The sequence below is a fragment of the Lutra lutra genome, chromosome 5 (genome assembly GCF_902655055.1).
Source record: "Lutra lutra chromosome 5, mLutLut1.2, whole genome shotgun sequence".
In the NCBI taxonomy this organism is placed as follows: Eukaryota; Metazoa; Chordata; class Mammalia; order Carnivora; family Mustelidae; genus Lutra; species Lutra lutra.
The window spans coordinates 124901555-124973643 of record NC_062282.1 but is presented as its reverse complement, the minus strand read 5'-3'; the positions used below and the strand labels follow the sequence as shown (position 1 = coordinate 124973643).

The following is a 72089-nucleotide window of genomic DNA, read 5'->3' as shown; positions in this document are numbered from 1 at the left end:
CCCTGGGTCCTGTGGTCAGAAGCCCTGATTAAAGAATAAAATGCCAGATGATGAGTAAAATATAAACCACTAAAATCCTCTTATGCATGTTAGTGAAGGACCAAAGAGGAATATCTGCTTTATAGATACAAATGGACAGGTTGCTGGTACCTCAGAGAGACCAGGCAAAACTTTACTCACACTGCATCAAACAGAATGAGTTAGTCCACAGAAAAATGCTTCAGGTAAATGAAGTATAGACTATCATTATAAAAAGTAAAATAAGCCTTTATTTTAGCCATTCTGATTTAATAAACTTTAAAAAACAGATTATCTCACATTGTCAATTTTATAAAGAGAGGATGTTGACTAAAATTGAAACTTTTCTTGCTGTCTTAGATTATTATTGTTATTACTATGTCCAACACAGATATAGTCACTTAGAATTGTGCCAGATTTAGTTTATCTATGTTCTTTGTTATTAGAATATGAATTATTCTTTCTCATACATATATATTCTTTCTTTATCAGGAATCCTCCTACCTTTTTTAAAAAATGAGTAGGACAAGATTTTAAAATAAAATAATAAAATAAATTATTGAGTCAAAAAATAAGGACATGATGCTTTAAGCTCTCAGTTGTGTTCTACAGTTCTCAATAGATTCTTTGGAGAGATTTCTCTAACAAAGGTGAAGTAAATGAATACTGATTGATTCATTTGTATTTAACAATCAAAAAACTGAACAGAATTTATGAAATAATGGTGTTCAATATAATGGACTTTGGGTAATGAAAGTGAATGCTCCCTCAGACACAAGGAAAAAAATGAGATAGACCTTTTAATTATCCCAGCTTAGTGCTTGGACAGCTTATAAGCCAAGACCACAGGAAGGGGATACCAGTTGAATTCCAGTGCACTCCCTGTTGAGGAAGCAGAACTGAGAGTTTAGGAGAAACCAAACTGGTTAGTACTTGACAAATGGAATAACTGACAGGAAAATACCATATAAACAGAGAGCTCCAGTTATCTTCTGAAGGTTGCCCTTGAATATTCAGCAAAGTAGTATCAACAAATACATATTAAGAAACTACCTGAGAATGAGGAGTGAGTCACAATAAGGATTGGAAGAAATACTGTCTGAGCTCGCATAGAGCTGGGAATAGTGCCTTTTCTCACCAGCCAGAATGGAAACACAAAATTTATAGGGCATTGAGTAGGGTATCCAGAAACATTTTGCCTCACAATTGGAATGATTAAACCATATTGAACTTTTTTTTTTTTCATCTCACCCAAGAAATCTTAAAAGCAAGACATGAAAGAACCAAATTATTACCAGTTACTTAACCAAGTTCCAGAACACAGCTCAGGAATATTTATAGAAATACAAAAATAAAGAAGGCCATGAATCAAAGAATGTGGTAGCATCTAGATGCTGGAAACAGTCTTCAATTTATAGCCAGCAGGAAAATGGGGAACTTGGTCTACACCACAAGTAATTGAATTATGCCAACAACAAGAATAAAGTTGATTCTAACTTCAGGAAGTAGATTCTAACGTAGAGAGGGATGCTACCTGCCAACTCTTTGAATTAGTCCAATGGACCTGTACTGAATTACTGACCTATAAAACTGTGGGACAATAAAATTATGCTCTCTTAATCATTAACTTGGAGATAATTTGTTATAGCAGCAATAGAAAAGTAAAATAATAATGAAATTTCCCAGAGATAAACAGAAAATCTTTATAGACCTAGAAAAAAAAAAGATAGGGGCACCTGGGTGGTTCAGTGGGTTAAAGCCTCTGCCTTCAGCTCAGGTCATGATCTCAGGGTCCTGGGATCAAGCCCCGCATCAGGCTCTCTGCTCAGCGGGGAGCCTGCTTCCTGCTCTCTCTCTGCCTGCCTCTGCCTACTTGTGATCTCTGTCTTTCAAATAAATAAATCTTAAAAAAAAAAAAAAAGATATACCACTAGAGAAGAAAAGTATAAGAACATTAACCAACTTCTTAAAAGCAATAAAAATCAGAAGGCGTAGAACATCATCAAAGTGCTAAAGGAAAAAAAAATTGTTAACCTATATCTCTATAGCACTGCAATTATTTTCAAGACAAAAATGAAATAGAGCATTTTCGAGGCATGAAAAAGCAGAAAGAATTCATCTTTAAAGTCTTGCATCACAACAAATACTAAAGAATGTCCTTAGGCAAGAAGAAAATGATACCAGGCCAAAAATATGGATTTACATAAGGAATGAAGAGGGCTAGAAAGTGTAACTACATGTGTAAATATGTGAGAAATGTTTCTTACTATTATTTAAATCCTTTTTAATGGATAACTGGCTTTTTAAACAACAATAATAATCATATGTTAGGGTTTTACAATATAATGTAAAATTATGACAAAAAATTGCTCAAAGGTGAAAAGGGAAGAAATGAAGTATATTATTTTCAATTTCTTTAAGTGTTTTTAAATTGGTATAATTTCATTACATGATGTATAGATAAAATGTAGATGAATGTAGGCTACGATAAATTAAGTGTGTATACTAAAAACCCTAAAGCAACCACTAAAAAAGCAAGAGTTAACACATAATAGTAATAAAAACAGCCAAAAAAGGGATAAAATCATTGCAAATGAAGGCAGAAAATATGAACAACATAAAAATGAAAAAAATGGGACCAAGGGAAAACTAATGAAAAGATGATAGATTTAAGCCTATTATCAATAATAATAATAAACATAAATGGTCTAAATAACACAATGAAATGTTAGAGATAGTCAACTAATTCTATGCTGCCTATAAGAAACATTCATTAAATCTAAAGATACAAATAGGTTAAAAGGAATGGAAAAAGATTTAACATGTTAACACTAAATAAAAGGAAGACTAAAATGGCTACATTAACTTTACAAAAAATAGATTTTAGAGTAAAGAATATTTTAAGGAATTAAAAAAGGTCACAATGATAAAGGAGTCATCCTTCAAGAGAAAGTAATAATTCTAAATAATTGTGCAACTAACAAAAGAACTTCTAAATACATGAATCACAAAATGATAGAACTACAAGGAAAACTAGACAAACTGTAAACAATAGTCAGAGTTTAATAACCCTCCAATGAGAGTTACTCTTTAAGATAGCTGTAAATATAAGTGGATAATATATGTAATGGGAAAGTATACAACAAAAGTGAATTTCTTCTCCTCCATTTAAATTAAATAATTTTAGTACTTTTTTTTTTTTTTTTTAGCTTTCAGATGTCATGACTTGCTAGATGTTCTGTTAAGGTATTAATATTGTTTCATTTACAATTTATGTATCTTTGAAATATTTTTAAAAAATTCATTCAAGTACATTCTGAGCAAGTTTTTTCTGAGAAATTTTAGAGATATGGTGAGCACAAGAGTTATGGTTCCTATGTACCAGGTACTTAGGTCTTGTGGGGGAAACAGACATTCACAAATTAATTTAAAAAGTATGTGATAAGTGAGGCAATTATTTGCCTAGCAAGTTCTCTCATTAACACTCATGTCACCATACAGAATTGGCCAGATAGATTTTAGGTCTTGGTCTAGGTGCTTCTGATAGCCCATAAACTTTTTTTTTCAAGTTTCTCTAAGTAAGAGACTTAGGGAAAGGTGAAAATGGAAATGAGATGCTTCTCACTTGCCTCAAAAATATATGCACAAAAAAAGTTTGTACATGAACTAGCAGATCTAAGGGCAGAAAGGTATAGATTGCCTTCTTTATCTATAATTGTGAACACAGAACATAAAGGACCATACTTTTAAAATGATTGTTGTCTTCATAAGATACAAATATCCCTGGTTCTTTGAAGTAAAGGACAAGAGTGGATTGGATCCATGGCTGTTTTAGAGGATGATGGAAACTGTGTACTGCATAATGCTAGGGAAGCCATTCATGGCAAGCTTCTACATATATGACATACATGAACACATATAGAGGCTGTTAGTAGACTTCTATATAAACAAATGCTACAAACTTCTGAAACAACATAACTGTATCTTAGGTTTCAAATACCACACTGACAAAAAATAGACTAAGATCTACTGATCCACTGGTGCAGGGCTAGTCAAAGAGATAAGCTTTCTTATATAGTCAGAAAAGAGGTTTCTTCTCCCTTAGCTTCCAGTACTGTAGTCTAGTGAATTTTGTCAGACAGCTAAAGACATTAAGGTTAAATTGGCAAATTCATCATGTAACTAGAGAGCTAGAATTAGCAAACCTCTCAGAGGCCTAGTGCTATTTATGTCACCATCCTAAATAAACACCTGAAAAGCAGGTAAGTGTGTGTATGCAGATTGACATAATGAGTATAAACCTTCTCAAAGATTTCATTTTATCACCATTACTCTCTCATCCCCTTTCTTGGGTTTGGCATTTTGAGGAATACTTTTGCTTTTATCCTCACTTCTTAAATTGAACTGAGAAAAATGAACACTACTCAATAAGTTTGAGAGAGCTCTATTTGCTACTGGTACAGTTGCAATAAAAACCCTTCCATAATATTTAAATTTACATCAGACAAGAGTTGTTCTGACATATGATGTGTGCTAAATAGGTACCTGTATAAGTCTTCAATGGGCAATAATTTTGGAGGAACCTAAAAAAATTCCATTTAATATCAAATAATGTACCGTGATTACTAACCTGGTGTGAATAAAAGCAGAGCAGGGTTTCTTTCCACAGGTCTAGCTGACCTAGTGCTTTTAATAGATAATAATTATTCTAATCAATGACAATCTTTGCACTTTATATAGTACAATTCAGTGGTGCTAAAAGATGTCTTCCCAGGGAAAATTATTAAGGTTATCAGGTAATAATGCTGAAAAAGACACAGTAGCTGACAGAAGTTCTAACATCCACAGTATTGGCAGCAATGCTTTTTACCACCACCAACCTCTGACTCATAGACTCTATTCAAATTTTGAGTAAAAGAGCCAGGAGATTTTGTTTTCTTCCTATGTCTTTACTTAGTGTACCTCTTTTCATTTCCTTATTCATTTCATAAATATTAATTGAGGATCATCTATATGCCTGGCACTGTGCTGGGTAAGTGGGATAAAATGATGAGCAAAACCAGACCTAGAATCTGAAAACTAAGATTAATCTTATTTACCTTAAAACGTCCTATCTGTAAAATTAAATAGGTGAGCATTTAGTAATGATTTCAGTTTGTTGACAGGTCAAAATAGTATGTGTCTGTGTCTGGGGAGAACAGAAGTGAGCAGAGAAAGAAATGTACAACTATGAAGTACTTAATAAAGAAAGGTAATCCAAGATCTGTCTCCTAATGGTATCCGTAGGGGGTGGAATAAAGAACTGACCCTTTCTTCTTATTTTACTCAGTCTAATACTAAGATATAAAGTATGTTTTTTAAGAAATCAGAATAAATGAAATAAGATGGGATTGGGAGGGAGACAAACCATAAGTGACTCTTAATCTCACAAAACAAACTGAGGGTTGCAGGGGGGAGGGGGTAGGGAGAGGAGGGTGGGGTTATGGACATTGGGGAGGGTATGTGCTATGGTGAGTGCTCTGAAGTGTAAACCTGGCGATTCACAGACCTGTATCCCTGGGGATAAAAATATATGCTTATAAAAAATAAAAATTAAAAAAAAAGAAATCAGCATTTTGTCATGGAACCTAACATCCAGTTGTGTATTTCATGATGCTAATTCACTGTATTTCTTATAGGCAGCAAAATGTCACCTAACTTTATAGCACTGTAATACAAATTAGCCTATTGTAGTTGACTGTTAACAATCATAATCTAACTTTTAAGCATAATTGAAGAAATATATATAGGCAGATAGAAGGGAAGTAAATATTCATAATACTCATCAAATAGAATAATCCTAAAAGAGTATATTAACCACTATGGTCTTACAGTGAGATTCTGTTCTTCACAGTTCATTCAGGTTTAGGATATGTCAAAAGCTACATAAATGTCTTTGTGATTACGCACATGAATAGTGGAAAGAGCTAAGAAATATTCTTTCCTACTCCTCCAGAGGAAATAGCATTTGGAAATTTTATGGATGAATGTTGCTAAAAAGAAATATATGAAGAGCTGAACATACAAAGGCTAGGAATTCCTCACGAATTCATCTGCCTTGAACCAGCCAGGCTCCCTGACTTACTCTTAGGAATTTGACCACTACTAACTTTTAGTGGCACAGTCCGGCCACTGGTGTATTCCTTTCTCAAGGCCCCATCCCTATTCCTAAAATTCACTGAGGAGTGCTGAGGTGGGTATGAACCCAAGTCAATATTTATGGACTATGATGCTCTTGGAGAACTAATCACAGGAATAAACAAATAATTTTTAATTGATTATATAAGGGACTAAAAATATTTTCCATAATGATGACCCTTATCTGGTTTCTCTTAGGGATTTTTTTTACTCTTGGAACTTTACACAGGTGTTACAGAATCATAAAGTTAGAATTCTAGAAAATATATAAGTGAGCCACTCAGTGACAATCTTCTTGAGTTCATGTTTCTAAGCCTTTCTTCAGGGTCCTGCAAAGTGCCCAAAAGGCAAGTTTTTGTATAAATACAAAGGCTGACATGGACTAGGTAGGCAAAAAGAATCCTTTTGTATCAGATATGTTCTACACAGAGGTCAGGCATCATATACTGATTTGGGGGAAGTATAAAATCCCCAAATAGCCTGGCTTTTCTTCTGTGATTACTTCTTTTAGGGATATAATAGGAAAGTTTTCTGTAAAGATATGGTTTAGTGACTCTAACTTGGCTTAACATTCATCAAAATACTGTCCTCTGGCTTTTCTCTGGAAATTGTGTAATATAAGCACCTGCTTCTTCAGATGGACTATAGGTTGAGTCATGGTGACCGAGTGATGAACGGCATAGTTTAAAAATAATGTCTCTACTATCATGGAATTTAGAGTTAGTGAGGCAGCATCACAATTCTTCTGGCTTACCTGATTAGAAAATGGTATACATGAAGAGAAATAGAAAATATTTATGCTCATCACCTTTCTGTTTGTGCTTCTCAACTCTACCCTGATAGATAACTATCATGGCCTCTGATATGGGGAACAAGCAGACTACAGTTATCTTTATTAGAATTTGTTCACACCAGTGAACTATGATCATGAAATAAAACGTTTCAATAAAGATGCTCAGTTGAATAAAAATGTAGCAACCTTGACTACTGGGTCCCATCATGTTGCATAATTGTACTGGAAGAATTGCTGAGAAGCTTGGAACACATGGTCTCTGCCACAGTGAAATGTGGTTTTGATGATATGAAATGATGTTTGAATCATGGTTTATAATGTGTAATTATCACCTAAATTTACCTAAGACCCTTAACATGATTGACATCATTAGTTTAATGAAACTTGACCTACCAGAGAAACTGTTCTTATGTACTAGACAGAACTTGTTTAACTCTCTGGTATTTCCAATGGGTTTTACATTAATTAGTCAACATCCATACAATTACAAATTCTATAATTGATTCTGACAAAATATTCACATAGACACAGGTAGAATATTCTTTGGAATTTCAAAAATCATTAGATACATCTTCAAAAATAATATTTCTTACAGTCAAATCACTGTAAAGGTGATGTCATCTTAACTAGCCCAGACTCCTCAAAAAACTATACTAATGAAAACCAAAATAATTAAAATCTGAGCTTTAAATTGAAAATCCATTAGAGAAAGAAACTTGATCAAATAATTTTATATGTTCTGAATATATGTGAATCAAAGACTATGTATGTAGTCTTGTATGTATAATAAATAAATACATGTAATGACTACCAGGCCAGAGGGAAGAGTATGTTAACTTGATTTATTCATTTATCTTTTTTTAGCCCTGAGAAGTACCTAATGGGGGTGGAAAGTGAGGCTTCAGCTATTTACCTGGCAGGCTCGAGCAGAGTGCCAATGTAATGACAACATTTTGAAAAGTCAAAGTGAGATTCCACTCAAAGTGGACTCACTGATTGCCCTGTGACGATTACTACTCAGGCTAGAGTAGTAAATAGCTGGAAGGAAAGCCAAAGGGAGAATTCTAGTAGAAATTATGCCATTAATGAACAATATAAAATTAAGGAAGTCACTTTAGGAATGCCTGGATGTCTCAGTCAGTTGAGTGTTAGATTCTTGGTTTTGGCTCAGGTCAAGATTTCAGGGTCCTGAGATCAAATCCCACCTTTGGCTCCATACGCAAGAACAAATATATATACAAATATACAAATATATATATATATATATATATTTATGCATATATATGTATATTTGTATAATATATATTATACAAATATATATATTTTTCACCCCTATGTTTATTACAGCATTATTTATAAGAACCAAGATATGTAGCAAGTGTTTATTAATAGATGAGTGGATAAGGAAGATGATGTACACACACATACACACAGAAAATTATGTAGCCATAAAAAAGGATGAGGTTCTGTCGATTGTGACAACATGGATGGCCCTGAAGGGTATTATCCTAAGTGAGAAATACAAATACCAGATGATTTCACATTATATGTGGAATCTAAATCCAAAACAAGTGAATAAATGTACCAACCAAAAGCCGAATCAGACATGCAAATACAGAGGACTAACGGCTGCAGATGGGAGGGGTTGGGGTGATGAACAGAATGAGTAAAGAGGAGTGAGAGATACAGGTTTCCAGTTATTGAATGAAAAGTCATGGTAAAGGCACAGCACAAGCAATATAATCAGTGATTTTGTAAGAGTGTTGTATGGTGACAGATGGTAGTTACATTCGTAAGAAGCACAGCATAAATTGAGAAGCTGGTTTGCTATATTGCACACCTGAAATTAATGTAATACTGTGTGTCAACTATACTCAAATTAAAAACATTTTTAAAACATTCTAAATACCACATAAACTCTAAACATATTCCCACATTTAGTTAAAACTTTGGTATCTTTTTGCTTAATGTTTTCTGTATTTCTTGCAGTTTTTTGTATTTCAATTTTAACATTCCTTGCTCAGTGTCCTTAGAAAATATTCAGAAAAATATTTATTCTATCTTCCTTATATTGCTTCTTTAATGGCCTCATACAGGATTTGAAATTCACTGGAAAATGTAAATGTACAAAATGTCAGGTGATGTTATTAACAGACCTCAAAGTCTTTTCTGTGGGACATAAGTATTAAATATCAAAAGCATTTTTCTGGAGAGGAGGACCATGATGCCCAAATGGCAGGCAAAAATAGTCTTCACTTCAGCTATATTTTGATGATAGCAATTCAGAATATGAGATGTCATGGACACATCTGTCATGAAATTAATGTCAGTGGAAGCCTAGCTCAGCATCTCAGGAGAGAAGTGAAAACTAGAAAGAGGAAAAATAATTTAAAATACACCCTCAAATCTTTATAATCACTCAAATATTATTTAATATCATAAAAAGAATTATATGAAAGATTTCAACATCTTTCAAAATCTGATGTCTATTTCAAGATTGAGAGAAAGAGACAAGGACAGAAAGGAAGGAAGAGAGAAAGGAAAGCAAATTTTTGGAAAACACCGAAATATAATTTAGGGGATCGAATATTGCAATTATGATGTCATGACCTAGGTACTAATTTTTATTTTGAAAAACTTTAACATTTTTTAAAAATCTTCTAGAATTTCTTACAACTTTTTTCTGCCATAAAAATAATCTAAGAATGTGTACAATAGCAATCCTAAAATTATTCACTAAGGATATGATAAAACTGATTATAATAGCACTAAAGATAAAATTAGAAGCTACTGAGTAATTTTTAAAGTTGTAATCACCCATCCATATAATATGCCCATATGCAATGCTATGAAGACGACCAGTATACTTGTTAAAATGAAGGTAAACCAAATATAGCTAATCTGCTGATTTTTGCTAATAATGAGTAGAAATTGCTAAATATGACAGTAATAGTGATTAACAAACAGAAAAGCAACTGACCACATTCTAATATTTGTTTTGATTTTAATAAGAAAAAAATTTGATTTTAACTTTCTTCCTAATTAAAACAAATTACATCTACCATTTTCCTTGATGGACCTGATAATCATCTAGCAATATTAAATGCCACACCAAAATCAGCATACAGTTTCTCATAGGCAGTGGCATAGTAGAAGTGACAGAAACAGGTTCAAAATTCAATAACAACTTAAGACCCTAGAAAAATTAGAGAAGTTTAGTTTATAGAGCACTCAAATATATGGAATATTAAAATTTTATCTCATATTTAAAAGAGGAAGTGAAAAGGAGTTCAGGTGACCTAAGATAGAAGTCTGACGATCTGGGTTCTAGCCCTTATATCTTTAAGAATGATTATGTGATTTGGGGGAAGTCATTTAACATTTCTGTTAAATTGGGCTGAACAATATATTACAATGGTCAAGAATAAGACAAAATAGTAGAAATATAATAGTTGTAGAGTTTTTAAAATTTCACTCACCATTGTCTTATCATCTTTTCCAGGTCTAAGGTCTATGGCACAAAGCTTTAAGCCAGGTGACTATAATTAACTTAGGCATTTAATGTGAAACATTTCAAGACGTTAGGAAGGAAAAAAAAGAAAACTTTCTTTTAGAATGCATCTTCTTCCAAACAGTGGAACTTTCCCCAAAGCATACCAAATATATCTTCCCTTTGGATTAAGCAATACATTCTTTTTATAGCATCACAATCAGAATTTGAAAAGACTGCTGAATAGACAAGCTCCATGAACTGATTTGACTGAAACTTATGGTTCAACTATTAGAAGGTGTATTTCTTTCAGATGCATGGGTGTCTATTTTGAATAATATGTCTATGTTAAGAGTCTCAGTTTCACAGGACTGCACAGTGGAAAGAATCCTTTGGTCTAAACTGTAGGAAGATCTAAGGGCTTCTATTCCTCTTCACCTCAAGGGCTAAACCTCCTAAAATTTATATTGCCAGGGGACAGCTTACTGTGCCCCACTTATACCCAATTCCAGCCTGTGGTATCACATTATAACTCTAAGTCAGCCATAGTTGGAGTATTTACACTATGGAAATCTACTACTAATTAGGACTTTTTGCTGGAAAGAGAATGCGATTCTGCTGGGGTAACCCAGTGGTTACAAACTTAACCGGCCTACCATTAGCCAGATCATGTAAACTCTGGTTACAAGGAAGAGTCACCCAACATTAAACATTTTGATGAACAAAGACACAGTTTTTTGTGCCTTTGAAAGAAAAATCTCTACCCATTAGCTTCTCTGTAAAGTGACTCTTTAACTGCAAAACTCTCAAAAGGAAGCATTCCTTGTTTTCCCTCTGATACAAAGACTGGAGACTCAGTAGATTGAATTCTGAGAGAAAGGGTAAACTTTGGATTCCATTAAATGTCCTTGCCCTTGATGAATGTTACTAGTGACAGGCACTAGGTCTGACACTTCTTCCACTCCTTTTCCTCCTTCCCTGGGGTGAACAAAGGCTAACAGAAATTTTCCTGCCTCTTTGGGTTTGTCCTAATGATTTTAAGATTTTTCTTTCTTTCTTTCTTTCTTTTTTTTGAAAGAGATCACAAGTAGGCAGAAAGGCAGGCAGAGAGAGAGGAAGGGAAGCAGGCTCCCCACTGAGCAGAGAGCCCGATGTGGGGCTCAATCCCAGGACCCCGGGATCACAACTGGAGCGGAAGGCAGAGGCTTTAACCCACTGAGCCACCCAGGCACCCCTGTCCTAAGGATTTTAAATGGCATATCAATTGTCACCATATGGAGATTTGGGGTAAGGCGGGAATAGAAGAAACAGCAATTAATTGACTTTAATTAATTATTAATTATTAACTTAGTAACTTAATAATTAAGGTATTTGACTTTTGAAGGACTTTCTGACTTGCTATAGGGCTTATCATTGCAGAAACTACAATTCTAATACTCTTTTTAATGAATACAGTATTATAGTATTAAATTTGCTAAAACAACACCTACTCACCAAATATATAAATGAGCACGTTTTTTTTTAATTACAGGGCTGATTGTACATCTGACATCTGAAACTAATGTACGACTATATCTTAACTGGAACTAAATAACAACTTAACAAAAATAATAAAGTACATACCACCAATAAAAAAAACAACAACAAATAGTATAGGGCTGAAGGAATGTCTTCTCTCAATGATGGTGATATGTGATGGAAGGTTTCAAAATAAAAATACAACCAGGTTACACATTTTTTTTAATTTTCAAATTTTTATCTTTCTCACACACTGACTCAGGTTAACAGTAGTAAAGCTAAAATTAAACTAATCCAGGAAGTTATAATTCTAGATAAAATAGCATAAGATACATTTTTACAAACCGCTTCCTCCCAGTTAAATTCTTGCATTGGAGGGCAAATTAAAAGTAGAGTCATTGCATGTACCCTTAAGAAAGGTGGTCAAAATGAGAGATCTTACGTTGTTCTCACTGAAAACAACCTATATCCAGTTTTCTGATGCTTACATTTGAGGGACGTGAGAAGGCTGTGAAACGGAATTGGGTAAGAAATTAACAACTGAAGAGAATGCAAGAGGATGAAGGAATGAGTCCATTAATCTAGTCCATTAATAATCTGATGCTAACCATTATTTGTTGACTCAAAAGGAAAGATATGTTAAAAAGTTGTCATGTAAGATCTTACTGTAGTGAGCAAAAGAGATACATCAAACACCTGCATCCTTGTAAACATCACTGTTGAAAGTGTCATTATACCGAGTGTCGGATACAGAATTCAAATTTGATGAATTTTGAATAAAGTGATCCATTTTTTATTCTCTACTGTCAGAGAAGTAATTTATTAAATTCCTTAAAGCCATCTGATTTTAAATGTAATTCTAAAAGGGATGTAAGTCAAAAAAATAAAATGGATGTATGTCATAGATCTCTTTGCTTGTAGCAACTCTTAGATTCTCCTTGGGAATCTTGGTGATTGTTTCTTATAAGATCTATTATATTTATACTTAATGGGCATTAGAGATCTAAGTTCTAAAAGTGTTTGAGACTTTTAGGAAAAGTGACTGAAGAGAAAGATTGTACATGCAGCTAATACTCAAGGGGGCTAAGCAGGAGACTCAGGGCTCCCTGAAAGGTAGAACAGTGAGTCTGGAGACTTCTGCCACAAGTGTAGCAAGTTGCTATGGAGTGAGAGTTCAGGTGACTTTGAAAAAACAATTTCACTGTGAAATCCAGAGGAACTAACAGAGAAATGGGCGATAGGCAGAAAATGTTGCACTTCCTTAGATAATAGCTGAGTCCAGCGAAACAGCTATAGTCCTGGAGGGAAAGTGTAATTGTGACCTGACTAGAAAGGACACATGAAAGGAACTTGGGTTGATAGGAGGGGCTGGACAAAAGGCCAAGGAAGTACCTAATGGAAACCGTGTAATGCATTGGCTAGGGTTATAGGGACCAGAGAAACTTCACATCCTCCTATTTCACTTCCCATTACTAAGTCTGTAATGCAAGATTCTGTTGCACTTTAGTGGATTATTTATTGTGGAGACTGACTGTGTCTGAAGGGCAGTGGCAAACACAATGGGGTAGAGGGATAATGAAGAGACAGAAATCTCGGAAAGTTAGGGACCTGGGGTGGAAGCCGATTTACCTTCAGCTTTCGAGCCCTCAGTTGCACCAGCCCTTATGTGTGGGCTGCTTCTGTGTAACCGCAGGCATCATGGAGATGCAATTAAGATAAATTTGTGTTTAGTGAAATGTCTATATCTGTGCTTTGCCGTCATCTCCATCTATAGTTAAGCTATTGCTCATCCCAATATCAAAATAGCTTCCAGAATATTCCTACCACCACTGTGCCTATTCCTTTATATCCTGAAATGTAGGTTCAGGGTCCAACAATTTAAAACCCTTCTGGGGCACCTGGGTGGCTCAGTGGGTTAAAGCCTCTGCCTTCAGCTTAGGTCATGATCCCAGGATCCTGGGATAGAGCCCCGCATTGGGCTCTCTGCTCAGCGGGGAGCCTGCTTCCTCCTCTTTCTCTCTCTGTTTGCCTCTCTGCCTACTTGTGATCTCTATCTGTCAAATAAATAAATAAATAAATCATTAAAAAAATTTATGACCCTTCTGACAAGTAATATTTGAATACTATTGATGAATTAGCATCATCAGTACAACAGCATTTAATCTTAGTCGGGGCGCCTGGGTGGCTCAGTGGGTTGAGGCCTCTGCCTTCGGCTTGGGTCGTGATCCAGGGGTCCTGGGATCGAGTCCTACATCGGGCTCTCTGCTCAACAGGGAGCCTGCTTCCTCCTCTCTCTCTCTTTGCCTGCCTCTCTGCCTACTTGTGATCTCTGCCTGTCAAATAAAATAAATAAAATCTTAAAAAAAAAAAATCTTATTCACTGCCCAAGACATCTTGAAATACTTTAAATCTTGGAGTTCATGTAGGAAAAGAGCTTGCGAGAATTGTCCAAATTTTAAATAGTTTTCCAAATTAAAAAAATTATTTAAGTAGTGAAGCTGTAATGTCAAACAGCCCCCCTAAAGGTAAGACTAAATTATCTTTCTCTTGTCTTCAGGGGAAAATAATATTAGGAATTTTTGGCAAATGAAGAAAAAAATCAAAAAGTGTGCAATCCAAAAATAAAGGAAAATATTGTATTATAAAACTTGGACAATTAATTAATAAAATATATATTCTTCCCCTCTGCATTTTGTACTGTTTGGGGTTGTTGAGCATATGGAGATACAATCCCCAGATCCCTCTTTCAGAACAGAAGCCCTCATATTCCCCACTGCTGGGGGTAGTTATTGCTGTGTATTCACAGATGCAACATCTCCTAGGAATTGCTCTGCATGAAAAGAGCTGCCCTGCCCAAGATTATGCCTCCTTAGAGGACCACCCCAAATCCCAAACCAATAGGGTTCAGAGGCCTGTCTCCTTTGTCCCTTGCCTGACACAGGGACAATGCTGAAGGACCACTCCACTTCCAGAGCCCCTGGTGGCACCTGCGGGCCTCTAATGCAGCTGAACCACAGCTCAGACTCTCTGTCTCCTTCTTATCACCTCCCTCTCTCCCTCAAGAGCTGTTCCTCAATACAATTCTGAAAAATTTTTTACACAATCCATGTCAAGGTAATACTTAAGAAAATTGGTATTTTTTCATTTTAGTTTATAATTTTAAAAATTCTGTTTCTCATAAGTAAATCCTAAATGTTTTATCTAATTTTGTATTCATAATTTTGTATCCATAATTTTGTATCCTTGTACTTAAAAGAGCTCTCAAAAAAAAAAAAAAGCCTGAATCTGGCCCTTCTCTCTTTATGGGAGAAACTTCCAACCAGTTGGTCCCTCCACCTAGTGGCAGGAGAAACTATTCTAATAAGAGCAGAAACTGAGCAGAGCCCTCTCTGCATGAGAGAAGTCTGTGGCCATTATGAGCTTTACCACCAACTCCTGTGGTGGTCTTTCTTCTGAATGCATTGCCGCTGGGTCTTTTTCATATTACTTGGTTTCACACTCCATAAACTTAACATTGTTCAAAAACATTTTCTAATTTCCTCTGTCAAATCTATCCAAATCATCCCTCAAATATCTTTATAGCTTTTTTTGACCTTCCACTTAGGTAAACAAGTTGGTGCATTTTTTCTGATTGTCAGGTCTCTTTATTTTCCTTTAATCTGCAAGAATCATTTCCCTGTTATTTTCTTTCAGGACATTGATATTTTTGAAAAGTTTAAGCTACTTGCACTATAGGATATCCTACATTCTAGATTTGTCTGATTGTTTAGAACAACTGTATTGTAAGATATTTAATAATCTGTATTTGCCTGATTATTTTCTCATGTTTAAATTCAATTATTCTCTTGGTAAAAAAAAAAAAAAAAACACATGGATGAAGCTAAGAATTTTTCCATTGCATCACATCTTTGCAAATATAAAGTCCATGTGCCGATTTCTCTTATTTGTGAGACAATGTGAACTGGATCACTATTACTTACCTGAATGTTATCCGAGTTTCCCCCTTTGTGATTGATAAATGATCTCTATGCTGATACCTTGAAACCACTTGAATATCCTTGCATTGATTTTAGTGCTCAGAAGCCCTCAGCAAATGCTTAACTGCTTATTTAAAAAGCTAGACAGGAAAGAAGTCTAAGAAATCCAAATTAAAAAGTGGGACCTTACGTGATGCCCTGCAAGAAAATGGACAGAGCCCAGGTGGCTCCTGTGTGGGCAGCACTGGGATTTACTGACTGAGAAAGCTGGTTCCTGTGCCAGGATCTGCCACAGCTGATGAGCCACACCATGTGACCCATTGAACACTGGCCATTATGTCCAATGTTTTAACCTAAATGGTCATTAGTTCCAGGTTTGCGCTTTGCTCTTGGGCTGAATCTGCTCCTTTCCGCCTAATTGTGTGCATCCACATTTTCCAGGAAATACTTCTGCACTTACTGAATTCCTGGTGACAGTGTCACAGCATGTTTCCAAAGTGCACCAGCTGCCCAAGGGCTGTCATGACAGCTGGGGTCACATTTGCCAAAATGATGCATCACATCCTATTTGCCTGGCTTGAGAGTCCCCTTAGTGAAGAATGGATTGATTGACTGGCTGATTGATTTATTTATATTAATTAGAAGAAGTTTGACCTTTTTCAACTTGGATTTCCAGGGGACTTTTCTTACGACTCTCTCTGCCAGGTGCAGGAGCTATCTTAGATGTCACTGCTTCACACTGTGGGGACTCCAGTTTGTGCTGAGAACCTATGACACTCACTGTCCTTTCGTTCTGCTGCATGTACTTTTGCTGCTAGTGCTGTTTTCAGCCCTTGGTGTGTAACAGTTCTGAAATTATAATAACTATATGTGTCTACATTTTCCAAGGGTCGATTCTTATCTCTAATTCATCAGTGGTTGGATCCAGAACATCAGTATGCCAGACTAATTACTTCTGTATTTAAAGCCAGGAGCTCATTTCCTACTGTTCTGTGTCATGTTGTGACAACAAAACATTACAGATATTCAGCATTTCACTCTTGACATAAAACATATAACCACTAGTTGGTCGGATGTGCTGATTAGGTTGTACTCTAGAGACACCCATTTACCATGAGAAAATATGGCTTTTCCTTCTTCAAAAATTTTAGGGGTTCCATTGATAGCAATTTGAGAACATCTTTATTATCATTGCGGGGGATTAGTGTCCCACAAAATATTTTCATTCACCTTACAACTCTATTAGCACCTTGCATAGGAACGATGAAGAAGAGTCCAATGTTACTTATTCAACAATTGGAAATGTACTCCATAATTTTTTTTGTAGTAGATGTAACAAAATATCTTTTTTTCCTGACTACTTCTTTATCCCTTAAGCTCCGTATCTTGATTTATTCACATCTTTCAGAAAAAGGCAGACAACAGTCAATATATTTAGAATACCTTCCAGGATTTCTAAGAGTGAAGTGATAAACATATTCCCACTCACATCCTCTGACTCACTTTCATTCACATGCACAGTTATGTTTCCCAGTAAGGCCACATAACAGATACTAACCTCTAAAGACAAGCTGGTCAGACCAAATTGGCCACCCAGCCTGAAGGCACACAATGAGGGATAATGGCACAATCAATCTGCGTTGTCCTTTTGTTTTAACACCATAGAAGTTGAAAAGTGACCATACAATGTGCCCTGTGTGAAAGACTAATTTGCTGACTTTCTTAGGTGTTCTTTTCTGGGTTATGAAGAAATAAGGCAAGCCTAAAATTTCTCATGAGGAATCAAGGGAAAGCCACAATCAATTGTACCAATTCACTGTTCTTTTTGTGCTTAATGCCCTAGAGGAGTTTTAAAAACATATGAATGTCTTCTTTTTTATCTGTGTACATTATCCCCAAACATTATATTAGGATCCTCTAGAGAAACAGAACCAGCAGAATCTGCATACACATATACATACAATACACATATATAATATGCATAATATATTCTAAAATATGGAATACATTAGAGTATATAGAAAGAGATTTATTATAAGGGATGGACTCACATGATTATGACTGTCAAGTCTCCACATCTGCAGGATGAGTCAAGTAAGCTGGAGACTCAGGAGAGCCAGAGAGAGAGAGGTCAGGTCTTAAGTACAAAGGCCCAAGGACCGGGAGAGTCCATGGTGGAATTCCAGACTGAAAAGCAGGCTCAAGATCTTGAAAGAGGCAACATTTCAGTTTGGGTTTGAAGGCAGGAAAAAAAACTGATATCCCACTTTGAAATCAGTCAGGCAGGAATTCTCTCTTAGTTGGGAAGGGGTCAACCTTTTTATTCTATTTAAATAATACATTGGGTGTGGCCCACCCCCATTAAAGGGAGGGCAAACTACTTAATCAATTTAAATGTTAACCTCATCTAACAACACCCTCAAAGAAACACCAGAATAATGCATGTCCAAATATCTGTTATCCAGTCACAGTAACATGTAAACCATTCAAATATTTATTTTCCAAATGTTCATACTCCCCTTATTTTCAGCTAGCACACTACATTTCACTCCCATCACTGAACTTAATATGACAGGTGACTTGACTTTGGGTGACTTTTACAACCATCTCATGTAAAAACAGTACTGGTGGCAGGCGCTCTGATTCCTACATTTATGTCAGACACATCTTATTTACTTCTCCACACAAAATTCTGTTTTTTAGAGATATGGAAAATCATTTTTCAAGTTATTTAACCGATACCTTTTAATCATACATTCATATTCCCGAGCAAGGATCTGTCACCATTTCAATGTTGGACACTGCTAGGCGATATTTTTCATTTCTGAGAGAGGCTTTAGAAACAACCGATACTTTCGTTTATGTTACAGACAGTCTGAAGTGTGAAGAAGCAAAATGCCTTGCTCATGGGCTGGGCAGTGGGAAAACAGGGGTCGGAATCAACTCTGGATTCTCAAGCCTGTTGCACATTCCCATCTGCTCTACTTTCTCTGATGCTGTCACAGCAGGTAAGGACCTATCAGACTGAAATGCAACACAACTTCACACTCCTCTCAGTAAGCCCAAACCACCTTTCCTGCCAGAGTTAATGCTTACCCTTATTGCCGTCTAATTCACTAAGAGAAAATATCAATAAACTAAGCAAAACTTCCAATAAACAGTATTGCTGAGTAAATGCGACTGCAAATATAATAGAGTGACCAGTACAACTGGAATTCTTCATTTCACTGTGGATAACAAACAAGAGCTCCTACTAAAGAATATTTCAAAATTATATTGCTATTATCTCCAGGAGGGAAATGCAAAATAACCCATAAAAGGGATATATTATAACCCCTAATAATAACAATGCCTGCTTGAGCAGTATCTCCTTCCCTGCAGGCACAGTTACAGAGGAGCTAGCCCTAATGGAGAAGAAAATATAATAATAATAAAAAATACAAACTTAAAGGTGTTGTCAGAGGTCCACTCCATTTCATAATAAATTTGTCTTAAATTTAATAGACAAGGAAAAAGGGAACAGAGAATACAATGAGGAAAAAATATTTTAACCTTCAGGATCTAGTTCACCCTCTTTCTCCTAAACCTGTTTATTTGGGAAAAAAGCAACAGCTGTGAGGATGAAGGATAAACAGTCATCTAAGTTAGCAGCAAAGCTGCAGAAAGGGTTTCCCCTCACTTGAGGTTTCCCTACTTTTCTCTAAGGACCCAAAGTGCACTCAATGTAAGTGGCAACTTCTCTGCTTGTCATAGCTGAGGATTTACTTTTTCCTGCCTAGTAGATGCTGGCTGCAGGGTGGAAGCTCAAGTGTCAGAGGAGGGAAGGGGCTGATGCTCCAAGTGTGGGGACATGGCCTATGGTGGTTGTCTGGGCCAGTAGCTGATCTCGCTAGAGGATCAGCATCAAGTGGTCAAGGGCATTTCCTGAAAAAGAAAGAGAAGGGGTGGGGGAAGGGGGGAAGTCAAGGTAAAATGTGTAAAACTCCAAGAGACTGAATTTCAAATAGTCCTTCTATTATTGTAGCATTTTCTTAGATTGTTTGCCTATAGTTGGTTCTGTAAGAACTTCACGTTTTGACACAAAGAACAAGTGATGAGAGCATTATGATCATGAGACTGTAAAACTACCTTTCTTTATTTTCACTCCCTATTGGTATCTTTTAAAAACATGTCCTACATTAAAAAAAAAAAAATACTTAGGGCAATGGTATTGACTCTGATGTTTTAAGGATGACTTTACTCTAGCTCACTTTTTTTTTTTTTTTTTGAGAAATAAGCATCAGTTTAATTCCATTAACCATAGAGTGGTTTGGAATTGACCCAATACTTTTCCTCATTTAGTGTCTTGAAGAGAGGTAGAAGAAAGGGATTTGTTTAAAATAGGACCCAAGGGACTACTCCAAATCCTAAGAGGTTAGATCTTGGACTCTCTGAACCTACAGAGTTAAAAAATCACGTACCACGCATTAGTCTACATCTGTAGAGTGATTTGAACCACTCCACGCCTCAGTATCCTGGGTTCTCAAATCTCTATAAATGGGTCAACTGAACCAAATATTTCAGGATGAAATTCACCAAGAAGTGAAGAAAACCATTTAATTTGGTATTATCTCTATTTCATTAAGTTTGAGGGTTTAAAATATAAAAATGGCTCTGACTTTTAAACAGTCAGGCAGTAAAACAAAGGCCCATTGATGGACCTGGAGAGAGGATGAAAAAGTTGAATCAGGAGACAATGAAAGGATATATAATGATTTCTTATGATTTCTTCTTTAAAAATACTTCATAAACATTGTTTTTAAAACAAAGGAAGATTCTAAAGGCAAGGAAGTATGCCTACACTGGAAACTTAAGATCATGTACTGTTAGGTCAATAGTATATGAGGAAATAATTACCTGTATTTAGGATACTTATATACAGGCTGAATATCCAATCAAATAAAATAAAAAGAAACTAGATATATCAAAAGATGACCTTTAAAAACTTACTGAGTTTGTCTCTAACAAATTAAGGTAGACTCATCTGCCAGGGGCATTTAAGGTTATTACATAAATTTGTACAGGTCTTCCCATATATCTACCTTAGGCTCCAATTAAATACACCTACTACTATTGTTTCTCACATTAATGTTATGATCTCAAGTTTTTCTTGTGTTTTTTCTTCCAATCTAAGAATTTTCAGGATCCTATTCATCTCTCATGCTCCATTTCAAAATATCACTCCTACCTCACAGATACTCTTGTTTTTTGATTCCTTTCATTCCAAATTCAAAATGTATATTATCTCCCTTTCCATTCCAGTGGGACTTCCATTCCATTAAGGTAGGGGTGGTAGGGTAGGGGCACCTCAGTGGCTTAGTCAGTTAAGTGTCCAAATCTTGGATTTGGCTCAGGTCATGATCTCAGGGTGCTGCGGTTGAGCCCCAAGTTGGACTCAGTGCTCAGTGGGGAGTCTGCTTGAGATTCTCTCTCTCTCTCTCTGCCCCTCTCACCACTCGCTCTCTCTCTAAAATAAATAAATAAAATCTGAAAAAAAAAAAGACAGGGGTGGCAGGGTAGATGGAGAAGATTCTTAGGACATGATCTAAAGTTAATTTTTTCTGAAAGATTTATTAACATTCAAGTCTTCAGGGTTGTGTTTTATTTTCCCCCTCAAGTCACTTAATAATTCAACAATTTGCTGACTATTGTGAGCCAACCCTGTGTTAGAAGTACCTGAAAATGTAAAGATAGACTAAGACATAGCACCGACTCTCAAAAATTTCACATCTAATGGGCAGGAAGGATTTGAACATTGCCAGACAAGAAAAACATAGAAAATGACCAAAGAGAAGCAGGGCAGTAGCACATCACATGAAATTTTCATAAGTATCCACAAGCCTAATTTATTCAAGATACAGACTATTGAGATAAGTGAGACTTATTTTTTCATATCATCCATCGCTGAAGATACACACTCTAGACAGGAAAAAAAAAAAAAAACCACACACACACACAAACAAACACAACAAACAAAAAACATAAAAATCTTACTTGTTGCCCTGAGTATGTTTGAATTTGGTCCTCAGCTTCATTTGTTTTAGATTTTCACATTTCATGGTTCACTTAGCTCCTATGAGTCAGATGAAACATATTTAAAACCTATTCTTATCTACTTATTTGCATATATGTTTATTTTATAAGCTTGGAATTTTCACATTAACTTTCTGACCACAATGTTGAAGTACCATAACAGAGTATGAACATTTTTAACAATTTCATCTCTACTGCAACCTCTAAAAATATTTTTTATGCATAGCTTATAAAATGTTCAAATGTGTAAGAAAGTAGGCAGATTTACACTTAGGAAAGAACAAATGTTAATAGAGGCTCAAAATTATTTAGAAAGCTAGATGCAAGACAATATTTGGTAGTTTTCTAAAAACAAAGGATAAAAGCTAAAAATCTTAAAGTGAAATCATTATGGGACTATAGAAGTCTCAACATTGGGGAATTGGAATAATGCCTTTATTTTCTGAATGAAGAATGACCTGAACTTGAATCAAACAATTAACTTCCCTGTGCCACTACTACTACTCATCTGTAATATTGAGCTGAATATTTCTTCTTACCTTTAATTTCTTCCTCTCCTATGTGTAGACAATAGAGAAATATCCAGAGTATTCCCAACATTGGAGTGATTGGATTGTACATGATTTAGTTGGAGGTTGGAGCTGCTTCCCACGTCCACCAGTGTGACTGCCAACAACAACAAAAAGGAAAGATGTAAGAGTAATTAAATTTTATTTTTTTCTCTCCTGCCCAGAATCAGCACTTTTTTTCCCTAAATTTCACAGTTATGCTCTAATGGGGTTTGCCATGCAGTCTTGGTCAAAAGAGGACTTTTCAAGATGACATTCTGCTACTTCTTATCTTCTCACCATCTGCATCTTACAAAGCAAATGTGATCACTGTACAAGTCAAAATAAGATTTGCTTTGTTCTGACAGCATTGAAGTTCAATTCTCACAATAAAAATCAAGTTCTTCTTTCTGTTTCCTATCTAGTGTAACTGGTCACAGAAAATTTTAGAAAATTCAGATGTGCACTGGTAGCTTGGTTTATGTATGTAGCTATAAACATTTTGCTCTGCTCTTTCATAGATAGTCTAATTTCACTGTGACAACAGGAGCAATCAGATGATTTGAGGCTCATAAACAGCCAGAAAATGTTCTAGGAACTATTTAATGAACAGATAAGAAAATGAATAAACATAGAAGTTACAAAGAAGTGTCATTAATTTATGCTACCTAGGAGGTTATCTAAAGTTGTTATTAGGAAATAAAATATATACTATTTTAAAGTAAATACAAATTTGCTCATATAGAGCATGCATATGCTATAATTCACATCAAGCTAATAAAATACCATAGGAATCTTTAAGCCATGTACTTTAATATATGTATATGATAGGAAAGACTATATAATGGCCTTTAATAAATTAGCTACTACTATCTTCTTGTAATTAGATGTTTGTACAAAATTTCTAATAGTTCCTTTATAATATTCTTAAAGAATTCATTCTCTAGCCTTATTCGTTAACTTTTGCTGCCTACCAAAATGAGGTTAACAACCCAAACAAACTTCAGGCATGTCCACTGAAAATTCCATTAGTGATGTCCCAAGCAAGATGGTTTCACTACACTGTTGCAAAATAATAATAATACTTCTGTAAATATCCTTGCTTGTGGCTTTAAAGATTTTTACAAGTGTTACCTAGGATTTTTAAATGTGAAAAAAAAAAACTATTTAAAAAGCAAACATTATTGGACATGGAAGGAGAGTGAATAAGATCTCAATAAAGATTATGAGTGTGATCACATTTTTTAGAAATTTGACCATTAGTTTCATAAATTCATGAGCTGATATACTACTGCTTAAATTTTTTTCTCTAAAATGTCTCTGGTACTTAATATAGTCTCCAGTAAATAAACAAACAAACAAATTAAAAAGGCACTCATCAGCCTGGTGAATAGCAGGATCCCTGGCTGTCAACCCTGAGCTACAACCAGCTGCTTCTCTATGTGCTAACTGGGAGCGAGACTCATCCACTCATGAGTACAGCACTAGAGAAGTAATGCTTACAGTGAGTAGAAAAATGTCACAAAAACTGAGACATTATTGAGAAACTATTCAGTGTAGTGCTGGTGGCCCTTTTTAGTTTTGGGGGGTCTCCTTTATACCTGCTGCCTGCATACCCAACCCTATCCAGGGACTGCAGTCACCTGTGTCCATTTTATGTAACTTTGATACTGAGGAAGCTGGTTTTATCACAACAGACAGAAGATATAAAAATACAGATGAAGACTCTCAAATTTTCATCCTTTTATTTCTGTTCCATAATCTTACTACTTCTGCCTTCAGGCTCTTTGTGTGGAGGCTATTATCACCTCTTCCAGCATCCTTTGCCGCCTCTAGTTTAGACAGAAGAAAATATTTCTCTTCCTTTTACACTTTCCCTGAACTTCATGCCCTCACTAAAAGCTTGACAATCCCTCAATTACAACTCTTTTTACATTGTATTATGAGTATTATAGTATAAGTCTCTATTCTGGTCTCTAAACGTTGTGAGAAAAAGTGTTAGACTTACTTCATCATTTTTAAAACCCAGGGCAAAAGCTGAATAAATGTTCATGAAAAGCTGTTTGAAGCAGACAGAATGGAACATTATCCATTAATGTCCATTTCTTTATGGACTTACCAAACGATATTTGGATGCTGTGATACTGACAGCATTTTAAAATTATACCTCTTCTTCCTGGTATGGAAGGGTAATTATTTTTTGATTCTGAGATCAAGACCAAAAATTTCAGTGACAAATTTGGGACTTAGGTTGCCATTATTAAAATGGAGTCATTGAGAAGGAGGAAGCAAAATGGTGGAGGAGTAGGAAACTGAAATAGCATTAGGTCCCAGGAGTTCAGCAAGATAGTTATCAAACGTTCTGAACACCTACAAACTCAATAGGAAATAGAAGAGAAGAAGAGCAGCAATTCTAGGAACAGAAAATCAAGCACTTTTGGGAAGGTAGGATGTACAGAGAAGTGAATCTGAAGCAATGGGAAGTTAGACTGTGGGAGGAGGGGCTGGCTCCAAGCAAGCGGTGGAGCAGCAAAGCACAAAAACAGAACTTTTATAAGTCTGCTCCACTGAGGGATGTCACTCCAGAGGCCAAGTGGGGGTGGAGCCCTCACAGGGACAATGTGGTCTCAGGACCCACTGGATCGCAGAAAGACTGGGGGTGTCTGAGTGTGGCAGAGCTGCCAGGTATTGAAATGGGGAAGCTGGCTACAGAGCCCCTGAGGTGGGGGCTCTTAGCTCGAGGTTACCTTAAGCCATGATCCAAGGCACAATTAGACTACTTCTCTTTGAGCAGGGACTCCACAAGTGGCAGATCTGGAGAGGCCCCCTTGGGAGGAGTAATGCACAGCAGAATCTGCTGGGTTTGGAGACTCCAAATGGGTCTGTGTGCCAGAGATAGAAATGCCTGATCACAGGCCAGGTGAGCACGGAACACAACTGGAGACCAGGGAGACGGGAGGGGTTGACTGCTTTTCTCTGAGGGCACACTGAAGAGTGGGGCCCCAAGCTCTTGGCTCCTCTGGGTTGGAGATTGGGTGGCTGCCATTTTCATTCCTATCCTCCAAAGCTCTACGGAAAACGTTCAGGGAACAAAAGCTACTAAGAACAAACCTGAGTAGATTACTTAGCCTGGCCCCTGACAAAGGCAGTGCAATTCTGCCGCCATCAAAGACATTTGAGAATCACTGCAACAGGCCCCTGCCCCAGAAGATCAGCAAGAACATCCAGCCAAGACCAAGTTCACCTATCAAGGAGAAAAGTGGAACTCCAGAGCTAGGGGAAAGCAACACATAAAATTCATGGCTGTTTTCCCATGATCCTTTAGTCTTGCAAAGTTAAATTTTGTTGATTTTATTTCTTTAACTTTTCCTCTTTCAATGTTTTTTTTAAACTATTTTATCTTACCAATACCTTTCTTTAAAAAAAATCTTTTTAAATCTTCATTGTTATAGTCACATTTTAACCCTTCATTGTATTTAACCTTATTTTTTGTATACATATAGGTTTTTCTTTCCTTTAAAATTTAGGATATAATTTCTAATAGATCAAAATATACCCTAAATCTAGCTCCAGCCTAATCACATTCTCTCCTCTTTTTTTCATTCTTTTTCCAACCAACTTATTTTATCAATTCCTTTTTTAGACTCTTTTTAAATTTTCATCTTTACAGTCATATTCCATCCCTTCATCGTGTTTACCTTTATTTTTGTATAAGTTTTTCTTTCTTTAAAATTTTGGGAGGAAGTTTCTTCTAAGAGACCAGAATACACCCAAAATCAAGTGGGTGGCTCTGTTCTATTCACCAGTCTAACTATATATATATATATATATATGTAAATGTATATAATTTCCCCCTTTCTTCCCCCCCCTGGTTTCGGGTCTCCTCTGATTTTTCGGGTCTCTTTCTCGGGTTTTTGCCACCCTTTTAGTATTTTACTCTCTCATTCATATATTCTTATCTGGATAAAATGACAAGGCAGAAAAACTCACCACAATAAAAAGAACAAGAGGCAGTGTTGAGGGCTAGGGACCTAATTGATACAGACATTGTATATCAAAAGTAGAGTTCAGAATGATGATTATCAAGGTACTAGCTGGGCTCAAAAAACCAGCATGGAAGATACTAGAGAATCCCTTTCAGGAGAAAAAAATCCCTTTCTGGAGAAATAAAAGAACTAAAATCTAACCAAGTTGAAATCAAAAAAGTTATTAAGGGGTACAATTAAAAAAAATGGAGGCTCTTACTGCTAGGACAAATGAGGCAGAAGAGAGAATTAGTGATATGGAAGACCAAATGACAGAGAATAAAGAAGCTGAGCAAAAGAGAGACAAAGAACTACTGGACCACAAAGGGAGAATTTGAGAGATAAGTGATACCATAAAATGAAATAATATTAGAATAATTGGGATTCCAGAAGAAGAAGAAAGAGAGAGGGAGACAGAAGGTATATTCGAGCAAATTATAATAGAGAATTTCCCAAGTATGGCAAAGGGAACAAGCATCAGAATCCAGGAGGACAGGGAACCCTGCTCAAAATCAATAAAAATAGGTTTATACTCCATCATCTAATAGTAAAACTTACAAGTCTTAGTGACAAAGAGAAAATCCTGAAAGCAGCTCGAGATAAGAGGTCTGTAACATACAATGGTAGAAATATTTGACTGACAGCAGACTTATCCACAGAGATCTGGAAGGCCAGAAAGGACTGGCATGATATAGTCAGAGCACTAAATGAGAAAAATATGCAGCCAAGAATACTATACCCAGCTAGGCTGTCACTGAAAATAGAAGGAGGGATTAAAAGCTTCCAGGACAAACAAATATTAAAAGAATTTGCAAACACCAAACCAGTCCTACAGGAAATATTGAAAGGGGTCCTCTAAGCAAAGAGAAAGCCTAAAAGTAATAGACCAGAAAGGAATAGAGACAATATACAGTAACAGCCACCTTATAGACAATACAATGGCACTAAATGCATATCTTTCAATAGTTATCCTGAATGTAAATGGGCTAAATGCCCCAATCAAAAGACACAAGGTATCAGAATGGATTAAAAAAATAAGACCCGGGGCGCCTGGGTGGCTCAGTGGGTTAAAGCCTCTGCTTTCAGCTCAGGTCATGATCCCAGGGTCCTGGGATCGAGCCCCGCATCAGGCTCTCTGCTCAGCGGGGAGCCTGCTTCCCCCTCTCTCTCTGCCTGCCTCTCTGCCTACTTGTGATCTCTGTCTGTCAAATAAATAAAATCTTAAAAAAAAAAAAACAAGACCCATTGATATGCTGTCTACACGAAACGCAGTTTAAAACCAAAGACACACCCAAATTTAATGTGAGGGGGTGGAAAACAATTTACAATGCTAATGGACATCAAAAGAAAGCTGGGTGGCAATACTTATATCAGATAAATTAGATTTTAAGCCAAAGGCTATAATAAGAGTTGAAGAAGGCACTATATCATAATCAAAGGGTCTGTCCAACAAGAAGATCTAACAATTTTAAATATCTATGCCCCTAATGTGGGAGCAGACAATTATATAAACCAGTTAATAAGAAAATCAAAGAAACACATCAACAATAATACAATAACAGTTGGGGACTTTAACACCCCCCTTGCTGAAATAGGTCATCTAAGCAAAAGATTAACAAGGAAATAAAGGCCTTAAGTGACACACTGGGCCAGATGGACATCACAGATATTTTCAGAGCATTTCATGCCAAAGCAACAGAATACACATTCTTCTCTAGTGCACATAGAACTTTCTCCAGAATAAATCACATCCTGGGTCACAAATCAGGTCTCTACCAGTACCAAAAGATTGGGATCATTCCCTGCATATCTTCAGTCCACATTGCTCTGAAGCTAGAACTCAATCACAAGAGGAAATTTGGAGAACTCAAATACACAGAGGCTATAGAGCATCCTACTAAAAACTGAATGGGTCAACCAGGAAATAAAAGAAGAACTGAAAAAAAATCACGGAAACAAATGAAAATGAAAACAACTGTTCAAAATCTTTGGGACAGAGCAAAGGCGGTCCTGAGAGAAAATATATTGCAATACAAGCCTTTCTCAAAAAACAAGAAAAGTCTCAAATACACAACCTAACCCTACACCTAAAGGAGCTGGAGAAAGAACAGCAAAAAGCCTAAAGGATTTTGATGGATTCCTTTCTCACATTGAGGTCCTTCATCCATTTTGAGTCTATTTTCATGTGTGGTGTAAGGAAATGGTCCAATTTCATTTTTCTGCATGTGGCTGTCCAATTTTCCCAACACCATTTGTTGAAGAGGATGTCTTTTTTCCATTGGACATTCTTTCCTGCTTAGTTGAATATTAGTTAACCATAGAGTTGAGGCTCTATTTCTGGGCTCTCTACTCTGTTCCATTAATCTATGTGTCTGTTTTTGTGCCAGTACTATATTGTCTTGATGATTACAGCTTTGTAATAGAGTTTGAAGTCTGGAATTGTGATGCCACCAACTTTGGCTTTCTTTTTCAATATTCCTCTGGCTATTCAGGGTCTTTTCTGGTTCCATATAAATTTTAGGATTATTTATGGATGAAGGCAAGAGAAAGAAATCATAAAGATTAGAACAGAAATAAATGCAATAGAAACGAAAAGAACAGTAGAACAAATTAACAAAACTAGGAGCTGATTCTTTGAAAGAATTAATAAGATTGATAAACCCCTGGCCAGACTTACCAAAAAGAAAAGAGAAAAAACACAAATAAATAAAATCATGAATGGAAGAGGAGAGATCCCAACAAACACCTATGAAGTACAATTATAAGAACATATTATGAGCAACTATATGCCAGCAAATATGACAATCTGGAAGAAATGGATGCATTGCTAGAGACATATAAACTACCAAAACTGAACCAGGAAGAAGTAGAAGACCTGAACAGGCCCATAACCAGTAAGGAGATGGAGGCGGTCATCAAAAACCTCCCAACAAACAAGAGCCCGGGGCCAGATGGCTTTCCAGGGGAGTTCTACTGAACATTTAAAGAAGAATTAATAGCTATTCTCCTGAGACAGTTCCAAAAAATAGAAATGGAAGGAAAACGTCCAAACTCATTTTATGAGGCCAGCATTACCTTCATTCCCAAACCAGACAAAGACCCCATCAAAAAGGAGAATTACAGACCAATATTCTTGATGAACATGGATGCAAAAATTCTCACCAAAATACTAGCCAATAGGATCCAACAGTATATTAGAAGGATTATTCACCTCAACCAAGTGGGATTTATTACTGGGCTGCAAGGTTGGTTCAACATCTACAAATCAATCAAAGTAATACAATACATTAATAAAAGAACAGGAACCATATGATACTCTCAATCAATGGTGAAAAAGCATTTGACAAAGTACAGCATCATTTCTTGATCAAAACTCTTCAAAGTGTAGGGATAGAGGGTACATTCCTCAATATCATCAAAGCCATCTATGAAAAACCCACAGCAAATAGAATTCTCATTGGGAAAAACTGAGAGCTTTTCTGCTAAGGTCAGGAACACAGCAGGGCTGTCCACTATCAGCAGTGCTATTCAACATAGTTTTAGAAGTCCTAGCCTCAGCAATCAGACAACAAAAAGAAATTAAAGGCATCCAAATCAGCAAAGAAGAAGTCAAACTAAGTCAAACTCTCACTATTTGCAGATTATATGATACTTTATGTGGAAAACCGAAAAGACTCCACTCCAAACCTGCTAGAACTTGTACAGGAATTCAATAGTGTCAGGATATAAAATTAGTGCACAGAAATCAGTTGCATTTCTATACACCAACAAGACAGAAAAAAGAGAAATTAAGGAGTCAATCCCATTTACAACTGCACACAAAACCATAAGATACCTAGACATAAACCTAACCAAAGAGGCAAAGAATCTATACTCAGAAAACTATAAAGTACTCATGAAAGAAATTGAGGAAGACACAAAGAAAGGGAAAAACGTTCCATGCTCATGGATTGGAAGAACAAATATTATGACAATGTCTATGCTACCTAGAACTATCTACATATTTAATGCAATCCCTATCAAAATACCATCCATTTTTTTCAAAGAAATGGAACAAATAATCCTAAAATTTATATGGAACCAGAAAAGACCCTGAATAGCCAGAGGAATATTGAAAAAGAAAGCCAAAGTTGGTGGCATCACAATTCCAGACTTCAAACTCTATTACAAAGCTGTAATCATCAAGACAATATAGTACTGGCACAAAAACAGACACATAGATTAATGGAACAGAGTAGAGAGCCCAGAAATAGAGCCTCAACTCTATGGTTAACTAATATTCAACTAAGCAGGAAAGAATGTCCAATGGAAAAAAGACATCCTCTTCAACAAATGGTGTTGGGAAAATTGGACAGCCACATGCAGAAAAATGAAATTGGACCATTTCCTTACACCACACATGAAAATAGACTCAAAATGGATGAAGGACCTCAATGTGAGAAAGGAATCCATCAAAATCCTTGAGGAGAACACAGGCAGCAACCTCTTCGACCTCAGCCACAGCAACTTCTTCCTAGGAACATCACCAAAGGCAAGGGAAGCAAGGGCAAAAATGAACTATTGGGATTTCATCAAGATCAAAAGCTTTTGCACAGCAAAGGAAACAGTTAACAAAACCAAAAGACAACTGACAGAATGGGGGAAGATATTTGCAAATGACATATCAGATAAAGGGCTAGTATCCAAAATCTATAATGAGCTTAGCAAACTCAACACCCAAAGAACAAAGAATCCAATCAAGAAATGGGCAGAGGACATGAACAGACATTCTGCAAAGAAGACATCCAAATGGCCAAGAGACACATGAAAAAGTACTTCACATCACTCAGCATCAGGGAAATACAAATCAATACCACAACGAGATACCATCTCACTTCAGTCAGAATGACTAAAATTTACAAGTCAGGAGATGACAAATGTTGGAGAGGATGCAGAGAAAGGCGAACACTCCTACACTGTTGGTGGGAATGCAAGCTGGTGCAGCCACTCTGGAAAATAGCATGGAGGTTCCTCAAAAAGTTGAAAATATAGCTACCCTATGACCCAGCAATCGCACTGCTGGGTATTTACCCTAAAGATACAAGTGTAGTGAACCAAAGGGGCACATGCACCCAAATGTTTATAGCAGCAATGTCCACAATAGCCAAACTATGGAAAGAACCTAGATGTCCATCAACAGATGAATGGATAAAGAATACGTGGTATATATACCTATATACAATGGAATACTATGCAGCCATAAAAAATGAAATCTTGTCATTTGCAACAACATGGATGAAACTAGAGGGTATTATGCTGAGCGAAGTAAGTCAATCAGAGAAAGACAATTATCATATGATCTCTCTGATATTAGGAATTTAAGAGGCAGGGTCAAGGGTTGTGGGTGGTAGAAGGAAAAAATGAAACAAGATGAGATCAGGAGGGAGACAAACCATAAGAGAATCTTAATCTCTCAAAAATTTACTGAGGGTTGCTAGGGGGTAGAGGGGTAGGGATAGGGGTGGTTGGGTTATGGACATTGGGGACAGTATGCACTACGGTGAGTGCTGGGAAAGGTGTAAGCCTAATGATTCACAAACCTGTACCCATGGAGCAAATACATTATATGTTAATAAAAATAAATTAAAAAAATGGTGTCATTGAATACTGTCCATTCACTTCAGAATTTCATGAGAAATTATTATTCAGACAAGGTTTTTATTGTAAGAATGGAAACAAGATGAACTCCAGCAACAAAATATTTCTTTACAAGTGGAAGGAATTTGAGGAGCCTCAGGGGCGCAAGAAGAATACTGGCAAACTCACAGAGACTCAGACAGAAACTGATGGAGAACAAATAGGTTTTGCCCAGATGCTGCCATTAGCACTGGATAACCGTGCCCACACTCATGTGCTTCCATTTTCATTTCATTTCATTTCATTTTCATTTCATCACAGCCTCTTAAGAGTCATCAGAAACTTGCTTGTTCCTCTGAATTATTCCCCCAAAATTGAAGGTTCAAAAGTAAATGTCTAGTGTGCTAGACCTGGGTACCACGGCAATTTTCCTGTCAGGTAGCTGAGAGAGAAAATAGGTGTCTCCTTTAACTTAAAGGAGACTAAAGTGAGAAAGGAGTTAGGATATTACATTAGCCATGGTTCTCCAGAGAAACAGTGCTAATAGGGTACATTTATATGAAGATATCTATGATGAGGGATTGGCTTATGTGATTATGGAGGCTGAGAAGTCCCACAATCTGCCTTCTGCAAGCTGTAAACATGGGAAAGAGTAATATAATCCCAAACTAAGTCTGAACTCCTGAGAACCAGAGGACCTGATGGTATAAAACCCAGTTTAAAGGCAGGAGAAGACTGATGTCCCAGTTCAAGCAGGCTGGAAGGAAGCAAAAGGACTGAATTTCTCCTTTTTCCATCTTTTTGTTGTTTTCAGGCCCTCAGCCAACTGGATGATACTATCCACCTGGAGGAGGGCAGCCTCGTTTACTGAGTCCACTGATTCTAATGCTAACTTCATCAGGAAACACCCTCACAGAAACACCCAGAAATGATGTTTAATTTGAGCAACACTTAGCCCAATCAAGGTGACACATAAAAAATTATCACAAATGTGAAACCATGAAAATGTCAGAATCTCACTGTAAGGAGACTCACTGATGTGTAGACCCATTTAAGATCTGAATTCTCTTAACAAAATATTTCTCTACTCTTGGGACGTATTATTTTAGGCTTTTCACATCCAAATTATAAAGTATAGGAAGTAGAAACAGGAATGTGGATAATTGATGGGTTTAGTTCCAGAGCTTTTTGTTTTGTTTTGTTTTTTCTTTCACTACCTCTCTACATAAAGTAGACGATACCTTCTCATATTTAGTAGTTTCATTTTTTTTTTAAATCATAGAGTTAAACCAAAGTGTTTTTTTTTTAATTTTATTTTTTATAAACATATATTTTTATCCCCAGGGGTACAGGTCTGTGAATCGCCAGGTTTACACACTTCACAGCACTCACCATAGCACATACCCTCCCCAATGTCCATAATCCCACCCCCCAACCCCCCTCCCCCCATCAACCCTCAGTTTGTTTTGTGAGATTGAGAGTCACTTATGGTTTGCCTCCCTCCCAGTCCCATCTTGTTTCATTTACTCTTCTCCTACCCCCTTAACCCCACATGTTGCATCTCCTCTCCCTCATATCAGGGAGATCATATGATAGTTGTCTTTCTCCGATTGACTTATTTCGCTAAGCATGATACCCTCTAGTTCCATCCACGTCGTCGCAAATGGCAAGATTTCATTTCTTTTGATGGCTGCATAGTATTCCATTGTGTATATATACCACATCTTCTTTATCCATTCGTCTGTTGATGGACATCTAGGTTCTTTCCATAGTTTGGTTATTGTAGACATTGCTGCTATAAACATTCAGGTGCACGTGCCCCTTTGGATCACTACGTTTGTATCTTTAGGGTAAATACCCAGCAGTGCAATTGCTGGGTCATAGGGTAGTTCTATTTTCAACATTTTGAGGAACCTCCATGCTGTTTTCCAGAGTGGTTGCACCAGCTTGCATTCCCACCAACAGTGTAGGAGGGTTCCCCTTTCTCCACATCCTCGCCAGCATCTGTCATTTCCTGACTTGTTAATTTTAGCCATTCTGACTGGTGTGAGGTGATATCTCATTGTGGTTTTGATTTGTATTTCCCTGATGCCGAGTGATATGGAGCACTTTTTCATGTGTCTGTTGGCCATCTGGATGTCTTCTTTGCAGAAATATCTGTTCATGTCTTCTGCCCATTTCTTGATTGGATTCTTTGTTCTTTGGGTGTTGAGTTTGCTAAGTTCTTTATAGATTTTGGACACTAGCCCTTTATCTGATATGTCATTTGCAAATATCTTCTCCCATTCTGTCAGTTGTCTTTTGGTTTTGTTAACTGTTTCTTTTGCTGTGCAAAAGCTTTTGATCTTGATGAAATCCCAATAGTTCATTTTTGCCCTTGCTTCCCTTGCCTTTGGCGATGTTCCTAGGAAGAAGTTGCTGTGGCTGAGGTCGAAGAGGTTGCTGCCTGTGTTCTCCTCAAGGATTTTGATGGATTCCTTTCTCACATTGAGGTCCTTCATCCATTTTGAGTCTATTTGCCCAAAGTTTTTGAAACCAAAATTGCTACAAGCAATTTCCAACTCATGTATGTATGCTAATCAAAAAGAAAATGAAAATGTTTATAAGTTACAAGGCAAATTCACAAAACCTATTTAGCTCCTTATAGAAAATAACACTGTTTTAAGATTAGGGATTAAGCTATGCAACAACAGACATTTTAATGGTATTTCAAGGATATCTGTTAGAAAAAGTTTATTTTTCTAGAGAAAGTTGAGGACATACCAATGACTTTTGTAGGCTAGAGAGAGAATTTTCCACATACAGCAGAAAGAAGCCAAATACAAGGAGAAAATATCAGTGGGTAAAAGAAGACTAAGATGTACACATATGTGAGATTATTTGAAATATAATTCACTCAACCCAAGAAATAAAATGTCATAAGGGAAAGCGGAGGAAGATGTGACACATGGGTATCTATAGTAAGCAGGAAAAGCTGCTACTTAGGGACTGAGAGTCACAACAGCCCCTGCTATATAATGAAAGCTGAGAAATAAGTCCTTCATATGCAAGTAGAGGAGGATCATAATGTGCAAGTTTTTTTCCAGCTAGAGTTAATTGACCAGATGTTTGTATTGTCTCATAATTATAATGATATTGGCATTGTTTTCTGAACACAATTATTGCTCATTAAGAGTTTCTTGGGACATCTGGTTGGCTTAGTTGTTTAGTATCTGCCTTTGACTCAATCATGATCTCAGGGTCCTGGGATCAAGTTCTACATCAGGCTCCTTGCTTAGAAAGGAGAGCCTGCTTCTCCCTCTGCCTGCTCTCCCCCTATTTGTGCTCTCACTGACAAATAAATAAAATTAAAATTAAAGAAAAAAAGATTTTAAAAAAGAGTTTTTTAAGGGACACTGGTTGGCTCAGTCAGTGGAACATATAGCTATTGACTTGGGGTCCTAAGGAGTTTGAGCCCCACATTGGAGGTAGAGATTACATTCAAAATTTTCTTAACAAGTAAAATAGGTGAGAACAATATTAGCTGACCAACCCATTAAGACCTTCATATCTTTCTTTTTTCCTTCATATTCTAACATACTCCAAAAGTGTTACCCAGTGCCTTCAAAGAACAAATTAAAACAAGTTGCTTATATGGTTTATCTTTCTGTCACCTCATATATGACAAATAAAGCATACTTCATTATAAGTGTTAGCATTCTAGAAAAAAAGAGTTGTGCAAAATAAACACCTAAAGTTTTATATTTAAAATGTTTTCCATCTAAACACAAATCTAAGATTCTCTTGATTCTGATTCATGTCAGGAGAAGATTTTGCCTTAACTTGAGAAGTCCAGATAACTAATTAAAAAAAAAAAAACAACCTTCGTAAAGATTAGCACTATTGGGATGCCTGGGTGGCTCAGGGGTTAAGCCTCTGCCTTCAGCTCAGGTCATGATCTCAGGGTACTGGGATCGAGTCCCGCATCGGGCTCTTTGCGTGGCAGGGAGCCTGCTTCCTCCTCTCTCTCTGCCTGCCTCTCTGCCTACTTGTGATCTCTGTCAAATAAATAAATAAAATATTTTTTTAAAAAAGATTAGTACTATTAACCTTCAAAGCAACTTGATGGATACTTTAAAAAAGCACTCCTCTTGGGAGTGCTCTCAGCTCATATAAAACACAGATGTTAGGGGCGCCTGGGTGGCTCAGTGGGTTAAAGCCTCTGCCTTCGGCTTGGGTCATGATCCCAGGGTCCTGGGATCGAGCCCGGCATTGGGCTGTCTGCTCTGTGGGGATCCTGCTTCCTCCTCTTTCTCTGCCTGCCTCTCTGATACTTGTGATCTCTGTCAAATAAATAAATAAAATTTTAAAAAACAAAAAACACAGATGATATATTTCAGCCCTTTCTCTCTTTAGATAGGTATCTCTACACAGTGCGCAACAAGTACTACTGTATTTGACTGCTATCTAAAATTCCATAGAGTACTCCCAGGGAAATACTCTTCCCCCTATTCTCCAAGTCAGTTATATTAATCCTAATTATTTTGAGATATCTGTTAGTCACCACACATCATTCATAGGATCATAGTACATTAATGCATGTTAAAAAGCTCAATATTCTTCACACATTGCTTTTATAAAGCGAGAATAAAATAACTTCCTTTGTATGATGTATTCCAATAGGCAGTATACATACATATCATTTATTTCCAAAAAAATCCTCTGAGGATGGTATGCTTTCCTAGCTTGCTAAAACAAACTGTATATATTTTTTTCTTCAAGAGTGTAATTCTCCTTCACAAAGATATTTAGAGGTATTCAAAATCTCTACGGATCCACATATATAATTATGACCTATATTTTGATTCAATTTCTAAACTGATTTTCAAGGCATGAGTATATACTACCATTACATACTATTCCTGCATATCTATGTAGCTGTGTCAGAGAAACTGTCCCAGATTGTGAATGGCTAAAGCAGAAGAATTAGACATCATATATGCATCATATAATATATATTTAACTTTGTTTTTACCACTCTGGGCATCTGACTTTCTTGCATATGCAACCCTTCCATTATACAGATGTTGCCCAGTACCTAAATGTGTTTGATTTAGTGTTTAGCAAATTGCCTTATTATTAGTTGGCTATCAACATGTATTAATTCTACAGATTTAGGCAACACATCATTTCCATTTGGGTTACCTTTTAATTTGTACAGCTTCAAGGTGAGGCTCCAAGTATCTCTTAGTTTCTGCCTAGTTTCCTCCTCTTTGTTCTCCTGTTTTCTATCCTTCTGTCCTCACCTTCAACCTATAGCCCATGTTCTGCTGCTATCCTTGGGATGATATGGGAAGTGGAAACCATGAAGACCCCCTTGAAGCTAACCCTCAAAAAATATTTTTTGCTAATGTGAACAGATTTTATTAAGATTATTCCAAATAGCAACAATAAAACAGATTTCTTAACCAGCAGTGAGAAGAAAAAGAAATACAGTGGGTGAGGGGGACAGAAACCTTTGTCCTACTTATCAAATAAAATGAAAGAAGTGAAATTTAGCCTGTATAGACCAGCCAACTTTTATAAATAACATTTCTCCATTATCACTAGTAGCGTTACAAGTTCTGTGATCTCGAATAAATTACCTAAGTTGAGAAGAAGAACTGTGATCAGAAGAGTTTCCTGTCAGACTTCAAATAGCACTCTTTCACCGCTCATGCATTCAGCCTGGGAAGCCACAGAAATCAGGTCTGCTTATTTCACAGAAGGAAAAACAATTGCACTATTATCATCAATGCTGAGCTGTGAACGTCTAAGAAGCAAGTTAGACTTTTTTCCACCTAACGCGATGTCAAGATGCTGCCAGAGACATCCTGGTCTCAGGATTTTTATTGCTGTTGATGATGTATGAAGTGGAAAGAACATAGCTTGATTTTCTAGTAAGTGGTTAAGCTTGCACTACTGACTACATTATTAAAAAAAAAAAAACTTGGTAACTGAGTGAGTATGCTAGGAAAGTCACTGATGGGGAAGAAAACTGGAACACTGAGATGTGTCAGCTTTATAGAGTCACATTTTTGGAAATATTGTACTTTAAATCAAAGAAAACAGGTTATATGTGAATGTTTTTAGGAAGTTACTGTTATAGCACTTTTGAATAAAATGTAGTATTTTTTTTAAAAAATGCTTCTGATGGAAAATACACGATTGCTTTAAAGAAGAAACACGTTATCAAGAAGTATTAATCTCCACAGTCAATTTTCTTACTGTGAAACACAGTTAGGTTTTAATAATCATAATGTTTTAGTGATAAGCAGTAATTTGTCACATAGCAATGGGAAATACAGAAATGAGAAAATTGATGCTTGTCCTAAAAATAAGTTGCTACTTAGACTAATTTACACATACTTAAATTTACATATAATGAAATTATATGACAAGCAAAGTTTGGGTGTGCCTGGGTGGCTCAGTCACTTAAGCATCTGCCTTCGCCTCAGGTCATGATCCCATTGTCCTGGAATCAAGCCCCCCTCAATGTTGGGCTCCCTGCTCAGCAGGAGGCCTGTTTCTCCCTCTCCATCTGCCACTCCCCCTGCTTATTCATTCTCTTCCCCTCTCTCTCTTTCAAATAAGTAAATAAAATCTTTAAAAAATAACAAGCAAAATTTATAATGTTCTGAGTCTTTTAACAGCCTCATTATTAGATTCTGAATACCAAGGAGTAATAGAATAACCAGACATAGGCAGAGTAGGTCACAAAAATAGGTAAATCTATTCATTGTATGATTTTCACAAAATCATTTTAAAATCATTTAAAAATAGTGTTGGCTCACCACCTATACTATATACACACACACAAACATATGTATTATATAATCCTGTTTTAACATATTCATATTATTACCTCTTTTAAGCCTGTTCTACATTAGTAGTCTCACTTTACATACCCAGACTGCATTTATATTTCCTGTTACACATTTACTAGAGAAAACTGTAGGAAAAACCTGGAGTATGATTACAAATCATCACGTTTAAATCAAGACAGCAAAAACAACAGTATTTCCTTCTAATTATCTGTCACTAGCCTATTCTGAAGTTTCATGTTACACTTCCTCTTGATTTGGCTTTCTTTCCTTCTACGACCCAGGCTGATGGAACAGCCCCAGTGCATACATGTCAGGTGAGTGGCAGGGCAAAAGAGCCATGGTGGAGCCATCTAATGACTATTAGTGGTTTTGTTTGGAAATAGTATAGCTCACTTCTACTCATATTTCATTAGACAAAGCATATCATATGGCCATTCCTGATGTTTGTGGAGTAAGCCCAGCAAGGAGGGGTTTGGTAGAAAAATGCTGGAATATTTAGTCAATATTACCCCAACATTCAAATCCAAGTCCTCGAATAGTACTGGCTTTGCCTACTAACCTATTACTCACTTTAGAACTCTCTTTCTTTACCTCTACACTAAAACTCTTCCTGCTTGAGTCAGCTCAGTGTTGGCATATCTAATGGACACTTTTCTGTCCTTATATTTTGATTTACTGGCAGCATTCAAATTTCCCAGTCCCTCCTAACTCCTGAATCTCTTTTCATTTTGACATTCATGACTCTAAACTCTACTTCCATTATTTCTAATTCTCTTACTTTACTTTTGTTCCAGTCTCCTTCACTAGCTTCTGTTCCTCTATCTGTCCTCTGAATGTTAGAGTAACTTAGGATTCAGTCCTAGGGTCTCTTTTTGTTTGTTTTTATTATTTTCTAATCTCTCCCTAAATGTTCTCCTCATGGCTTCGAATTCCAATTCCGGTAAGTCTCAAATATCTTTGACCTTGACCTCTTCCCTAAGCTCTATCCACTTGTACATCCCACAGGGATCTGAAACTTAGTATCTGTAATGCAAATTCACGATCTCTCTCCATCCAAAACGTGCTTCTTTATATCTTGATAAAATTTGAATTCCTTCAAATTCTTTTAGCCAGTGATCAGGGCTTTATTCTTTAAACTTCCTTGCCCTCACCTTTTATACTAATCTATCATAAAATATTATTTTTAGAACTTTTTTGAAGTAAAAGTGATATAACTTGAAGTATTGTCCATATAATTCAATCTTTCTAGAATTCTCTTTAATCCACCCTCTTATGCCTAATATCTATACTATATCCATTCAGTTTTAGAGTAATAGTAACTTCCTTGGAAAGCCCTAACATACTGGTCAAAAATTACATTTAAAATGATTTATATTTTCTGGCTATTATCTCTCATAATATCCTGATTTTTTAAAAAATAATTTTATAAAGACTATCTCTGGCCCACAGCTGCACACTCACTCTTGGGATAAAAAAAAAATCTATGGAGTCAGTGCATCTTCACCCCCTGTGTCCCTTCTGGACCACATTCTGTATACAGGAGTCCAGATATTACCTGCCTCAACAGCCTTGAGCCTACTTATGTGAACTTTAGTAGGACTGGTGAGTGATGGAGGTAGGTGGGAAAATAATGGTGATAGTGCAGGACCTTCCATCTGTGCTCTTGCCCTGGGTCCTGGAAACATGAAGGGAAGTTTTGCCCACTGTGTTCCTTTTTAAATCAGAAACTTAATGACTATAGCCCTCTATTTCTGTTGTGTCTCTCAGAGAAGAGAGAAAGAAATCACTTAAGGATGAGTACAAATTCAGCCCTTTTGCTCTGCAGAGTCTGCTTCATCTCTCTGTACTTAATAATCATAAAAACAACACAAATACTAGCAGTGTGGACACACTTCAAATTTTATTGTTCAGTTCTACTTTCCCTGTAGGAAAATTTTTTTTATATAGATATGCCTTTTTGGAAGCAAGGCCTTGTAATTTCTCCTTACATCTACTAACATACTTCCTAGGAAGCCCTGTAGTATCTAGCACTCAAAATCTTTTTCTTTCTGATATCATGGGAGGTATACTCTCAATTTTTTACTTTTAGAAATGTTGGGCTATATATTTAATTGTTCTAGTTGTAAGACCACATATATCTTATACTGAAAATATGAGATTGTCCAATGTATAACAAACATTTTTGAATCTACATATAGAGAAGTCTAATTGTTGGGTACATTAGAGACAGTTTAAGTGTATCCTCCATGCTATGGTTTGTGTTAATTTGATTATTTACAACTGTTTTTTTCCCATGCTAAATCCAACATAGAAAGAAAAGGTGAACCAGAGATTCAGCATAAACATTTATTGGATTCTAGTTCCTTCCCAGTATCTTGGATCATATAGGCCTCCTTCAAAATGTTCATTAGTTTTTTATAATAAAAAGTATCCAGTGAAATTATATATTTAATCTAAATTTTCAAAACTATTAATATAGAAATGAACACAAAATTCATGAAATTGGAGAGGGCATGGATTGTATGGAGCACTGGGTGTGGTGCAAAAACAATGAATACTGTTATGCTGAAAATAAATTAAAAAATAAAAAAAAGAAAACACCATTTTCTTAATTCTAATTCTCTACTCTGTGATTATATTCCATTTCATCCTTAAGTATTTGTTTCTTTCAGAATAAAATTTCAAATGTCAAAATTTTTTGTAATCTTATATTCAAATATCCATTTTTAGAGTACTAATAAATCTTATTTTTCCAACCCATTAAGCTATTCTTTTATTTTTTTCCTAATTCTAACTTCCTCTGTAAAATTTATTATAGTTTCTTTTTGTGTGTTTATTTGTTTTTGTTTTATAGTTTCTTTCTAAGGTTCCTGAAATCAAATGCTATTTTCGAGTTATGCCCCTTCTTTCTTCTGTAGTTTATTAATTAAAAAAAAAAAAAAGGGCTACAAATTTATTCTGAGTACAGCTTTGGCCAGAGTCCATAATTAATTTAAAATTAAATAATTTTTCAAAGAACTTGTAATTTCAATTATCATTTCCTCTTTAACTTAAGAAATTTTCATTGTATTTAAAAATTTTAGATTGTTAAATTATTTGTGGCTGACTTTATTTATAGATTTATGGTATTTTGGTCATGAAATGTGGCACATATTGTGTTTTCCTACTGGAATTTATTGAGGGTTCCTTTTTGGCATGATATAAAACTGATTTATATAAATATTCCCTGGGCACTAAAATTGGTATTTATATATATGTTAAAATGATGCTTAATTACTGATCATATATATTACATCCATTAGTTATCTATTTGATAATTATAATAGATTATTTATTATGCAACTCAATATGTTGGAAATGTACCACATTGGAATGCTAAAGATGATTCAGGCATTGCTTTCACAATATACCTATTCTTGAAAAATTCACACTTTAGGGAAGCAAGTGATAAGAAATAATACAAAATAACTTAAATGGGGTAACTTTTTATAGGTGATCTGGAAGCACATAATAAAAACATAACTCAAGATTGGGGGTCACTGTCTTCATATCTGGAATAAGTGACATGAGAATTAAGTTAGCTAGGCAAAGGTAGGGAAAATATTCCTGGAGTAGAATACAACTTATGTGAAGCAAAGTATATGGTATGTTTGAGTAACTTAAGAAAATAAAAAGAATAAGAAGTTGGGTAGAGGTATGTCGTAAAAGAAAAAAATTAATAATAATAATAATCCAGAGAAATAACTTTATATTAAGCTTACTAAGTACTCACTAGTGAGTTCAAAGTAGGTTGATGAGATGATCAAATTTCATAGGAAAAAAAATCTAGGTTGCAAGTCAGAAGGTTAGAAAAACAACTTTTTATTTTAATTCTAGTTAAACATACAGTGCAATATTGCTTTCAGGAATAGAAATTCAGTGGTTCATCATTTACATACAACACCCAGTGCTCTTCACAACAAGTACCCTTCTTAATACCCATCACCCATCTAGCTGATCCTCCCACCCACTTCCCTCTATCAACTCTCAGTTTGTTCTGTATCCTTAAAAGTCTCTTATGGTTTGTTCCTCCACCCCCATTTTTTTTCTCCTCCCGTAGGTCATCTCCTTTGTTTCTTAAATTCCACATGTGATGGGAATCATATGGTATTTGTCTTTCTCTGACTTATTTCGCTTAGCATAATACACTCTAGCTCCATCCACATCACTGCAAATAGAAAGACCTCATTTTTTTGATGGCTGAGTAATATCCCTTTGTATATATATACCACAACTACTATATCCATTCATCAATGGATACATCAATATTTAGGCTCTTTCCATAAATTGGATATTGTTGATAATGCTACTGTAAACATCAGGGTGCATGTGTCCTTTCAAATCTGTATTTTTGTATCCTTTGGGTAAATACCTAGTAGTACAATTGCTGGATTGCAGAATAGTACTATATTTAACTTTTTTGAGGAACCTCCATACTATTCTCCAGAGTAGCTGCACCACTTTGTATTCCTATCAATAATGCAAGAGTGTTCCCCTTTCTCTACATCCTTGCCAACACCTGTTATTTCAATTGTGTTGTTAATGTTAGCCATTAACAAAATTAGCTAGGTGTGAGGTGGTTATCTCATCATGGTTTTGAGTTGTATTGCCCTGATGATGAGTGATATTGAGCATCTTTTCATGTGTCTGTTGACGATCTGGATGTTTTCTTTGGAGATATGCCTGTTCCTGTCTTTTGCCCATTTCTTAACTGGATTATTCACTTTTAGGTTGTTGAGTTTGTAAGTTCTTTACAGATTTTGTATACTAACCTTTTATCAGATATGTCATTTGCAAATACCTTCTCCCGTTTTGTAGTCTGCCTTTTAGTTTTGTTGATTGTTTTCTTTGCTCCAAAGAAGTTTTATTATCTTGATAAGGTCCCAATAGTTCATTTTTGCCTTTTTTCCCTTGCCTCAGGAGATGTGTCTAGTAAGCAGTTGCTATGAATCATATCAGAGGTTGTTGACTGTGTTCTCCAGGATTTTGATGGTTTTCTGCCTCTCATTTATGTCTTTCATACATTTTGAATTTATTTTTGTGTATAGTGTAAGAAAGTGGTCCAGTTTCAGTCTTCCGCACTTGGCTGTCCAATTTTTCCAACACAATTTGTTGAAGACACTGTCTTTTTTCCAGTGGATATTCTTTCCTGATCTTTTTTTTTTTTTTAAGATTGTATTTATTTATTTATCAGAGAGATAGAGATGAGAGAGAGAGAGAGAACAAGCAGGGGTAAGTGGCAGGCAGAGGGAGAAGCAGGCTCCCTGCTGAGCAAGGAGCCTGATGTGGGACTTAATTCCATGACCCTGAGATCTTGACCCAAGTCAAAGGCAGACACTTAACCAACTGAGCCACCCAGGCATCTCTATTCTTTTCTGCTTTGTCAAAAATTAGTTGACCATAGGGCTAAGGGTCCATTTCTGTTCTGTTCTATTGTTCTGTACTGTTCTATTGATCTATGTGTCTGTTTTTATGCCAGTACCATACTGTCTTGATGACTTCAGCTTTGTAATTGATATAGCTTGAAGCCCAGAATTGTGATGCCTCCAGCTTTGCTTTTCTTTCTCAGAGTTGCTTTGGCTATTCATGGTCCTTTGTGGTTCCATACAAATTTTAAGATAGTCTTTAGTCACAGTCTAACTCTGTGAAAAATTCTGATATTTTGACAGGGATTGCATTAAATGTGTAATTGCTTTGGGTAGCATAGACATTTTAACAATGTTTGTTATTCCAATCCATGAGCATGGAATGTTTTTCCATTTTGTTGCATCCTTTTCAATTTATTTCATAAGTGTTCTATAGTTTCAGAGCAAAGAAACACCATTAAGAATTTATTACAGTAACACAGGAAAGAGATAAAGGGAAAATGAATGCAGTTACTAGAAGTGAGAATAGAATTAAAAGGACAAATTTGATAGGTATTTAGGAAGGATAATTAAAAGTAATTGGTGAGCAATTAGAAGTTTTTACTTAAATTTCCCTTTAAAGATACTAAATTTTCATCCGTTTATTGATAATATACATTTTTTGTTCTGTCTTTTTACATCCTTAACTCATTTTCTTGATTTGTTTATTTTTGTTTTCAATTTGTGTGGCCATTTTGAATACTAAGGAAAGTAATCTTGATAATGTCACATGTATCACAGTATTTTTCCCTGTCTAAAAGTTGTCTTGATATTATCTCTGGAAGTTCTCACTCTAAATGCTTTAAAATTCTTTTGTTCATTCACTATTTCATTCATTCAGAAATTGCTCACTCAGGAAGTGAAAAGAATAGTCTCAAGAGCACATGTTGAAAGGAGGTGAAGGTAAGTAAAGTATATGAAAGTATATATAATCTCATTTCATCCTACAACAACCTAGTGGTGTAGACAAAAGCTTTTCAATTTTGTAGGTTAATAAATGGAGGCACAGAGTTTAAGTAATGTCACTGGGATTTAAAACAGTATCTGAGTGGCTTAAACAGCTCTTTCATTAACCATACTGCAAAGTGTGGTGAGATTGCAGCAAATCTGTTCAATGTTATCCTTTGAGCCTTTTATCCCACATAATCCAATTTCGTTGACCTATCATGTTGTATGAATAGTGAGAGAATTAACTCTAAAAAAAGACATATTATGAAGTAAGAGACCTTAAATTTTAGATAAAGTACAGATACCCACATACACATACATTTTACGAATTTTGTTTTAACAGATATTAGGTGACTACAAACCCACATAATGTTGAAATAAGCAAACATAAGGAATCTATAAATGGCTAAAATCAATGATTAAATTTCTATAACAGATATTATAAAAATTACTGATTTTAAGTACTTTATCAACACAATTTAAAGCATTCAAATACATTTAGCAAAAATCTTGTCACAAAATAATACTAAGGGAAGAAGTTTTATATTCTGTATCTATTCAGAAATATGCACTGATGCGTTTACTAATATGGTGAAGAAATTACAGTGGGATCCACTTTTCTTCTTAGATAATAATGAGTAGAAACATGTGACTATACTAGTTAACACTCTAACAGAGATCCTGTCTTATATTCAGACTATATCTGAGTATCACAGGGAAGTTGATGAAGATACTATAATTCTATTTATAGGAAGGCCTGAAACCCATTTTCTTGATTTTTCTTCTTCAATTTCCCTGTGAGATAAAGCTTAAGTAGCCTCCCTTTGAAATGAACCTTACCAGTTGCTTTTCCTTCTTTGAATCATTTTCTCAATCCCTACCAATAGTTTCTGAACTTCCCAAATAAACTTTTGTACTCAAATCCTTGCATTAGAATTAGCTTCTGGGGAAACCCTATGATACTTGGTATCAGAAATTGTCCTAAACATTAGATCTTCAGGATGGAATTATAAAATTGGAAAATAAACTAGTCAGATGGCAACAAAAATCCCACAGTTGTTTGTAAAATGGGTGATAATACCATTAGCATGCTGTAGTTATCATTATTACTGTGGTGAAATAGATATGATACAGTTAAAAAGAGAAGCATTGATTCATGCAATGTCTCTACTTTTTGGGAGAAATGATGGTAACTTAAAAGGCCGCAGACCTGAATGGGTACTGAAAGAATACAGGGGAAGGCTCAACCGGGCCAAGTGTCACCTTAGGCCATGATTTGAAAGCCAGAATGTTTATAAAGGAAACATTATAATCTGCATCAAAAGCATAGTCTGGGCAGAAAATCAAGCCCAAGACCAGTTGTTGCAGGAAAGAATTACAAAGAAGTCTTAATTCACAGCCTTAACAAGTTTCCTAGGCTAACATGGAATTCCTGAGATACTGAGATTTGGGAAGAAGGTATTTGGAAGTAGATCCTAACCTTGAACCTTCTGTTACATTAAATCATCCAACCATGCAAATGTGGCCATACCCTTACTAGAGGATAGTCGCCTCCTCCTGCCTACATACCATGCAGGAGAAAACTGCAACATCATGATGAGTACATGTGATGATGCTTTCAAGACTTCTCCAAAACAAACTAAGTTCATTTACATAAGAGTACCCAAGTACTACTATACTGAGACAAGAGAAACAGCAAGACTTTTTGAAGGTAGCTGCATTCAGAATTTGAGCTAATATGAATACTAGTGTCCAAACCAGCATCAGAACACTATTAGCATGGCAGCATACAAAGACTATATGGTAAATGCAATCATGACCCAAGTTCAACTCATATTAGATTCAATGCCTATGAATCTACCCTGGGATTATTTTCCCAGACTCTGAAAGCATAATTGAAGTGTATATGCTTAACAGCTAGCTGGATCCTTGTTATTTCTTGACTTTTGGGTAAGGGATGTAATTGTAAGCAAAGCCGAGGAAGAATGAAATTGTCCTTTCCTCCACCAAGATGAAAAACCACAAGCAACCCTACATCCCAAGTAGAATGGCAGAGATCAGTATGAAGATTATGTTGGTGGTTCCCATCAATTTGGTCTCTACAAAAAATCAGATGAATTTGGCGGATAAAGATGTACTAACATAAACTTAACAGGTGACAGCCCAATTGCAGCTATGGGGATAAATATAGTATCTTTACTTGAACCGATCAACACAACCTCTGACATTAATATGCAGCTAGTAATTTACCAAATGCTTTACTTTCAATCTTACAAAGAGGAACATTCAGAAATTTAATTCACTTAGAACATACAATAGTATATGTTCATGGTCTTGTCCTAAATTTTCTTGTTAATAGAACACAGTCCAAAAGGAATTCAATTATCTGGCTATTCCACCAAGCATAACTGTAGCCCTGTAGTTATTACCTCATGCTAATCAGAAATGAGAAGCACAAAGTCATAAGTATTCTTGATACCTTGTAAGTATTCTTTTTTTTTTTTTTAAAGATTTTATTTATTTATTTGACAGAGAGAAATCACAAGTAAGCAGAGAGGCAGGCAGAGAGGAGGAAGCAGGCTCCCTGCTGAGCAGAAAGCCCGATGTGGGGCTCGAACCCAGGACCTGGGATCATGACCTGAGTCGAAGGCAGCGGCTTAACCCACTGAGCCACCCAGGCGCCCCACCTTGTAAGTATTCTTGAGGCCTTGGAAAGACACATGCCAGAATGTGAGAAATAAAATCTAAATTTCAAGAGGTTGCACTGGTGTAAATTTTAGTTACTCAGTGGCCTGGTAATGCCAGTACATGCCCCTTAAAGCCAGTACATGTCAGTACATGGTACCATGTGCATCTGGTCACTAAAGAGGAATTACAATGCTTTATTGATCACTCAGGGTTTTCAGAGGTAGTGTGTACCACACTTGACTGTTGACTCAGCCCCCATTTGTCACTCATAGGATGACCTAGGAGATTCTAAGTAGTCCTGTAACTTCGACTTTAAGCTGGAAGATCCCATTAAAATCTCAAGCATATATAGGAAAGAGAATAAGTTCAGAAATCATTTCAAATTCCCAGATGTAAAGATTCTAAATACTGATTACAGTACTGGCTTCACCTTGATAAATGAAAACAGAGTCATTGTTAAACATAAGAAGTTCAATGGAACTACAAAGGGAGAAAAGTCTAGGAGAGAGTATTAGAAATCACGATAGGAAATCAGCCACAGATGAATAAAAATAATTATAAAACATGAGTGTGGGAGAGGAGTCAGTTCAGGTCCAAAACATTAGGTTCAAATATATTGAACCTAATAGGGATGGTTACATTATGCCCTTAATCAGCAGGGTCACACAAGTAGAGGAAAAAAAAAATCAAGATTAGCCGAGGTAAATGTAGATATTGACAAAATGAGATTGGAGGAGAAGCACTAATGTGGGAAGTAGGAAGAGTAGAGCTGGAATTGTGTGAGTACAACTTAACCATATACCAAGTTAGTCATATAACCACAGGGGGTAAAACAAACAAACACACACATGTAGCTTTGAGCACAATTCACACTTTATATCATTAGTGAAGAATCTTTAAGAATAAAAAGAATTGCAAAAAAATCTCTAACTTCTCTCAGTAGCTTTATGGTTAGTAAAAACAATGGTTAGTAAAAAAAACCATGTATGTTGATATTGTAATTTTGTTAACAACTGTATTCAAATTGCAGGCTAAATCAAGTAAGTGTGTTAGTGATATTAATGACTGAGATTTTTTTCATAAAATAGAGAAAAAATTACAAAATTAAAGAGGTTAAGAAATATTCTGCCATATTAAATTCAAGCTAGACATGTTAATATGAACACATAGTTTTTAAATTACTAAAAGGTCAAGAAACTCCAGTAGCACTAAGTAGCCCTAAAACCCAGAAACACAGATCTTGGTTTCCATATACCTACTCAAATAAACTGGGTCTCTTGGACACATTCCAGGATTAGAACAAAGAAAACACAACATGAGCCTGCGACCTCTTGTAGAAGAAAACAAAGAAGGCTAAAGAGAAAAACTGTCTAAAGAACATAAAAGTCCAATTGAAAGGGCCCCCTCACTGCCCAATCAAAGCATCACAAGTGACTATACTTGCAGGTGAAACAGTGAATAAGTAAGAATCTATGAATCCATCGTGACACTAACAAAAGAAAAAAGACAACAAAAATATATTTATATAACAGAATATATCAGAAAATAGTTATATTACTATATAAATATTGAATACATACAGTATCATTGTACTGAGTATATTCAGAAGTGATTTCTTAAACATGCAAATTAGTTTTCTGATAAATTTGAGGGTTTTACTTGTCATAATTTTTACTTTGCCAAAAATGAAGGTTAGAGACTTTGCTACCTAAATTATACAATGTACAACATGTATTTTAGGAGAAATTCGAAGTTATTTATAGATTTCCTGTGGTATAAATACTGGCTCATAAAAATCCGTTACTATAAAGGAAGATGAAATAAGTGTATAGGACCTGGTGAAATAATTCCATTTTCAATAGAAATTATAAACTCCTTAATAAAATTTTATCCTAATAATGTCACTTTCATAATAATTATAGCCACTTTAACAAATTAATGTGAAAAAAAGGAAACCGATATCTGTATCATGGAAGATATATATATATATTTAAGTGAATGGGTCATACACCTGTTCAAAGGAAATTCCAGAAGGAATTCTTCATTCTTGCTGAATTTATTTCTAATAAACAATACAACCAGAGATCCTTAAATTCATGGGCAAATTAAAAAGCCCTTTTATTCTGAGATGAAGAGATCATAAATCCATGGCACTGACATGAAAGAGAGCACAGTGTTCACAGAGTTTATTTAGCTGTAAAAGTCAAGATGGTGGTCTTTAAATAACTTATTTGACTGGGTGGTTGCTTAGGAAGCTGCAAATATGTCATTTATAATCTTTGTTTATAATTTCTCCGTGAGAATGTTTTGCTTTCCTGTGAGAACGTTTTAAAAAAAATAATTTATATCTTCAGTTTCATTAATTCTATTATTCAAAAGTTATTACTGTTCCTTTCCTATGTATTTACGGAGACTGATTACAGAAATAGAAGAGATGACAGAAAGAGATTCCTTACTACAGTTATATGTCAAAGGAAAGGAACTCTAGATGATTCTGAAAGTATGTGGCAAAAGGGGTCAGGAGATAGGGATAATTCAAAGAACCTCTCTTAGGAATTTAGATATGATGGTGCATGTAAAAAAATTTCACTTCTAAAGGCATGTGAAAGTACCTCACAAGAAGAAAAATAATCCAAACTTATCCATGCGTGGCATGTTTCAGAATGCAAAAGTGCCCATGCTTTGGTGGAGGAAGAATTCCCTTCACATGAAGTGCCCATGTTTTGGGGGAGGGAGAAGTTCTCCACAATCTCTCTGGAACTATTGTTCCTCTGATGTAGATGGTATGCAAGCTTTTGTCCAATATTTAAAAATGTCTGGAACTAATGGGTACAAGTAGATGGGGCTAGAAAGGATAAGAGATACAGAAATAATTCACAAAAATGCAACTCTAAAAATATGAAACTGTTTCTTTCAGAAAATAGAGGAGAAATTTTAAGCAGAAAATTGAGAATTTTTAAGCAACATACTAAATATTTAAATCTTCTTGAGGATCTAAATTAATTTGCTTAATGAGTGGAGCATCCTTAAGGATATAAGCAAATTTTCAGTTCAGTGTTTCTCATTCTTGGGAAATCATTTATCTTATAGTCATTTACTGATCCTGTTCTATGTGCCAGACACCAAGCTAAGAATTGAAGACAGAGTCATGAAGGAGGCAAAAAACTTACTTACATGCAATATACATATCTGGTGGTGGTGAGAGGGAAGGAGACATACAATTCATGTAAATAAATAGATAAGGTAATTTTAGACTGAGATTAAGCCAATGAAATAAACAAGACATGGTAATAAGGAGTAACTAGCTGAATGATGGGTAAAATGCACATGGGAGATCTCTGTGGGAAAGTGACATTTAAATTGAACCTAAATCATAGCTGGACCTGATTAGGTATCAGTGAGTGAGGAGTTCCTTACAGTGACTAAGTATCTTGCCTAAAGTCAGTCACCCCTATCTCAGACATTCTCACTACACTACTCTTCTCAGCACAAAATGTTTCGGTTCATCAAACTGCATCTTATCTAAAAGTTTGAGGTTCCTTTTCCTCCCTCTGTTCCCTTTACCTCTCAATGTGGGAGTCCTCCAAGACTTGATCTTTGAAATTTCTCACTTCTCCACCTAAACTACATCTTTGCCTTTTGCAATCACGTTTCATCTCTTGCTTTAAACACCACCTAGAAGCTGAGGACTCTTAAATGTATCTATGTAGTCTGGACCTCTTTTTGATCTTCAGACTTGTATTTCTGATTACTTTCCCAATGACAGTGATATCTAAAAGACCTATCAGACTTCATACACCTTGAAATGAAGTACTGGTAGTCCTCCTTCAAACCAATTCTATCTCAGTTAAATGCAATTCTACCCATTTGCTAATGCAAAATGATTTGGAGTTATTTTTGACTCCTCACTTTCTTTGAAAAAACTGTCTCCAATAATGAGCAAATCCTGTTAGCTGTACTTTTAAATACTATCCAGAACTTCACATAGCCTTGATTTTGGCTCGGCATTCAGACAACTTTCATGCTATGCATATTCACCGTGCCTCTACAATTGCGTGCATCTCTAGCACCAGTTCATGTCTTGTTTACCTATTTGTTTGGGAGGGCTTAGCCTTGGAGGCCACTATTACCTCATGTGGGAGAGTAATGCCTGCATGTGTCACAGGTACGACATAGTTATTTGGAAGATAGAGGGTCTTTCCCATCATACCACTCTATTATAATACTGGCCAAAGATTTTAAAAAATGATCTATTTTATTTACCTTTGATTTTGTTTTTAGAAATGGATATAAAAAACATGATATGATTATTTATTTTGTTTTTTCCTCCTCCAATCCTCAGATTTTACTCTGTATTTTTCTAGACTGTTTTAGATACATATAAAATTATGATTGATATTATTTTCCTTTTAACATCAAGTAATGTCCTTTATTTATATCTCAATTTGCCTTAAACTCTGTTTTTCATATGCTTTTCTTTTGCTCATCTTTATCTACTGAATCTTCCCCCCCTTTTAATATTATTTTATGACAAGTATACAGCTTTTAATGAAAAATAATTATGTAATTCTCATCTTTGTTTTCTTAGAAACTGTAAGATTATTCCATTTATCTTTATTGTGGATATTAATACTAATGTGCATTTGGCCTAACTTTTGCAATCTAGCATATATGCCATGTTGCCTTTCCTTTCTATTTCTTTCACATTTTTTTAATTCGTAAGTTCCTCCTTTCCCATTACTCATTATTAAGTTATACATTCTATTTCTAACCTCAGTGATTAGCCTAAAATACTGAACAAACTTATTAACTTTATAGGTTTCCTACAAAGTTCAAAACCAAGATATATATTTCACCTCCTCTCATACTCATCCTTTATCCATTTCTCCTTCTAAACTTAACATGTGTTTGTATTTAACAACTTAGTTTATAAATTAATTTTTTCACCATCCCTTCTTTTTTTCCCCACTCTTTTCTTCTAGATTCATTTTATTTCTTATTGAAGTGTATCTTTTAATATTTCTTCCCTGGAGTTCCCACAGCTATCAAACACTTAGTCATGTTTTGCTTAAACACATATTAAACACATAATCTGAAAAGATTAGCTGGATAGAGAACTCAAGGTTTATAACAATTTCCCCTTAATGGTTTTAAAATATATTTCTATTGTCTCCTGACATTTTTTTATTATAGATGGTGCCTGCTCTAATTCAGTATTCTTTTTTTCATTACTAACCATTCTTTTTTGCTTGGAAGTTCTGAGTTTTTCAACCTGTCCTTGATATTAAATAACTTTATTAGACTGCATAAAGTATATATTTTATTTTTTATCCACTTGCTTTATTATTTGTTGAGGACTCTTAACTTTCTTAGAGTCTCAAAAATTTTAGCCATTAAAACTCTGAATTGTATCTCTCTCCAATTAGCTCTCTGTGCTGGCCCTAGAAATTCAATTACATACTTGAATTTTTTTTACTGTTCTAAAATTCTGAGTCATTTTCTCAGTTTTACATTTTATATCTGTACCCAGCTTACTAAAGAGCTTTTCTATTAAAATTCATAATGTCAACCATTAAATTTTAATTCCAAGATTTTAATTGGTTAATTTGTATATTGGTCTATTATTAAGAACTGCATGCTTTTATTCCAGTATTCATTTGACTCAGAGACTCCTAGATGTGAGCAGATTCTGAGTAAAAGCAGCAAATGCCACTTCACAAGTGGCTTGAAAACTTCTCATCCATTTTTTTCCCATGTTCTGTCCACTTTCCTCTTGCCTTCAAGATGGTGAGAGGAGCAATTGTAAACCCAAGGACTCAGGATGGAACAACCACCTACAAGTGCAGGTACTGAACAGCTTGTATCTGTCAAAGCCAGTGCCGAATTAAAATTCCCCACTCTGTACTGTCATGTGAGAAACTTCCAAAGCTTCAAGTCAGTAAATCTTAGCTTGAAAAATCATCTTGCAGTGGAATATTTCTTTTACACCAGGCAACCCCAATCTGTGCAATATTTTCTGAGATTGTGTCATTCTGTTTTTCCTACAAGTGGGTAAAACTTCAACTACTCATGTAGCTGGCCTGGCTTTGGGACTCAGGAAACAGCTATGCTGTCTCTTTTCATACGCAAGGGTTGAAATTCTAGACTCAACAGCTTCTGAGTTCAGCATCTCTTGGGCCATAGGACTTCATTTTTTTACTGTTAACATCCAAATATTTCTTGTTTGTATATTTTTTTAGCACTGTGATACTCTTTTATCATCTCATAAACTATTTCTATGTATTTGTAGAAGTGAGAACAGTTATCCTTGTATACTTAATCTAGTATCATGATTTCTATAATTTATTCTAAACAGTTGAGATCTATGCAGAGATCTATATATGCAAAGATATTTTAGTATTGCTAATAAAAATATAAAATGAAATAAATGATTGTCAAAAGCATCTGTTTATATACTATTTCATGTAAGAGAATATGTGCAGTCAGTAAAATAATTGTGTTAAAGACTACTGACAAAGTTGAACATATATTAATTTTCCAAATTAAAAAGTAACCATTTATACAACAGTTTATATATGTATGCCAAAGCATTTACATGGTACAGTGGGGATGTGCATATAGAACATGTCACAGTTATAGGATATCAGGTTATTTTAAATTTGTGGGCTCTGAAGGTGCATTTTCCAAAATTTTTATGATGAACATTTTCTTCAGAAAACAAAATTAAAAAGTTCAATTTCTAAAGGTAATACTAGACTTCCACAGTGAAAAGAGCTGGTATTGGTAATATACTAAAAACAAATAAGTTACGAAAAAGATACTATTTAGCTTGTGATCTATTCATTCTATCATTTCTCCCCAAAATAATACCTATGCATTTTACAATACTCTGGGACTCAAATTTGGGATCTTGAGCCTGTTGCTTCATCTGGCATATGTTTGGCAAACAGATGGATCTCCCATTATGCCCCAAGGGTCAGAAAACTTGGGCTCTTCCAAACAAAGCAGTAAATTATTTAGTAACTTCCTCTCGATTCCATCAACGACCTGAAAGATCAACACATCAATGCAATGTGTAAAGTATACTAAGTTGATGGTGGTATGAAAAATTCATTGAATACAAAGGGAAGAAATAAATTGATCAAAATATCAGTGGAGAGAAAATTTGCCAATATATAAAACTTTAAGGGAAATAATGAGGTAAATGAGAACAAGGAAAAGAAACATTACAAAACAATGAGTTTGGAAGCTTTGGAAGATGCTTTTTTGACTCTGTATGTTTAGAAAAAATACAGAGATTTTTGTTGTGAACTATGTCCTAAGAACATGTATTCAAAATAGAATCTAGAGGGCTTGTACAACTAAAAATTTGCTGGACATGACTGCTTTTAAAGCACTAGATACAATTGAAATTCCTAGAGGGCTAGGCAGATAACTATAATTTTTACTTTTAAACGCATCAGCCTTGTACTTCCTATGTAGTAAGTGATCATTAAATCACTGCTCAATTGAACAGAACTGACTGAAGTTTCCAAAAGTAAAAAGTGGTAAATGCAATTATATAAATCTGGAAAATGACAAGGTCACATTCAGAAAACCTATCCTTTATTTGATATAAATATTTTGCTATCTATTTTGTATTTCTCTATGGAAACTACCTTTTAAAAATTCTTGGGCTTTAGAAGAAGACTTATCCTTATTTTAATTTCTCCTGTGTCACATACTTACTCTTTCCTTTTCAAGTCTAAAAACAGTGGTAGTAGAAATGGATTTTTTTCAAGGTGAAACATTTTAAAAATCCAAAGTTCATAAATAAATTAATGCATCTTGGCTTAGAATTTAACTGAAACACAAAAGCTGGCCTACCCAATGAGGCTGACTTTTCCCTAAGCTTTGAAGGCAGTAATAGCTTTAAGCTTTTTAGAGGAAGAGGAACAAGAAAGGAAAAGCATGCCTCCAAGTAGGAGGCAGTTATGTTTATGAACCCTGATGCCTAGCCAACAGATATTTTTGCATAAAACAAGGCTTACTAACCACGGAAACATAAACCTAAATCATGTCAGTCAGCCAGCTTTGACTGTGAGACACAGCTGTAATGTAGAGTCTGACTCTAACAGCAATCTTGGCAGATTTTCATGGCTTCAGCTAATATACATAGGTACTCATTCTGCAAGGGAGCATGCTAAAGACCAAAATCATGCTCCTGGGGTAGAGACAAAAGAAATAAATGAATAGAAAATAAAATCTAGGTCTCCACTTATGAACCCAACTTATTAAAGGTCCTTCATGATATCCAGACAATCAAATATCATCCTTCATTATTTCAAATTCTCTTTTATTAACCAAAAATTTTGGATAATGGTATTCATTTTTTAAAGTCAAGGTATTGGTGCCAAACTACGGAATAGGTTCATTAAATCCAAGGTGATTTTTTCATACATATTTTTTATGTCTGCAAAAGATAAACATTTTGCATACATCTTATATACTTCATGTCCTTTGATTTCAGTATTCTTCCGTGAAATCTGTATTTATTTCCCACTTATTAATGAAATACCTCCAAAATCTTAACAAGTTACATTTTAGTAGTGATAGCAATTCTTTAATAGTTGAAACTTTTCTTTAAGCCCAATTTTTATAACCTATGGCGGGGGGAGAAAAAGTCTTGGCCCAATTACTCATTTTTTGAATCCACATCCTATTATAAAAACTACCAGAACTCATAAAGCAATTCACTAATGTGGCAGGATACAAAATCAATGCACAGAAATCAGTTGCTTTCTTATACACTAACAATGAAAAGATAAGGAAATTGGAGAATCGATTCCATTTACTATAGTGCCAAGAACCATAAGATACCTGGGAATAAACCTAACCAAAGAGGGGAAAAGATCTGTACTCGAGGAACTACAGAACACTTATGAAAGAAATTGAAGAAGACACAAAAATATGGAAAAGCATTCCATGGTCATGGGTCAGAAGTATAAACATTGTTAAAATGTCTATACTGCCCAGAGCAATCTATACTTTCAATGCCATCCTGATCAAAATTCCACTGGCATCTTTCAAAGTGCTGGAACAAACAATCCTAAAATTTGTATGAAACCAGAGAAGACCTCAAATCACTAAGGAAATATTGAAAAAGAAAAACAAAGCTGGGGCATCACGTTGCCTGATTTCAAGCTTTATTACAAAGCTGTGATCACCAAGACAGCATGTTACTGGCACAAAAACAGACACATAGACCAATGGGAAAGAGTAGAGAGTCCAGATATGAATCCTCAACTCTGTGGTCAAATAATCTTCGACAAAGCAGGAAAAAATATGCAGGGAAAAAAGACGGTCTCTTCAATTAATGGTGCTGGGAAAATTGGACAGCTATGTATAGAAGAATGAAGCTTGACCATTCTCGTACACTGTACACAAAGAGAAACTCAAAATGGATGAAAGACCTCAACGTGAGGCAGGAATCTATCAAAATCCTAGAGGAGAACATAGGCAGTAACCACTTTGACATCGGACACAGAAGTTTCTGTGGACACGTCTCCAAAGGTGGGGCTCCTAGGTGGCTCAGTGGGTTAAAGCCTCTGCCTTCGGCTCAGGTCATGATCCCAGGGTCCTTGGATCGAGCCCCACATTGGGCTCTCTGCTCAGCAGGGAGCCTTCTTCCCTCTCTCTCTCTCTGCCTGCCTCTCTGCCTACTTGTGATCTCTGTCTGTCAAATAAATAAATAAAATCTTAAAAAAAAAAAAAGACACATCTCAAAGGGCAAAGGAAACAAAAGTGAAAATGAACTTTTGGGACTTCACCAAGATCAAAAGCTTCTGCACAGCAAAGGAAACAGTCAACAAAACAAAGAAGCAACCCGAGGAATGGGAGAAGATATTTGCAAATGCTACTACAGACAAGAGGTTGATATCTAAATTCTATACAGAACTCCTCAAACTCAACACCCAAAAAACAGGTAATCATGTCGAGAAATGGGCAGAAAACATAAACAGACACTTCTCCAAAGAAGACATATAAATGGCTAATAGACATATGAAAAAAATGTTTATCACCATTAGCCATCAGGGAAATTCAAATCAAAACCTCACTGGGATACCACCTTACACCAGTCAGAATGGCCAAAATTATCAGGGCAGGAAACAACAAGTGTTAGAGAGGATGTGGAGAAAGGGGAACCCTCTTACACTGTTGGTGGGAATGCAAGTTGGTGCAGCCACTTTGGAAAACATGGTGGAGATTCCTCAAAAAATTAAACACAGAGCTACCCTATGATCCTGCAATTGCACTACTGGGTATTTACCCCAAAGATACAGATGTAGTGAAAAGAAGGGCCATCTGTACCCCAATGTTCATAGCAGCAATGGCCACAATTGCCAAACTGTGGAAGGAGCCATGATGCCCTTCAACAGATGAGTGGATAAAGAAGATATGGTCCCTATATACCATGGAATATTATGCCTCCATCAGAAAGGATGAATATACCCAACTTCTATATCAACACAGATAGGACTGGAGGATATTATGTTGTGTGAAATAAGTCAAGCAGAGAAAGTCAATTATATGGTTTCACTTACTTGTGGAGCATAAGGAATAACATGGAGGACATTAGGAGAAGGAAAGGAAAAGTGAATTGGGGTAAATTGGAGGGGGAGAAGAAGCATGAGAGACTATGGACTCTGAGAAACAAACTGAAGGTTTTAGAAGGGAGGGGGTGGGAGGATGGCTTAGCCTGGTGGTGGGTATTAAGCAGAGCACGTATTGCGTGGAGCACTGGGTATGGTGTAGAAACAATGAATCTTGGAACACTGAAAAAATAAAATAAAATAAAAATAAATAAACAGCAACAAAAAAATAAGAACAACAACAAAAAAAGATAAATGTTAAATGATTAGCTAGAATTAATCCCAGAAATTCTACCACCCTCATAATCATAATTTCAAATATTTTACAATACCAGGCTATTTTCCAACTGGAAAGCTTACTTTTAATATTCCCATAATTTCTGCAATACTCTGATTTCTTAAAGATCAGCAACCCACTGATCTCTTCACTTTCTCAAAGTCCATCAAGACTCATGTTTTCAGATCTCTGCAAATACTCCCAAATACCTTACCTTCCAATCTTCCTTTTGCAATCACTTGGCAAACCTAAACCTGGATCTACCCAGCTATCATATAATTAGCTCAATACCTACCAGTCCCTTTCAAACATTTTCTTAGCTCTATTCTTACTGATTATCTTATCAAAAGCAAAATATAAAATTATATAAATTTTAAATTTAATTTTAAATTTTAAATTTTAAATATAAAAATATAAAATCGCTCATTTTTTTTTTACTGATTTTTCAATCCTCTTAGTATCTGCATCCAACTTCTCCTTCTCTCTCGTTACATTTGAAGAAAATTTTGTGTTCAGCATCTTTGCTCTCTAAAGAACTGAGATTCTTTAAGTCCTGTTTCTTCACTCATGTTCTCTATAAGAAAAAATTAAGTGTTTTCTGTATTGCTCCAACTTGATCTCAAATTCAGTTTTAAACTCACTTTTTCTGGGTTAAGTGTCCACCATTTAACTAGTAATAATAAGGTCAACAAGAAATTCATGTTTCTGAGCTCAATATATACTTTTATTTCATGTTATTAAAACTTCCTGAGCTATCTGAAAGAGTTGACCACTCCATCTTTCCCAAAACATTTTCCATTTCCCTCTCAATCATGGTGTTAGTACACATGACTTTCCTCCAATTTCTGTGGTAGTTCTTTTTTTAAAATTCTTTTGCATATCCATCATCACTAAACCTTTAAAAGTTGAAGTTTCTCAGAGCTCAGTGAGGCCCTCTTCTCTTCTAAATCTACAGGTCCTCCCTATGTGACCAGGGTCCCCATCCATTCCCATGACTTTTTTTTTTCAAAATCAAATAATTACTCATAAAGACATGCATATACATTTTCCATAACCTATAAAATGAGTTGAGAACAAACATAAATGAGAATTCTTTACAAATTCTGTATACTGAGGTTTCTCAGACAGTGAACATATATGCATTCTCCCTAAATCTATACAATTTACCCAGGTGATTTCATTTTTTACCCCTTGCTAAATATTGTCTTACATTGACAATACACAATATTTTTATATCAATCCAAGAGCCATAATTTATTTTTTTTTTTAAGATTTTATTTTTAAGGGCGCCCGGGTGGTTCAGTGAGTTAAGTGTCTGCCTTCAGCTCAGGTCATGATCTCAGGGTCCTGGAATCAAGCCCCGCATCAGGCTCTCTGCTCAGCAGGGAGCCTGCTTCCCCCTCTCTCTGCCTGCTACTCTGCCTACTTGTGATCGCTCTCTCTCTCTCTCTCTGTGTCAAATAAATAAATAAAATATTTAAAAAAAAAGATTTTATTTTTAAGTAATCTCTATACTCAATGTGTGTCTTGAACTCATAAGAGCGAGAGTTACATTGCTCTACTGACTAAACTCGCCAGGTGCCCCAAGAGGCAGATTTAGATACCAGTGCAACTTTCTAGTTGATACCCTTAACTTGCTATTTCACTGAAATCTTAAATGAAAATCTTGATTTATTGCTCATCCACAAAGTACTTACCTCAAACATAATCTTTTGCTAATCTACTGTATCTCAGTTAGAATACTACAATTGACCAGATTACTGAAGAAAACAGGGAAGTCATTTTCTTAATCTGCCCCACCCAAACCATCAATGCTCCAGTTGGTTTGTTGTGTGTCTAAACTGTATTACATACCACCTACTTGGCTCCATTTAATCTCTTACCACCCTAGTCCTGCACACTATTTATTTCAAGATCCTCTTAACTAGTTTCTCTAATTTTCTTTGAACTCACTCCAGCGTGTTCTCTATATAACAGCCAAAGGGATCTTTTTAAACACAAATTTAAACACAAATTAGATTAAATCACTTCCTATTTTAATCCTTTCCACAGCTTCTCATTTATATTTCAGTAATAATAAAACTCAAATTTCTGGCCAGGCCTTTGTAACTGCATAATCTCGTCCATGCTGGCTTTCCAACTTTGTACTAGTCTCTCCCACTAGATCGCTAAACCCTGGGCGTCCTGGTCTTCTCTCAGTTTTTCAAATGGCTCAAATTAGTTTTGATTTAAGGAACTCTGAGATTGTGATTCCTTGGAATGCGTTCCCACTGTTTTTTCACACATAAGTCTCTTTCCATTCCTCAAGGTCTCAGTTTAAATGTACCCTCTCATTTCTTGAATTCTATGTTAAGTGGCTTATCCTACTCCTACCAATACTTTCCTAACACAGCAACTACATACTTCCTTCTGATTACTTATCATGATCAGTAATCATTTTACCTATCCTTGTGTACTAGTTTATTATCTGTCTCCATTACTAGAATATAAACTGTTCAGTGAAGATCTTGTCAGTCTTTTCACCCTTGGGCAAAGTGATTAGCAGATAGTATGTGCTTCTTTAAAGTATTTTCTGGAATAGTGACTAAATATTAAGACTCATTAACATTATCCATAATTTAAAGAGAAATGTGAGGTATTAAACTTTTTACAGAAGGCCTTTATAACTCTCCCTGAAAAATCCCAAGATACTTTCTAAGTCTTAGATTTTCATGCAAACTTTTCAATAATTTAATACTCAAAATTATTTATATTTATTAAAGCTAAACTTTATTCTAAAACTAGACTTCAAAACTTTAAATTACCTTTTGAAAGTACATATAGCAAAGATTCCGAATTGAGAAAAAAACTAAGGTAGGAGGTTGCTTCAAAGTGGAACTAATATATAATAGCAATAACTATTACTTAGTGAGAAATGGTTTCATGTAGACACTATGCTAACAACTATTTGCACTATCCTGGAGAGTCACCACACCGAACTTATCTGTTTTTCAGCATAGGCATACTAAGGTATATAAAAATTAAGTAATACCTATAACCACACTAGTGGAGTGTGGATGCCACTTAAGTCTGAGTGCTGAACCTTTTATGTTGTATGGGTCACTTTGATATGTTGCTCTCAACAGGGAAGGAAAAATACGGATTCTACAAATCTGCTTATTCCATACCCATTCTTATATAGCTTTTAGCTTGCCTTTCTGTACAACAGACTATATAGCTAAAAACTGCAATCCACAGATTGCTTTGCCATATCAAACAGAAGTGTGGCAATACATGGGAACCCACTCAGTCAATCTTTGGGCAGGGGGATTTGATCTCATGGCATGTAGAATCACAGAGGTATGTTTTTCTGGGGCAGCTATCACAGTTTGTTGTCTAGTTCTTAGTGTCTTAGGTTGAACAGTTTTTCTCTGGCCCTTCTGGGGATTTTATGAACTATTACTAATTAAACTATTTAAAATGTGTTGTGCTTGCACAGAAGTACTTCCATGAGTTCGGTAAGTGTTACTAGAAATAGGTTGCTATAAGTAACAGAAAATAAAATGTGGAACTGATTTAATGACAAAGATGAAAATCCAGGTCTTAGATACCTGACTTTAGAAAATTGGTCATGCTTTACACACAATGGGAAATATTTGGTTAAATAGTCATGTGATGAACTTTGAAAGCAAACTATACACTGACTGAATGTGTACTGTTGGAGAGAGTGTTCAGACTCTGATCTGATCAGAATGTCGGACTGATCAGAATGTTGGCTAGTACTGGCTCAACTGCCAACTTTAGGAAAATTCTAAAAGAGCTAGATGAACCCAGGTGAAAGGTAAATAGATACAACTTGGAAGCAAAGATAGGAGGAAATGCCCCTTTGCAAGAGAATGGCTCTCTTCTTATAGTTTGACATCTGTATTGCCAGAGAATCCTATAATTTGAAGCTTTAGAAGGCTAAAAAATAAAAACATGTTTTACATCCTAAATTGAAGCCACTGAAAGAGTAGCAAAGCAGCAATCTTAGTAAGAGATAAAACTGGTAGACAGTCAGGCAAATGCAGCCAGTATGAAAGCAAAAATGAAATAAAGGGTTTTTAGCCTTCCCCCAAATATATATGACTTTAAATTACACCAAAGCAATAACCATTAAGCTAAAACAGGGAGAGTGGGTAGAATGTAATGGCCAGTCAATAAAGACAATATCCAAGGTTAAAAACCTTGACTAGATAATATTTTTAGCTATAGTTGTACCTACAGGATGGTGATTAGATGATTAGACTGATGTAATCTACTGATGTTGTGACAGAACTGTATGGTGACCAAACATCCAGTCTGGGCTGTAAATTCTTGCAACTATCTCTGTTCCACTAAAAAGGTAGGAAATTATTCCCAGGATCCCCCAACACACCATCACATGCAATTACTTTTTAAAATATATAAGAGCCTCAATTATGAGATCTGTGTAGCATCTCAGAGGGCAGAGCCAGAGACCATAAAAGTGGAATGAGAGAGTAAAAGATTGACTGACCCAGAACTTACTCTATTACTGCTTCAGGAAGTCCTTGCTGTACCTGATCAACAGGATTTTAAAATAGCTATGAACGTCACTTCTCTGCATTTTCTTAATCCTCTATTCCCAAATGGGAATTTTAAGAACAGAAAAGAAAAAGCCCACATTTTCTAGTTTCTATACTGTTCTTTTACCAAACTATGAAACAATTCTGGCCAACGAGAGAAGAACGCTAAGGATTTCTGGAAAATTTTACTTTCCTGATGTGGTAGATAATTTTCAAAGTTGACCACCATAAATCCTTTCGGTTGCTTTCCATGCATGCTTCTTCACAAGTCAATAGGCAGAGGTTTAGTTCCCCTTTCCATCAACCTGAGATGGCCTTAGTGACTGATTTGACTGACAGGTTATAGAAACGATATTCAGAACTTCTGAAACTAGGTAATAGGAAACCTTTTAGTGGCACACAGTTTAGTGATAGCATGCTATAGTTATGTAGAAAATAGAAACCTATCCTAATGAATAGATAGGCTAAGAAAATTTGCAGGCACATGCTGAATTTGTCAATTGGTTTCTGTTAGATGCAGAGGATAAGATCTAGATAAAGAAAGAATGAGCTAAAAAAGGCAATATTCAGTGTTTTATAGAAGAATTTAGAGGACAAACAAAAGAGTTAGGACTTATTTGGCTCAAAAATAGAAGTGTTTATCATCTCCAATCTTTGCAGTCTGCAAAAAGTTTCTCAAAATAAGAAATGGCATCAGGACAAAACTCAAACTCAGAATATTCTGATAACACATAATAAGAGGGTAAAGTTCACTTCAGTGGTGCATTTGGAGCATCCTTTCCTGACACCCTAGAAGTATTTATGATAAGCCTTCAACCAGAAAAAAAGGCTTCTATGAATATCACTGAGTGTCTTACAGACTTTCTTAACTAGAAATTAGGGCTCCTAAGAATCTTAAAGGTATGATCCCACACCAGCAAGACTTAGCCCAGAGTAAAGAGAAGACTTTTTGGCAAAAAGTTGGATTTTTTTTTTTTTTTATCCTAGTGTACTGAACCACTTTTAGTCCACTGGACTAAAAGTGACAGGGATAGTTCAAAACAAAAAAGGGGGCTCCAACGTTTTAAAGGCAGAAAGCAGGCTGAGAAAGCTACTCAATAGCAAACATAGGCTAATTCTAAAGGAGAAGAGGGAAAGTCTTAGAATGCAGCACCAGAAACCTAGAGGCCCAACCAGGGAGCAGGACTTGGCCCCCACATAAGGAAGTGGTGTTGTGTGCTCAGGCAGACTTCAGACTTCCTGTGGTAAGCAACTGTTATGTGTTCTCCTGTCAGAACCCATCTCTTTTTAAAGCTGGGAAATATTTTTTGCCAATTTCATATATGTGTATCACCACTCTAATACTGAGTGTGTTGAACAGATAACTTACTGAGCTTAGTGGGCAGATAATTTACCGCTCTAGCTCAAAATGTTTCATTAGAGAGAAATCATGCTTGAGAAACTGCATCTGAGAAAGTGGGACCCTTATCTCCCCTTGAACCCGATTTAAATGATGAATCCCGGACTTTAAACCAAAGTCATAATGCCATAATTTGGAAATTAGTCTACTTTGCATGTGGAAGGGACATGAATATTGGTAGCCAGAGAGCAGATCATGGTGGATACTCTATAAAACTGGCCACCATTGATTCCTTGTCTCCATGCCTATGCTGTTTCTCGCATGACAAGCTAGGTTCGAATTTCCTTTCCTTGTTCCAAGTACATCTTATTTTCTTGACTAACAGAACGGGACTAGAAGCAATATTCTCAAACATCAGAGACCAGGTCATAAAAAGTTTTGCTGCCTTCATTTTAACACTTACTCCTGAGACACTATCTCAGAACGCAGCTGCCATGCTATGAAAGCCAAAGCCATGTGTAAGCATTTCAGCTGAGCTCCCAGATAACAGCCAGCATCAGCTAAGCCATGGGAATGTGTCACCTTGGATACTGAGCCCAGTAAGCCTAACATGCCTCCAACTGCAGCCACAATTTAGCAGCAAACATGAGAGATCCCAAGTAAGAACAGCCGGTTGAGCCTACTTAGTACACAGAACCGTCTATGATAACACTAAATTATTTTAAGTTACTAAGTTTTGAGAATGTTTGATATGAAATAATAGCAAAAATCACCTGTTATCAGGACCAACGATTTTTCTTCTGGTTCTTTCTTCTTTTCCTTTGCTGTCAAAGGCATGATTCCTACAGCTGTAATAATCATCTTGAGACCATGAAGGAAATACCAAGACATTTTTAGAGACCTTGACCCTGAATTCCTTGGACTATAAAAGAAGTACTAGCAACCACAAACTTCCTGACTTCAAAATAATAGAAAAAAAAAAAAAAAGAATCTCTTATTTTGGTTTTTGGTCACATGTAGCCATATAAATACACTGATACTTCAGGAATGAGGTGAATACACAAAACAATTCCAGAAAGGTGTTGTATTTTGCTAAACAGGGCTGCTAGTTCATCTTCGAGTTTTTTGGGCAAAGGAAAAGAGTCAGTCATACAATTACAAAATTGCCAGAGTAACTAAAGTGAATATTAAACTAGCTGTTCAGTGGGAACCCAAATATTTCTGACACTGAATTGGAGGAAATATTTCTCATATCCTTATAAAAAGAAAAAAAAGTATGATGTGATATCATATACAGCTTACTCATTCTTAACAAGGTAAATATAACCTTATCCTTCACAGCTAAATATTTTATGACATCTCTCTTCAGCAAAGGCATAGAAAAATGCCTTTTAGAAAAGGCAGTTAGAAAAATAAAATTCAAACACAGAGGAATTGGTGGCCAGTGATATCTACTATCAATTTTCATAAAAAACTTCTTGCTGGGGGCGCCTGAGTGGCTCAGTCATTAAGCGTCTCCTTCGTCTCGGGTCATGATCCCAGGGTCCTGGGATAGAGCCCCACGTGGAGCTCCCTGCTCAGCGGGAAGCCTGCTTCTCCCTCTCCCACTCCCGCTGCTGTGTTCCCTCTCTTACTCTCTCTCTCTAATAAATAAATAAAATCTTAAAAAAAAAAAAAAAGATTGTCCTTCTTTAAAAACAAAACAAACAAAAAAAACAACTTCTTGCTGGTTGCTTTTGATCCATCAATCTGATAAAATCCAGCACTATAATGTTCCAGACTCAAATGCAGATATGGAGATAGAGTTAACAGTCTCTTACGGAAACTGAAGAGCCTAATTAGGATATGTGCCTAGTTGGAAGACTGTAATTCAGTGTGCACACTGGCTGAGATAGTAGCCAGTCATGGAGTTAGCATTTTCTAACAGAACATTTCTGTTCATTTTACAACAAAAATGGCAAACTGAGATGCTAATAATCTAGCCCATATAGTATATGCCTCGTAAGTTTTTTTATACCCCATAATTTTAACTTTGAAAAAATTAAATAGTGTATGGCTATAATGTCTCTTTGATTGTATGGGTATGTGAACATGGTGTTGATCTGAATATGGGAGGTGAGGGAGATGCTAAGGAAGATTCTGTGACTTCTGGCTTGCACACCTGAATGACTGTTGATGTCCTTTATTGAGAATGGGAACACAGAGTAAGGCCTATTTTGTGTGAGGATGATCATGAATTTGAGGGTTCTATTATGGGCCATCCACATGGTGGGGGAAGTAAATATAGGAGTTTAAATATACGGGACTTAAATGTCAGAGAAATTTAAGAAAATATACACCTGTGAGCAACCTGCTGACCAAAATGGCCTTAACATTCCATTCCCCTTAGCTTGACTAAAATGATAGACCTCTTCCTAACTCATGATTCCTTACATACCTTTTTTGAGTATTTACTTAAACATAATTATAAGTCTTCTGCACATTTGAGATGTAAATCTTAAAACAAAACAAAACAAAGAACTGACAGCCTTACAACCCAGAATGTTTTTCTTTAGGGACCTGAGAACCATCTGCTGGAAGTATAAGTAAACATCAAAGGAGACAGTACCCCCTCCCCCAGTTTTTGTGGGAGAGTAGGAGCCTAACTTTAGTGGGGCCAAGATGCAAAACTATCTCTCCTTATAAAGATATGAGAAGTTTATTTTCCCATCGGATAAAGCCAATTAGCAAACACATACGGCCTATAACTTCCCCTACATCCTCAGTACTTTAGGGCTTAAGAGCCTTTCTGATCTTTGTTTCAGTGGTATTTACATTTTGTTCTGGCCTCTATTTTGTCCACTATTGTTAAGAGCCTTTACTAAAGTCTTCCTTGCCTGGTGCAATCTTTTATTTGACACTGTCTGTATGATAACTGAAGTCATGAGTAGTTATGCCTAAGGACAGATCAAAGTGTGAAGAGGAGAGGATCTGGGAGAAACCTACAAGTAAAGAGAGCTACAAATAAAAGGAAAAGCAAACAAATGAACAAATAAAGAGGATATCAGAGAAGTGAAGAAATGATTCCTTTTATAGTTTTTTTTTTTTTTTTTAAATAGAATATTGTGGGAAAGGCTGCCTTAAATACCATTAAGACTTACCCTCCAGTTAGTATAAATCAGCAGGTGGTTGCACACAAACAGGATTATTTTGCTTTCCTGTGAAATTAGTCTTACTGAATTATATTGGAGTGTGATGCTCCCAGTCTATATTAGAAAACATTATTTAAAAGATGTGCATGATACATTTTGTGAGTTTATTGTAAAGACGTTGAGGAAAGAGTTCATTACTGTATCCCAGAGGACCTTCATTACATGACTATCTGAGAAACCGTGAAAAATTTCCCTCTAGTCCCTGTACTAGCAATAACTGAATAGCTTTGCTGCTCTCTTCAGTGACATTTATGGCACGTTTATAGCAAGTGTAGAGAATTTCACAGGACAGATAAGAGAAAATAAAATCACATTATGACCTTATTTTCCTACCCATTCTTTCTCTGTGCCTCAATTTCCTCACCTCCGCAAACAGATTTTATCTTTTTGTTGTATGTACATTTGTAAACAACCTTATCCTTTCTTTGGAAACAAAGTAAGATTTACATTAGTAAAAACAAATTTCCTGAACTCATATTCAATAGGCCATTCTGCTACTTTCTAGCTGTTGGATTTGAAACAAATTCTCCAATCTTTCTGAGCCTCTGTATCCTTATCTGCTAAATGAGGATAATAATCTCTCAAAGAGTTAGTGTGAGGATTGAACGAATGAACAAATCTAAAGCATTTAGCACACTAGTGTTCAGTTAGTCTGAACTATTTGTTATAGGTGGAGAATAGGAGGTTGTGAAAAAAGAAATACTGAAGATACCAAGAGGAAAATGATGGAGCCATAATTCAGTACAGGTCTGTTAGACTCTGAAGCTCTGCTCTCAATCACAATGTGATTAATCTTTAGACTGGAGAAGGATCTCAATCTGAGTTTACAAAATAATCGCTCATGTAGCTTTCTAGCTGTAGAGATGCTTAATTAAGCCACCCCTTATGCCAGTATAACAAGAATTTTTGTGTGTGGAACCAGCATGTGTGTACTTAATCTGCACCCCCCCCACCCCCCAACTGCCAGGTCTAGGAGCCATCACTCTGCCTACAGAAAAAAATCTTGCTCTTCAACGCTTCTATGAAGAGTCCCATTGGTTCTACTAATAGTTTAGGCTTTCAGATCCTCAGATATAATTGTTTTTAAGCCATGTACATCATAAAAAAGTTAAAAGTAAATAACACTGTGAGCAGATATCCAGAATAGGTGCTTTTGCTGGGAATAATGTTGAGTACCTTGATAGGTAACTAATTCAGGAGCAATAAGCAGTGGATTCCTATGGATATAAGAAATAAACTTGATTATTTACCTCTATCTGTCAAAGTCTATTTAGCCACAGGAAGTTGCAGGGGGGAAAAAAAAAACCCAAACTATGGAATATTGTGAAATAAAATTAATTATCCATATTTTGAACACAGAATACTGAAATCCATTAAAAGGGTAAGCAAAGAATTGGGATGATTACTTTTGGAGCCTGGCTTGCCATAGTTCAAGAAAGAAATAATCAACAGCAGAAAAGATAGAGAATTTATCTTTTCTGAAAGACTGTATGTATTGATATCACCTAAGATCCTAGGATTTGTTAAACCCATAGCTTTGGGTATGGTGTATTGCAAATCTGACAAACCAACACCAGCTAATCAAAGGTCACATATTTGTTGCTTGGAAACAAGTTATTATGCAGGCTTCCTGGATCTCCCTGACTATACTGGTACTAGAACACCTAAACTTTAGCTGATTTACCCACGAGAAGCTATTAGCCCAAGAAAAACTTCCTGAGTAAAATAAAAATTTTAGAAAAGGAGAGTAGACCCTGAACAGAGGAAGAGTAGCAACAGAATCAGTGGGGAAAATACATAATTTAAGGGGAGAAGAGCTAAAGTCTGAAGCTTACTATTTTGTTTTGGAGATAAAGGACAAACAAACAAACAACACAGCCCTCGAACTTTCTTCAGGCAAAGGGATGAGCAGAATCAAAGGTTGAAATGAACTCCTAATCCTTCTTAGGTCATAACAATAGGTGGGGCCCCTGGTTGCTCCAAAAAGGACCATGGCAGATTAACAGAAATAACTATCAGAGATGTTTGGCTTACTTTGCTTCAAATGCCTATTTGACCAAAGCGATCTGAGTAATTTTGCCTTATCGGCCTGGATGACACGGCATAGGCACTAAAGGAAACTGTATATTAAGAATAAAGACTGAATGTAATAAAAATAAATAAATAAATTTTTAAATGAAAAAAAAAAGGAATAATGAGAAATCCAAATAAAAACACACAAATTTAGAGTCATATGTAAAAAACAGAAACAAAAAAAAATAGAGCCAGACAACTGCCCATACTATGGCTCTATGACAGAAACTTGAAATGGAATACACAGCATTCAGGATTTCTTAAGCAGCTAGTCATGAAAGTTTTGGGGAGGATCCCCCACACCCCTAATTTCTTCCCTTCTATTATACCTCTTGGTTTGTAACATGTTAATGCCATGGGTAGGTAAAAAAAAACAAACAAACACTGGAGACTGTGGATTTAAAATGTTCAATTTCTGATACAGAGACTGATAGTATAATATGAGAGAAAATATCAAACATCTATCTTACTAAGTCAAGCATAACATCTATAATAAGAATTTTTTTCGCTTGTTTTTTTTTTTTTACGAGAGAACAAATCTACACCTTTGCTTATTTACTTTTCATTAAATTTAAATCCTTGAGGGGTACAGTATCACATGGGTTCTATGGCCAATGACTTTAGCAGGAAGGTTGCTTCAAATTTGGCACAAACCATGACACTGTTTCCATGAGCATGAGTTACTTTTCCCCAGATTACTCTGGTTTGCTGCCAAGAGTCACTGTGTTGTTCTTTCCTTTGTACACATAAGCACATCTCTTGCCTAAATAGAGTTCTGTTCCATCTCGAGCATATACACCTTCGATTTTAAGAAGAGCTGTGTGCTCCCTCTGGTTCTGTTGACCACGCTTATAGCCAGCAAAAATGGCCTTGGACCACAGCCTTCCAGATTATTATTTGGCGTTGTAGGAGTCCTGTTCCAAGCAGGCTTACACCCAAAGTTCAGCAATAGGAGTTCCACTCACCTCTATTTTTTGCTTGATTCTTAAAAAGTTACTGAAAGTTTTCTTTGACTAGGGTAGCCTTGGCAGGGTAACCAGAGGAATATTCGGGGGAGTACTCTAAATGTCTACAGAATAGATTATTTTGCTACATTCATCCCTTCAATCTTTTTTTTTTAAGATTTTATTTATTTATTTATTTGACAGACAGAGATCACAAGTAGGCGGAGAGGCGAGGCAGAGAGAGAGAGAGAGAGAGAGAGAGGAGGAAGCAGGCTCCCTGCTGAGCAGAGAACCTGATGTGGGGCTCTATCCCAGGACCCTGAGATCATGACCCAAGCTGAAAGCAGAGGCTTTAGCCCACTGAGCCACCCAGGCGCCCCTCTTTATTTTTTCTTAATAATTTCTTTTTACATCCCAAAATGAGAAAGACAAACTATCTTTCCTTTATTGTTTCACTTAGAGAGGTAAATTACGTAAAGCTATACTACATGAGTAAAAATAAATAAAATTAAAACTAAAGTAGCAAAAAAAGAAAAAAAAAGAAAAGGATAGGTGATACAAGGTAATAGATTATACCTTCAGTAAGGGAACTAAAGCCAGTAATTGCCTAGATGCTGACTGGGTGCAGTTTGAGTACCAAGCCCAAGGGCTTGTTTTCACTGTACTATAGTTGGTTATCTACCTAATAATTACAAGAAATTAGGCAGAAAGAAGCTACTTAATTTTCCAGTCCCATTGGTCAGTTCAGTGTATAACATCTATAAATTATTCCAAACCTACCCTTTCTCTAATTTACTCTAATCCTAAACTATGAACACAATTATATTACTCTCTATTGATCTCTAATTCTTAGTTTAGGCTCTTAACAAAATAGCCACAAAGAAATACAAACTGGGAAAGGAGAAAAGTA

General features: G+C 35.8%; 1 long non-coding RNA gene and 1 pseudogene across 1 annotated transcript; both read right to left on the bottom strand.

The window, feature by feature from the left end:
* Window positions 1–46247: 46247 nt before the first annotated feature.
* LOC125100252 (uncharacterized) lies at window positions 46248–56982 on the bottom strand. The gene is made up of 2 exons (XR_007127476.1): window positions 48159–56982; window positions 46248–47950 (listed from the first exon to the last, which is right to left on the bottom strand). It is a non-coding gene; the product is annotated as an uncharacterized LOC125100252 (long non-coding RNA).
* A 10994-nt stretch (window positions 56983–67976) lies between these two features.
* LOC125101196 (60S ribosomal protein L35a-like) lies at window positions 67977–71125 on the bottom strand (annotated as a pseudogene).
* Between the last annotated feature and the right edge of the window lie 964 nt (window positions 71126–72089).